General features: G+C 43.2%; 1 protein-coding gene and 1 long non-coding RNA gene across 3 annotated transcripts; one reads left to right on the top strand and one right to left on the bottom strand.

Moving 5' to 3' along the window:
- Positions 1-24598: 24598 nt before the first annotated feature.
- Positions 24599-31104, bottom strand: LOC309525945. Its single transcript, XR_014216597.1, has 2 exons — positions 30747-31104; positions 24599-26741 (listed from the first exon to the last, which is right to left on the bottom strand). It is a non-coding gene; the product is annotated as an uncharacterized lncRNA (long non-coding RNA).
- Positions 31105-32681: 1577 nt separating this feature from the next.
- CXCL14 (C-X-C motif chemokine ligand 14) lies at positions 32682-48756 on the top strand. Of its 2 annotated transcripts, none has more exons than XM_082211721.1 (4): positions 32682-32993; positions 34083-34188; positions 41540-41650; positions 48339-48756. In XM_082211721.1, exons 1-4 carry the CDS (start codon positions 32930-32932, stop codon positions 48355-48357), a joined length of 300 nt encoding a protein of 99 aa, XP_082067847.1. In that variant the 5' UTR covers positions 32682-32929; the 3' UTR covers positions 48358-48756. The 2 variants fall into 2 exon arrangements, with proteins under 2 accessions (XP_082067847.1, XP_082067848.1); XM_082211722.1 differs by having other exon boundaries at positions 32685-32993; positions 48342-48756.
- Positions 48757-72089: the final 23333 nt, after the last annotated feature.

Raw genomic sequence — 72089 nt, 5'->3', positions numbered from 1 at the left:
GTCTTTCAGTGAATGACTTCAAGTTCCAATATTCGGGGGGGGGGGGGAGAGAGAGAGACAGAGAGAGACGAAGTAAATAATGTGTCCCTGTCCATGCTCTCTATAAATTTCAGTGTCCATAAACGCTTTTTATTTGAAATGGCCCCCACTTTAAAACAAAAATACTAAGAATTAAAATTGGCTTTTAAAAACCTGATACCATACAGAAAAACCCACAACTCTCTACCTACAACTCTCTACCTACAACAACATCAAAACCATTTTTAGAGGGGGAAAATCTAAAAATCAGCAGACTAAAAGGTACATCAAACTAAATAGATCAGCAATTCTGTCAACTTTCTTTGAAACGCTCTTTTAAAGGCAGGTTCAATGAGGTATGAAGCAGAATGCAATAATGTGGCCATTTGCTTCTCTATTTTAGTGACACTACTGAACAGTCAGTTATCATTTCTGTCTTTTCAGAAGTATAGGGCAACCTGAAAAAATCTTGCAAATATCTCGAAGAGTGGATTGAGAGAGGATACTCTCACTTTCTCCAAATGTCAGACTATGAGGTCATCCAGTGAACTTTTATTAAACCACAGGCTGACATTCACTGACACTTAGATGCATAATTATTATACTCTTAAACAACTTTGCTAGCTCTAGTTTCTTTCCTTATTAAAAATTAACTTGACGGACAGCATGGCCTTTGCTAAGTCTGCCTTCATTTGAGGTGTTTGGTGGTTCCATAGATTTATTTTCTCAAATCAGGTCAGGAAGCGCTAGCTAGAAAACTGGATCATTTTACCTTTCACAATATACACGGAGTTTTCCTCTTCTGCAGGCTTTAAGGAAAACTTGAAGAGTTTAATTCTTATAGGAGTGAATTCTAGGACATTCTGCTGGGAATACAGTGGTACCTCAGGTTAAGAACTTTATTCGTTCTGGAGGTCCGTTCTCAACCGGAAACTCTTCTTAACCTGAGGTACCACTTTAGCTGATGGGGCCTCCTACTGCCACTGAGCCGCCACTGTGCGATTTCTGTTCTCATCCTGAAGCAAAGTTCTTAATCCGAGGTACTATTTCTGGGTTAATGGAGTATGTAACCTGAAGCATCTGTAACCTGAAGCATCTGTAACCCGAGGTACCACTGTGCTCATTGAACCCCTCCATGTGCTGGTTGAACTCCACCTCCCATCAGCCCTAAGCAGACTGGACAATGTTCTGGGATGATGGGAAATGTAGTCCAACAATATCCAGAGGTCCACAGATTCCCTATTTGAGATGAGTGGGTGCACAAAATGTAGAGTTTTCACATGCTGGGTAAAGCCTGCCCCATTGAAAGTGCTGCCTGTCACACAACTGTCAAAGGCACATCAGCCATGCCAGAAATCAAAGTGGCAACACAACCTATAAATGATCTTGAGCCATTGTTAGCTGGGTGCCTCAATGCTGGTAAGATAAAGCTTGTTAACTGTTCCTGAAACACTTTCAAACCCCATCTGTGCAAATGTTTTCTCCCAACATCTTAGCAACTGCTAGTAATTTTCTTTTCAGCTGACTTTAATTTTCAGTAGAATTCCTTCTCAACCCGCAAATAAGAATAGCTACTCCAAAATTTTTGTTGTGTATTAATGATTGTTCCTTTTTAAAAATAATAATTTGCTGCTTAATTCCCCCCCCCCCCCCGGTAAACGGGCACATGCGGGTCTTCACATACTCCATGCGTCTCATTGCCAGTCACGGTTCATACAAAATGCTTAAAATCCAGAAGGGAAGCACACTGACCACTGATCTGTTTCTGCAGAAGGAAGGAAGGAAGGAAGGAAGGAAGGAAGGAAGGAAGGAAGGAAGGAATCAGCAGATCTTTCCTGTCCCTAAAAAAAACAGACCTTTTTAGCATGGAGGCCAGAATTTAACTTGAGGGATTAGTAACAGCAAAAACACAGCACAAATTTTCACTGGGAATGAAGAAATGTTGCTCTGACTGTCCAATTCCACTTGCTCCCTGTCAGTTCAACTGCTTTAGGCCCCTTTAGCCTGACCTCTGCTTCAGGTTGGTCTGAGCATTAACGGCACAGAACCTGTCGGCTAGGGAGAGTTTTGCAAAGGGCGACTTACATAAAACCTGGCTTTCTTAGGGAAGTTCATGGCAACTGATACACATTCAGCAGCCATTAAAAACCATTGCTCTGGCAGGTAACCTTGCATATAGGTAGATTTCTGTCTTACTATCAAGAGAATCTAAATCGGGCATTGTGAACCTCTGGCACATCAGTTGCGTTGTTGGACTCCAACTTTCACCAGTTCTGTCCTCATGGCTGGGGATGACAGGTGTTGTTGCCCGACAACTGATTCACATGAAAGAAGCTTACATTTCAATAACATCTGAACATATACACAGTTATGTAAGGTATGCTGGTTCTTTTGCCATCTCCCCTAGTGTATGTGAGCAGTGCATTATGCAGTGTTGCTAACACCTTGTCAGATGTGTTTTAGTCTGTCTTTTATTCCCCTGGCCCTGGGGCAGATTGTTTATGCAAAGACTGGCTCTGCTTGGTAGGCTTTTTTATTTTCAAATTCTCTTAAACCCATAAATATGCAATTGTGAGCACTGAACTCTACTGGCAGTATCAGACTCTTTCCACCAACCTATGGTCTTGCAGAGTGTGTGTGTGTGTGTGTGTGTGTGTGTGTGTGTGTATTTACTAGTTCTGAACCCAAAATGGTTCAGAGACCAAACACTTTCCACGACCATCCCAATTTGGCCATTATTTATTTAGCAGCAGAATTTTGTTTGCTTGTTATTCATTAAAATTAAATGCACATTTTCCTGATGAACATAATGGTTTTCATATAGACTATCTGGTTGCTCATGATTTAAAGTTCTTGTGTAGTCTTAAATAATATTATCGTTTGATTGTAAAACTACAGAGCGAATGTTTTAAATTGCTTATTTAATTACAATAATATACTTAGATATCCCACAGGACATTCTGGTGAGGGCAGATGATGATGATTGATGATAGGCATGATTGAATAAAAGTTTTTCAAAAAATTATTTCATTGAGAAAGTTTTAAAACACATGCTTAGAGTTTCTTTTCAGTGGAACTGTGCTCAAATGGATAAACTCCAGGCTCTTGCAAGTCTTTTGGAAGAAAAAAGAAATTTCTGGGGCAATAGACCAAAACTGCACGTGATTCTGTTTGTAGTTCTCTAGATTGTTCACTTTCTATCATATATGTTTTAAAATCCTAATGGTATTCTCTATTCTCTATCCCAATCTAATTCAAACAAGCCCCCTCAAATGCACACAATGATTTCTTAGAATGTTTTGGGTGTTCTTGTTTGTTCCGTCTTGCAACGACACATTGGTCTCATTTCAAGCTCAACAATATCACTCCAGTAGGCTTTATTTGCAATTATATATCAATATTTGAAACACATTGGGGGGGGGGGAGTTGTGAACTGGAATGAAATTCCATGCATATTCCAGAACTTGCCACACAGTGTCCAGCAAACACAGATTGAAACCAGTCAGTGCATAATTCAAGGAAAATAATATTTCCATTGTAAGAGATATTAAAATTCATAAATCAAATGCCTAACTATCTAACAGCGGAAACAGTCCCATGAATTATTGAACCCCCCTATCAATGATCAAGAGCTTTGCTGCTGAAATTACAACCTGGTATTTATGAACAAAAAAGAAAGAACAATTCCTAGAAAATTTCAGCAAAGTTGCACCTGCCTTTACCAAGACTGCCTTTAGCCTCAGGGCTCAACAATATTCTCCTAGCAACCCAAAATAATTGCATGCTGTGTTTAAAACAGAATGGGCTTGGAATCACACTCCAGGCTTTATACGTTTTGTCAGATGACACCATTTCCATTTGTTTTGCTTTGTTTAAATTTCCAAGAGGAAAGTAACCAAGGCTGCAGCGTTATACACATTTACTTGTAAGACCCATTGAGCTCAATGGGAATTACTTGACAGTAAACAAGCATAGGATTGCACCACATTGCCCCAAATCTAAGGAAAGATTGTATACAGACTGACTGATTCTGGGTGCTTCCAAATGAGGGCTTAATACTGCAAATGGGTTCTTCACAAATGGCAACATTTTATAAGCGAACTCATCAGATTTTCCATGGAAAGGGTAAATCTGGATCAAATGTCAATGGCATTGTGTGGACACTGTGAAGCCCTTGGATGCATGTGAAGCACCAATTCCACAATAATCACACATCTGAAACCACTCTTTGCAATGCATGGATCCCTTGACTGTGCTATACTAGGAAGGAAGAATTGCTTCCAGGTTACAATTACACAATTGCATAATTTGCAATTTGCTTTGCTTTTGAAACTTGATCATGGCTTTGTGATGATCTTTAACTCAATGAATAAGAATTTAAATTATAGTTATTAGGCTAAACACACCCCTTGGGTGTCAGAGATACACACATGCAATAGATGCAGGCAATTCATGTAATTTCAGAGGCAAATATTACTAAACTGCAGATCTGCAGGAACCACTTTAGAATTAAATATTGTGTAAGTTGCACAAATCTCAGAAAAGTCACTGATTTGTAAAGTAAACTGTGTACTCTGCATTATGGGCAAGGATCTGTCTGGTATTTGTGACGAGCTCACTGGTGTAAAATCCATAAACCCACAACTGAGCATACTATGTGAAAATTCATTTTCTAAATGCTCTCTGCTTACTCAACTGTAGTTCACATTACATCTTGTTTACAGAAACCCAGGTTTGATCAAGACAATATCTGCATGCACAATACCAAACAAAATACAGTGAGAAGACCTGAACTCCTAGAAGAAATGGATTTGAAATGCAAATATTTCCCTATATGGGTGTTGAAAGGAAGCTTTAGAAACAAATGCATTTCAGGCTGTGTAGATACGATATTCCATTTTAGAATCAGTGAAGACTCAGTATGGTTTTTTTTCCTATGTAGTCCATACAAATATGGATCTATTGCATATTTGTTGCCCCTGAAAAGTGCTTCTTGAGACATAGGTTTCGTTCCAAAAATAAAGCTTGTTGCAGATTAATTCCATTACCCAATGGTGTGGTCCAAACAATAAGGGCTGTCCAATGGTGTTGTGGTGGGCATTATACAGTGGCACCTTGGTTTTCAAATGTAATCTGTTCCAGAAGACTGTTCGACTTCCGAAACGTTCGAAAACCAAGGTGCAAAAGGTGGCCTGCAAATGTAATTGAGAAAACTGAGGAACATTCAGTTGTAGCCGTTCGACTTTCGAGGTGCATTCGAAAATGGGAGCATTTACTTCTGGGTTTTCAGCATTTGAAAACTGAAACGTTCGACTTCTGAGACGTTCAGAAACCAAGGCACCCCTGTGGCAAGACCGCTATCACCACTTCCTTCTTCATTCATCTGAGGCATGTGCAGTGAGGAAAAGGCACGGATAACCTAATCAAGGGGAGAGCTTTCGAATGGTTTCAAGTGACCACATCCAAGCTTGTTCATGGCAGGATCTAGAATCAATCTGGACTGAAAGCAGCACATTGAGCATGAATGAATCCAGATTGAGAGAAAACTTCATTTTTCTGCTGCAAACAGGCTAGGGTTTCACAGTCTCAAACAACATTTAGCAGAAAGAAATAAACAGATACCAGACCTTAGAAAAACAATGAAATGCACTGGTTATTTTAGAGCAGGCTTCCTCAGCCTCGGCCCTCCACATGTCTTTGGCCTACAACTCCCATGATTCCTTGGTAGCAGGCCAGTGGTCAGGGATGATGGGAATTGTAGTCTCAAAACATCTGGAGGGCTGAGGTTGAGGAAGCCTGATCTAGAGAGATTGAGGGTAAATTTATATATTGCAGTGATTTCAAAATGGTGGTTGGATGATTGGAAATTGGCTTTTGGTGCAGGGTCTTCCAATACCAATGCTTCTGCAGGGAGAGGAAGAATCATATTCCACTGCATAGTCTTGTGACATCTCCCAATGGGCTGCAGAAGGATGTGATAGCGTGGATTGAGTAACCACAACTGTTTATTTCAGTATAAATTATCCTGACGGTCATTTCAGATCCCATTTGGTATCTGGATTGGATTTGAAATTTTGTTTCGTGTATGTTTCTATTGTGTTTGTGAAATTGCTTTGAGACAATTAATAAATGAAAATAATACTTTCGTGCAAATCAGAATTTCTTCTGGGGAAATCTCTGCCATATGGAAAGTAGTACAGACCTTTAGTGTACTTTGACATATGCGTCAGATCTCTTTTGCCACAGTATGTCTGCGTGGTGGGAAACCATTGCCAACTGTGGCTTCCCACCAAGTGTGCGCACTCAGCAAAGCAGACACACACATCCATCACTTGCGATGAACCACACATGGGATTCGTGCAATTTCCTCCGCGGAAGTGGGTTTTTCTTTTTTCCTGGTAGGAAAAGGATCTTGTGTCAATAGGGGACTGCATGTAAGAGGGATCAACCCCACCTCCAGGAAATCTGACATGAGCTGGAGAAAAACCACTGGTCCTGGGGTCAAGTCTTCTCAGCATCTGTACCAGAATGTGTGTAATGCTGCCACTAAACCCAGTAAGAGAGTGTAACACTAGTGCAGGAAGTCCTGTATGCACCTGCGCTGGCTTAAGGGCTCCCTGAGCTGGCTGGAAGGAGACTGGGAGAGCAGGACGGAAACGTAATTAGGTATAAAGAAAGTGAACACTCCAGTAAAGTCTACACATCTGCATGGCTTGAGAAATCTTTTCACACTCAGACTGAAGCAGACATTACATCTCATTGGCGTTTTCCCTGCCTTGGTCTACGTCAGACTGTCTCCCACATACTAACAGTGGCGTGCCAAGTAGAAAAGAAAAGAAAAATCTCAGGAAATCTAAGTTTTGGGATTCAAGTGACTTGTGTCAGTCGAAACTAATTTGGAGCATTAAATTCTGTCAAGGGAGATAACGCAGAGAGATTCCCAAAGAGCCATCTCAGTTTTTTGATGGTAAAGGTTCTTGTATTCTACCATTGAATTTCTTTCTCTTGCTCTCTTGCTTTCAATCACTCAAACATACCAATTATTAAGCCTTCCTTTTCCTTTTTTTCATTCCCAGTGCAATGTGATGAATTTCTATAATCTGCTATGATGAGGCCCCATTGTCCATTTTTATAGTCATTGGCCCACATCAAAAGCATACATATATAGGATTTATTTGGTGCTTTTTCTAAGTGATTAAAGCATTTCAATTATTTCACTTATCCTAAATCTGTCCTATGAGGTTGACCAGCATTATTATCCTCCAGCTACGGCTAGGGAAGTGGTGAGGAGCTGGGGATAGCAGCCATCCTATGAGCTCAAGGCTGAGCTAAGATTTCAGCTGTGGACCTAGAGCTTATTATGTCCCCCCCCCCCTTTATTTCCAATGTTATGTTCATCCTTCTGCGATAGATAAACTGGGAGGTGGCACAGAATCCATGCACAAAAGTTATACATTTTGTCTGATGTTTTAAAGGTCTCATCAACTTAGGCAAGCAGTTACAGATAGGTAGCCGTGTTGGTCTGCCATAGTCAAAATTAAAAAATCCCTTCCAGTAGCACCTTAAGTGCTCTTTAAGGTGCTACTGGAAGGGATTTTTTTATTAGGCAAGCAATGTCATTTGGCCGTGTGATAGGGTTTCAAAGTGGCAGGCACAGTTGCAGAATGACAGCTAAAAGCACCACTCCTGAGGCCAGTATAATGAACACAGAGCCTTGAAACCAAAACTAAATGGCAGGGGAAAGTTACCCTTTCTAAGCATAAAAGAGGTTTCCACTGAACAATCCGTTCCATCTTCTCTTGAAAGTCACCAGGCAGACAGTTGCTTGAAGCAATTGTACTACATGTACACAGTGCCTTTCAATTGGAACTCATCCTTTTCTTTTAAAATAACCCTTATATTTGTGCCTGGACAATTGTGTTGGACTAGATCCTGCATGTGTGTGTTATAAATGCATCCCCCCTGCTCCACTCCCATTTTGAGAAATATTGATACAGACAGAGACAGATGTAAAAACCAGAGGCGAGTCTGGATTCAAAGCCACAAAAGAACATGTAAATAGAATCACTATAAATACACTGTGTGCATTTGAGATTTAATACTGTTGATTTTGGAACTAATCACTACCAAAGCTAAAAGAACTACATATGACTGTTCTTTGTATGCTTTATGATATTATTGCGGGGATTTAAAGGAATATAAGACAGGAAAATGTAACTTCCTTTCATCAGCTGTCAAAATGGATTTAACAAAACAAAAAAAAGCCATTCACATAATTGTTCCCTTGATTTACAATTTAGCGCTATCAATCTGATCTGCAAGCCTTAGCAGGTGTTCCAGCTTCTCTCCATGCCATGAAAACTCCACCTGTCTATTTCTGCAGATAAAGCTGTTGCCTCCACACCATGGGGCAGATGACAATTCAGTAGTGACGCATGTTTTAAAAAACATTTGTAAAGATTGGACTAAACATGAGGGAGATGCTGAAATCCTACTTCCCTTAGTGGTTTAGCCAATAAAAGTGTGAGGGGGCCACAAAAGATGTTTGTAAGATTGTGAATGGAAGCAGAAAGTAGACAGAGAGAAACTGTCTAGAACATCTTGTCACTCCATAAAACTGACTAGAAGCTTTCAGCCAAAGAACTGGTGGGGTTATTTCGAAGCAATATGAAAGCTTCGCCCCACCAGCCTACCTCAATCATCCAGGCACACACACTGCTTTTTTGCCATCACTACTCAGACTTGCCAGGCCACAGTGCTACAGTGACCACTGTCTGGATCTAGATTCCTAGAAACCACAGCTTTCCTGGAACTCCTGCCTGCCTCAGCTTAGCGCACGGCCCCTCGTGGTGATTGTTGCTGCTGTGAAAGGTCTTTAGTCCGGGGCCACCAGAGATACTCTGCTCACTTGAGGCTTGCGTAATGTGGCTAAGGAAAGGGTTAATAAAATTACAAAATGGACAAAATGCTCTATGGCATATTAGCAGCTCCCATGCAGGTGCTGGGAGCTGAACTGTTGCAAAATATTTCCTTATATCACCAGCAAAACCCCACATAGGATTGACTTCACACTTCCATCCAGATGCTGCAGTCAGCGGCTGGGGGCGGGGGTGGGAACAGACCCACCACAGCTCATGAGGTGGTTTTCCTAAGGCATAAATGCATCCAGGGCCTAATCTCAATGTCACAACACCACTGTATGCATACCATTACCTCATTGAATTCAGGCAACAGATTTTTATCAGTACAGCGGGACATAAAAGGTGATCCGTTCTTGGCGGGAAGATGGAGGCGGTGAACCTTTTGGCTATCTGTTATGGGTTTCTGAAGAGCAGACACTCCTGTGACAGCCAACCCCTTGAAGTGATTTTCCTTCTTTCCTTCTTTTTAAAGACTCGGCCAGTCATCTCAAATCCTTCTGCTGCAGCATGGGCTTGCAAAGAGTGTTTTCAGATGCAAAAGAAGGTCACGTTTTGCAGTATCTTCACCAACAGCGCAGATTGCTAGCGTACTGTTTTACACTGAATATGGAACTTCTGCAAGAGCTAAGATATAAGAAGGTCGTGCATAAGCAATGGAAGAAATGAGAAATCAAGAATGAAGGATATACAAGTTACAAGAAAGGAGACTCCGACTGAACACCAGGAAGACTTTTCTGGCAGGAAGAGCCATTCAACTGTGAAATAGACTTCCACATGAGGTGGTGGCCTCTCCTTCCTTGGAGGTTGGATGGCCATCTGTATTGGATGCTTCAGTTGAGATATCTGCACTGCAGGGGATTGGGCTAGATGCCCTTCAGGGTCCCTTCCAACTCTACGATTCTACAATTCTAGGGTAGTGTTGTTTTGCCTTTGCTCTCAATCCAGAGACCAGTCGGCTTATTGGACACATAAAGGCGCTGTGGGTTAAACCACAGAGCCTAGGACTTGCCGATCAGAAGGTCGGCAGTTCGAATCCCCGCAATGGGGTGAGCTCCCGTTGCTCGGTCCCTGCTCCTGCCTACCTAGCAGTTTGAAAGCACATCAAAGTGCAAGTAGTTAAATACCGGTAGGTACCGCTCCAGCGGGAAGGTAAACGGTGTTTCCATGTGCTGCTCTGGTTCGCCAGAAGCGGCTTAGTCATGCTGGCCACATGACCCGGAAGCTGTATGCTGGCTCCCTCGGCCAATAAAGCGAGATGAGTGCCGCAACCCCAGAGTCAGTCATGACTGGACCTAATGGTCAGGGGTCCCTTTAACTTTTCCTTTTTAAGATTGTAAAGAATGTCAGCTGTGCAGAGATCAAACCACTCCCTGACTGGTGCTTATCTCAAGGAAGAAGCATCTTAGTCAGAAGAGGTTACTGCTTATGGTGATGCATAGGCCGTAGGGTTGCCATATTTTGAAGAGCAAAAATGAGGATGCTATGATGGCCATTCAAAGCAAATAAATGCAATTTGTCCCAAATTTTATCCCTGGAAAAGAGGACGTGTCCAGGGAAAAGAGAACACATGGCAACCCTAGCTAGGGTCTCCTCCAAATAATCTGCCTATTGAGAATTCATCCCGATCTGGTTATACGATATCTGCCCTTAATTGCACATTCATCCTGATCTGTTTGCAATGAGCTTATAGTTCTCTCTATCAGTTTACCGCAATCCCACATTTAAGCACATTTCCTTGTCACTTTCCTAACTGCAAAAAGTTTTGTTTTTGTTTTTATGCTAGAGCACTTTAATTCACTTTAGTTGTGCAAACCTAAATTTCCAGCATGCAATTGAATCTCTCTTGCAAAATAGTAACAGTTTGGAAGCAACTTATAACTTCCTTGAAATGGAATGTAGAAGACATCTAAGTGCACCTGCGTATAATTTTGTTTATCACCTTTTGAAGTTTGCCTCCTAATATTTTTTGTTTTGTTTTGTTCTGAAATATTTTTCTTATAAGATCAGAAATCAACCATTTGGGAAACTGCATCTCATCCTGATTGTGGCCATATGTCTGTTATTGAAGGCTATCCTCAAGAAACAAAACACAGGAAGAGAATATAGAACTCTAATCCTTTTTTCTGTTTTCTATCCTAGTTGACTGCATTCATTGATGTCTTTTTCCTTCTGTGTTTTGCCAGTAAAAATACCTGGCCAGTGTAACTCTGTAAACTCAGCTGTAACTCCAGAAGCCTAGGTGCTCAAGTAATATTTTCAGCTTGAAAAAGGCACGAATGTGAGGATGACAGGTAATAGATTTTACAGCCAGAATGCATCCTCCAAAAAGCTACCTCTTCGTAACATTGGGATAAAATAAATGAGTCTATTGGCATTTGTCACCAATCCCTGAAGGTGACATTTTAATAATCCAAACCCCTGGTTGCTATTGTAAAAAGAGGTGTTTGAACCTTCCCAAGGGAGCAAGTGAATAACAACACAATCCTATACACATCCAGTGGCGTAGCGTGGGGGGTGCCAGGGGGGCCGGCCGCACCGGGCGCAACATCTGGGGGGGCGCGCTCGCTGCCTCCGGAGTCGCCGAAGAGCCTCGGGCGCAGGCTGTAGCGGAGCCGCATGTCTCGCGGAACCGACGAGCTGGGCCGTTGCATTTTCCTCGCCTCTCTGCCCCCCTCCTCCTCCGGGCAAGCGGCGTCGTTTGGGCGGCAGCGCCAGCGGCAACTCGCAGGTTAGGGGTTAGGGGGGGGCGCAAATTACTTGCCTTGCCCCAGGTTAGGGGGCGCAAATTACTTGCGTTGCCCCGGGTGCTGACAACTCACGCTACGCCACTGTACACATCTACTTAAAAGTGAGCCCCACTAAATTCAGTGGGGCTTACTCTCCAGCACTGCAGCATAAATCACCCAGATTATACTATTATGAGCTTCCATCAGAGAAGTCAAACCTTCCCCCAAATATAAATAAAATAGAAAATTAATCTTACACCCTTTTCACCCTTGTCCTTGCTTTAGGAACATGACAAAGCATATCTGAGAAAGAGCAGAGTTACATCTAAACATATTTCAAAGTACAGGAGCAAAATGTTTGTTGGGGGGAAATGGTTGGCTAAATGGTCTCAACACTGACAATCAACAAAAGAATGGGCTTGGGTTTTTGACCCCATCATCCTGCAATCCTATGCATGCTTACCTGGGATGTGCAAAACCAACATTTTGAAGGAAAACTGCAAAGTTGTTTGAAGTTTACACATCTTTTGCCAAACCACAGCACATACCGGGAACCAAAAGTTTTAAAATGAAAAACTCATTAGAGTTTGGAACGCCACTTGGTAAAGACCTTTTGCTTAATTAAACTACTAATCTGCCATAAACCAATCACCTTGGCATTGTTATCTCTGGAAAGTGACCTTAAACAGACAGTTAAGCATGAAGATCAGGTCTTGTTTTTACTGGTGGCGACTCAGATTATCATTGGTCAATTATGGAAGTCATGTTTAATGCTACCTAAGGAATCGTGGTTCAGTAATGTCTGGGACACATCACTGTCTCTTACATGACACATACAGGTGATGAGAAGTGAAGTGGAGAAAGATTGGTCTGACGGATTCTGGACTTTATCCCCCCTCCTTTATTTGGTGCATAATGATCACACAAAACTGGTAATGGGATGGCTCAGTTGGAAGAGCATGGGACTCTTAATCTCAGGGTTGTGGGTTCGAGCCCCACATTGGGTGGAAGATGCAATGCAGAGGGTTGGACTAGATGACCCTCATGGTTCTTTTCAACTCTACAATTCTGTGATTCTATTAAGTCATTTGCTGTGATCTAGTCTGACTCCGTCCTGGGTATTTTATGTCTCTAACTGGATTCCATTATGTAGTTGTTCTATTTTGTTTTCTTGTAATCAATAAAAATTATTAAAAAGACAAAAGGGGAAAATAGAAAAAATGTATGGTATTTATGTTGTGGGGTTTTTGTATGGCTCTGGGTATGATAGGTTGTAAGTAGCACTGCGTGTGCTTACTTTTTTTCAAAAAAAAAATAATGTCATGAGACTGAAATAGAATTTGTGCAGCTGGACACTATTTCCATGAGACCCATTTTCTTCACATCCTTTTTCATAAAGCAAATTATTCTGTTGATTGGGCTTTGTTGCATGCCAGAGAATAAGACAGGTGGAGTGTGACAGAACTCACTTCCAAATTTATGGAAAACTGCCTTCTGTACTACTAAAGCTTCAAGGAGGCAGAAAGTGACACAAATCTGCTGTGTTAGATCTGTAGGACTCCAAGGGAGGTCTTGAACTGGGGCTTCCGGAAGCCAACCTTCAGGGCTTTACCTCTGTGCCCTGAATCTTTGACCAGCCAGTCAGACTAGGCTCCATAGGCCAGTGGTATCCTCTGGGCTGCAGGACTAGCCTGAATCTTATCAGCTAACCTCACAGACTGAGGGCAGTCAGCCAGTCAGTGGCGTAGCATGGGTTGTCAGCACCCGGGGCAAGGCAAGTAATTTCCGCCCCCTAACCCATGGATTTGCGCCCCCTAACCTGCACCGCACACCTGGCACCCCCCCCCCACAGTGGGCAGCGACCCGGCGGCTTGGATCGGATTTGCACAGCCAGCACTGCAGTGAGAGAGACTGAGTGAGCCAGGTAGGGGCAGAGAGCTGCGAGTGCGAGCGCGCCCCCCCAGATGTTGCGCCCGGTGCGACCAGCCCCCCCTGCACCCCCCACGCTACGCCACTGCAGTCAGCTGATCTTATTACCCAGTGGAGAGCTACCAGACCTTTTTTAAAAACACAGCAACAAAAAAACTTGCTTTTAAGTCGATTTGGGAGATTGAACAACTTTTACAATCATTTATTGTAAAAAACAAAATAAAAAACCCTCTCTTAATCTTCATCCTTTGAGAGGTGAACTCATAATAAATCAAGGAGCTAGGCACAGAGGTTCATGCGAATACTTCTTAAACCAAGCAGTGCCATCAAATGCCATTTCTGATAGTGCTGTTGTTGGCACATGGTGTCTTATTCATAACATCTCCCCAACTTTTTCACCATTTGTCTCCGCTGATAATAGATGTGTGTGTGGATGTCACATGGATGTGTTAGCAATACAAATCTGATCTTAAGCCAGAGTCTGACTTTGCCATGATCAAGATCATGCCTAAGAAGCAGATATGTTGTTTTAATAAACAGAATGAACCAAATGAGAAAGCTATAGCAATATAGTTTGCTGGCACAGCTCCACTTCTGATAAAGCAGTTACGATGTGTGCAACATGGAAAACATACAGGAAATATTTCGTTGCTTTTATATCCCTGCCCCCCCTCCCCAAAATGTGATAGCTTCAAAGGGCCTCAGATAATTGCCTGTTTGCTCAAGAAAGACATTATTTATGGTGGTATTTTGGATTGCTGACACCTGCCATTATTTTAGACCACTTAAAAATAAATGGAATAACTCCACCCAGAGACACAAGTCCTAACGTGAGAAACTAAACAATCCAGAAGAGATTCCCCTGAGGACATTGAAGAGAATTATTATCAAGCCCTAGAGGCCTTCAAGGGAGAGCAGCCAGAATTAGGAATCCACTCATTTTCATAAATAAATTTTATGAGTGTGTGAAGAAATTTAACCATTGTGCTTCTTTAATTTCTTGAGATTTGGCTGCTGAGAGCATGGTAACCCTGCACTTTCTAAGGTGGATTTGTTTTATGAAGCCCTTATGGCTATGGCTGGTTTGTGGGTGGTTCCCTGGACCAGATGGATGAGAGGGTGCCTGATCTTGATGGGGTTACACTCCCTCTGAATGAGTGGGTATGCAGCTTGGGGGTACCTATTTCCTGTTGCTTGAGGCTCAGGTGGCCTCAGTGGCACAGAGTGCCTTCCATCAGCTTTGGCTAGTGGCCCTGCTGAACCCCTATCTGAATAGGGATAGCCTAATTTATGCCATCTGTGCTCTGGTAACCTCTAGGCTGAATTACTGCAACGCATTATACATAGGAGTTCATCTGAAGAGGATTCGGAAGCTTCAGCTAGTGCAGAATTCAGCAGCCAGGTTTCTCACTGGGGCAAGACAGTTTGAGAATATTATATTGATCCTGGCCTGACTCCACAGGCTGCCAATTCGTTTCCAGGCCCAATTCAAAATGCTGGTTTTGACCTATAAGGACACCTCAGGGCTGAAAGGACTGCCTTTCCCCCATATGAACCAACCCAGACCATGCAGTCATCATCTGAAGCTCTTCTTTGCATGCCTCGTCCACAAGAGGTCTGGAAAGAGGCAACAGGAGAACTGGCCTTCATTGCAGTGGCTTTCTGTTTGTGGAATGCTCTCTCTAAGGAAGCTCACCTGGCGCCCTCATTACATATCCTTAGGCTCACCCATTATTGCTCATCATTGCCATGAGGCTTCTTATCCTTGGCCATGGCTGGGTGGTGGTACTTGGGTTAAGGCCTTGCCTGAGATCCTAGAAGTCACTGGTTCAAGACCTGTTGTGGGGTTCAACCCCTGACTGGAAACAGGATTTGCACCAGGAAGAAAGTGCAAGTTTAAAGGATGGCTGCTTAGTTTCCTAGCTGGATTAGGAGTTCAAGCAAGGCTTGTTTTCAGTGGACAGATGCGAGAATAATGAATCAATGGCTGCTGGTGTTGCAGGATTACAGCTCCTATAATCTCTGCCAGCTGCCCCAACCACTGGAGGGCACCACCATGGGGATGGCTGATAAAATCTCTCTCAATTTTATTTTCTGTTCTGCACAATTCTCTCTCTTATAAATCTAAAAGAGCACTATGGTCATGTTAAGCACATTTAAGCAGAAAGCTTAAATACACTCTATACACCCCTTTGTTCTGTTTTTCTCACTTAATCATTGATAAATGGGGCACCACTTCACAAAGTCCTTAAAATGTAAAACCTTCAGCCTGTGTTGGCTGCATTAGGTACCGAAATACGAAATACGTGCGAATAATTCCTGCCTCACCCTTTAAAGAGTTTCCTAGCAGCACAAAACAGAACACAAAGAATGCTGAAGACCAACTTGTCTTATCTTGCTTCCGTTCCTGCATGGGTTTGTGCAGACAAGGGTATAAATTAAAGGTTAAAATAATGACTTGGCACTTGAGAAAACAAATTAAAGCACATACGCTCTCATCTGCTCTACACGAACCGAATGCACATTTTAGTGACTTGGGGGTTAATAGCAACATGAAATGCACAGGAGTGTAGCATGGAAAGAACCCACACACACACACACACTCCATGCCTACTGCCTGAGGGACAGAAGAAAGAAGACTATGATTATGTATTCTATAGGGCCAACTTTGGTTAGAGAGAGAGCTTTTAAAATGTTCATCTCTTTAAAACAGACAGAATGAAAATGAAGGGCAGAATCCAATGGTGGGCCTTTGCGGTCAGAGGATGCTTTTGATGTGGAAGGCACCTCTGCTAACAGAGCCCAGCTACTTTGGCCTATTTGCCTTTCAGGGGGGCTTCCCATACCACCTTCTACCTGTTATGAAGGGACCCTGAGCCTTATGAAGCTCATATTCAATCAGGAATGTCACAGCTAATCAGACAAAATTGCCACTCCTCCTCTCCTGCTGGTGGAGACATCAGCTGGACCCAGGCATGCAAACTCTAGGGGGCAAAGGTGTTCTGCCCCCTCAATATTTGTTTTAAGGGGCCCCTGCACCCATCCCAATATTGAGGGGGCCCAGCGCAACGTCACAGAAGGCTGTACCAGCCTACAGAGTGTTGGGAGACCAGCGCACCTGGTGCAAGGCCGCCCCAGCCTGCAGTCACTCAAGGAATCCTGGGAAGTTTGTTAAGAGTGCTAGGAATTTTAGCTCTGAGAGGGGTGAACTACACTTTCTAGGATTCTTGGGTTGGCAGTCGGAAATGTGCTTCAAATTTGTTTTAAAGGTGTGGTGTGTACACAGCGCTAGGTTCTCCCATCAGTTTTCTAGTCCAGAATTTGGCCACACAGAGGCACATAATAGCCTGCGAAATATAACAACCAACGAATCAGCCATGTTGTACATCAGGTGTCGCCAACATGATGTGCTGCAGATGCATTGGCCGCCAAGTCCTAGACAATGTGGCCAATGGTGAGGGATGATGCGAGTTGCACTCCAACAACATTTGGAGGGCTCTATGCTGGCTACCACTGCTCTAAATATTTATAAACGTATTAATGTGCTTCATGACGAATGCACATGCAAACACACGGACATATACAAGTCCCTACATGCAAACTCAAGTGAAGTTTAAGTAAGTGACCGGTACGCCTACCAAACAATGGGAATGTGTGTGGAAACACTGGCCAAGGAGAGGCAAATCCTTGCATAATGAACACTTTGTGTGTTTTTTTCCCATTGCTCCCTAGTGTCCTTCGACAGGGTTGCTCAGCGTGATGACTCACTCCGCCTCCAAGCCAGAACCACTGGGCATGGTCATGCCCTTCTCCTTGCCTTCGTAACATTCTTTTTCCACTCCACTGCCGCAGTCTTGCAGCTCTTCTCCTCCACTGCCTTTTCATGGGATCTTCCTTGCATGTGTGTGAGCACAAATGCCTCCGCTTAGTCACTTGGTACACAGGCGCTAACAGCCTTTTTCCCTGTCTCTCGCCGCCGCTCAAACCCAGAGACAGGATAATAAATGGAAGCTGCGTGGGCTTATAGGCTGCTGTATACATTTGAATAAATTGACTTAATTCTACCTGTCCCATATATTTATGTCTATCACCTGGGGAAAGCAGAGCAAAGACTCCCAGTTCAGACAGAAAGCAGGCCTGTTAAGATTTTCTAGTCCGTTTACATGAGGCTTCTTATCCTGGCCCCTTCAAGCATGGGAACAATTCATTCAGAGGTGAGGACCATTTAGTCACTATGCAAGATCTGGAGTTAGCTCCCTTAGCTGTATAGCAAGCAGTGGTGGCTGCAAGCATGGAAATGTTTATCTTATTTCACAAGATTTACGTACTGCTTGACTGTAATAAAACCTCAAAGAATGAAACGGTAAAGTTTTAAACTACAGTGGTACCTCAGGTTACAGACACTTCAGGTTACAGATGTTTCAGGTTACAGACTCCACTAACCCAGAAATAGTACCTCAGGTTAAGAACTTTGCTTCAGGATGAGAACAGAAATCGCGCAGTGATGATGCAGCAGCAGCAGCAGGAGGCCCCATTAGCTAAAGTGGTACCTTAGGTTAAGAACAGTTTCATGTTAAGAACGGACCTCCAGAACAAATTAAGTTCTTAACCCGAGGTACCACTGTATTTAAAATATTCAAAAAACAATTAAAATGAATGATAAGCTAAAAACCAGATTAAAATGCTTCTCAACGTTCTACTTCTCTTGATAAGCTTGCCTAAAGAAAAATGTTGAAAAGAGCACAGTGAAGGTGCCTGCCTGGTTGTCAAGTGGCAGGGAGATCCAAATAGTGGGAGCTGCCATATTAAAACATATACAGAATGAGTATTATGTGGCACCTGTAACAAAGCCAGTTCCACAGATTGAAGTGGTCAAGTGGGCATATATGAGGTAAGGCAGAGATAAATTGCCAGGTTGGCAGAAGCTGGGACAGAGCAACAGGAGTTCACCACCGTCATATGGATAGTAATAGGAACACGCTAAACTTGGCCCAGTAGCAAATAAATAGGCAGCCAGTTCATATCTCTGAGCAGGTGTTATATGACGACAGGTTCTCGCTCCTGTCAGGAATTACGCTGCAGCCTTCTGCACCAAGTGTGGCTCCTGGATCAAGCTTAAGGGAAGCCCCACACATAGTGCATTGCGGTAACCCAGTCCTGAAGTAGCCGATGCATGAACTACAGGGGCAAGTCTTTCCTGGTCCAGAGATAGCCATAGCTGTTGCATCAGTCACAGATAGCAAAAGGCACTTCTAGGCACTGAGGCTACCTGGGCCTCCCTCCAGGGACACAGCTGGATCCAGCAGCACTCCCAGGCTGCAAACGTGCTCCTTCGGGGGGGGAGTGCAGCCCCACCCAGAGTAGGTAATGGACCAATTTCTCGGACATGGGAACGACTCGCCCACAATGCCTCCGTCTTGCCAGAATTCAAGCTTCGCTTGTTTTTCCTCATGCTTTTCATCACTGTGTCCAGGGCACCAGTCCAGGCACTCGACAGCCTCTCCCAATTCAGATGTTGTGGAGAAACAGAGCTGAGTTTCACCCGCATGCTGTTGGCACCTTGTCCCAAATCTCCTAATGACCGCTCCCAGTGGCTTCATATAGATATTAAATAGCACTGAAGATAAGGCAGCATGAGAGAAGGGAGTGGATTGGTCAAGATCAGGTCTTGCACACTCACAGAGAGAACCTCCCTATGCTCTTGCCCGTTGCAGTTTGTTAGGCGGAAACGTTTGGTTAAAGCACTTTCTAGGTCAAAGGTTGCAGGTTACAGAGGGAGTGTTCCTGTTGTCGGCTTGTTTTTCTCATACTTTTACTGTAACCCAGGGAATGTGTGTGTGTGCTCCGAGTTTTTATTGTTTCTTCGCATATTTTTCTTCATAAACTCTTTTTTAAAACAAAAAAGTGGCCGGGTTCCCTATCCCAGCCGATTGCTTTCGCCTCTCTCATGGCCCCTCTCCCACCTGCACCAATGAAATAGTTCGAGAAGTGTGTGCAGATGTGCGGACGGAACGATAAACATGCGACATTCTGCAGACAGATAGAAGACAACAGCAATCAAATAGCAGAGCCAAGTTTTCATGCACTTTGGAATCAAAACCTGAAGTGAATTCCAAGTTGCCTTAAAGAGGCCCAATTGGGTCCACAATGGCAGGAAATAAAATTGGAAAACAGCCAGGTGCTTATCCCCAAGATACTTATTTCGTCCCACATTTGCTCAGTTCATATCTTAAGGCAGCCTTACCTAAGGTGGTGTCAACCATATGTCATTGGACTTCATTTCCCATCAGCCCCACCCAGCAATGACCAGTGGTGAGAGATGAGACCATTGCGTTCCAACGGATCTGGAGGGCCCCAGTTTAAAGACGGCTGGTTTGTGGAATTAGTCCTGAGCTGGATTGGTCAAGTCTAAACTTAACTGTCAGAGTAGATGGAAGGTTCCTGTGGGTGCCACCATTTTAGTTCCTTCTGGCTTGTAATGTGAAATTAATTGTTTTTAAATGCTGATTGCTCCACTGTCTATGCCTGTCTGGTGAGCTAATGTCCAGCAGTTCTTCCATGCAAGAACTTCCAAAACTTGAAATCTTCCACATTCTCCCCAAAATGGCATTGGTGAAAGATTACATCTGAGGTTGTTGAGGGTTTGGACTTCTAACATGACATATCTATTCTCAATTGGCTGGAACTAAGTCAACTCATGACCCACTTGTTTTGATGACAGCAATTATGATGTCAATGTTTATTTGGGGAAAGGGTTGAGAGAAATAAAAGACCCCCCATTTTACTCAGTGGTTGAACATACATGCTTCACATAATCACTATAATTGCACCCACAATCAGGAATAAAGAGACAGGACTCGGGTATAGGGTTGATTAAGGGCCACAACTTTACATAATTTACAACAATTAAGCTGTGTGGGCATATCTGAAGCAAGGGATGGCCTTGCCACTTTTTCCTAACCTGCATTCTTTGAGCACACAAATCCTGCCCTGAGAGCAAGTGCCTTGCCAACCCCCTCCTGCTTGAGGGAGACCCTCTCAAGTCTCCATTCCCCTCAAGCCCCATTACTTTAGGGGTATGGTTTGAGTGGGTCTCAAAGGGGGTCCTTTCTCTGCTCCATATAGTCCCATAGCCCTTTAGGGCAAGCCTCAGAATCCCCTCTCCACTGCCTCCGGGTGTTCACCATTAGTCCTAATTCTGTTTTAATTCGTGCACAACCCTGCTATGTAAAAGGGGCAAGCCTCTTCACAACTGGCTGGACACACTTTCAGGCCACACTTGAAAATATAATTGCCCTTATTGGAGAGGTATATACCACCACACCTGTGTGGTAATTTATCCTGCTGGTTTCGAGGAGAAGAACTAATTTGATAATAGCCTCGCCTTTGTAGAATACAAAACAACAACACCTTAAAATCATTATATTAGGATTGTTTTCATTTCATTTGTGGTAATTATATGTGGGCAGACATATATTTGCATAGCAAATGCCACCTTCTCTTTGCTTCTGTGACAGTATTTGTCAGGAAAGTGGTGCTCACAACACGGTCAGGAGGATGAAAACAATGGTGTTATTTTAGCACACTACAAGATCAGGCTGAGATTATATAAGTTTAATGAAATATGAGTGGCGATGGATCAAGAGTGAGATACAATAAAAAGACAAACAGGTACAGAACAGTGAACACCACTCCTGGTGTGGAATGGGGAAATGGCAATCCCAGTGACCAGTACAGCAGTAACATCATAAATAGCCATGATTTGGAGGAAGAAAGTTCAATCGGTGGACTCATAAAAACACAGGAAGAGCCCTGTTGAATCTAGCCAAAAGGCTCATCTAGTCCAGTATTCTGCTCTCACTGTGGCTAAGCAGAGGCCTGTGTGAAGCCCTTTGGTTCAAAAATGCGGGAAATGGTTTTTGTAGCATATAAACAAGGAACCCAGCAGTCTTATAAGATGTGTCCTTTGTGCCTAATTTTAGCAGAGTGCTTTGCATTTTTAAACTTGTCTGTGGACTGTTTCACACTGTATCTCTCACTTGGTGAGTTGTGTTTGCTGTGGTTTTTGCTTCAATGTGATAACATTACCACATGCACGTCAAGGAAAAAGGGATGCTGAGTCATGTTCGTTTCTGCAGAATTGGAGAATGGATATAGCTGCCAACAGTTTAACAAGTACAGCTCCTGATAAGATCTTTATCACTACACCTGAAAGCAGAAATTGCTAACCTCAGTTTATTTAATCTTCTGCAAACTCTTCTAAGCAGTTCCTCTATGTGTTTTTTTTCCTTTGAAATTGTTAGAAAGGAATGTTTTATTACCTACTGACTGTGATATGCAAATCAGAATCAGTTATTCTAAACTATATCGAAGTGGCATAATGGTGTGCAGAAAATGGTATCACAGTGATTTATCTTACATTGCTTGCAGGCTTCTCGTGTGAAATTAAGTAGAAGTAATCTGGAGTTTCAGGATGTGGGTGGCACTGTGGGTTAAACCACAGAGCCTAGGACTTGCAGATCATAAGGTCGGCGGCTCGAATCCACGCAACGGAGTGAGCTCCCATTGCTTGGTCCCTGCTCCTGCCTACCTAGCAGTTTGAAAGCACGTCAAAGTGCAAGTAGATAAATAGGTACCGCTCTTGCGGAAAGGTAAACGGCATTTCCGTGCGCTGCTCTGGTTCGCCAGAAGCGGCTTAGTCATGCTGCCCACATGACCCAGAAGCTGTATGCCAGCTCGCTCAGCCAATAAAGCGAGATGAGTGCTGCAACCCCAGAGTCGGTCACGACTGGACCTAATGGTCAGGGGTCTCTTTACCCTTACTAATATGGAGCTTCAGTGGCAAGGATGAAACTATGGCCTTCCTGGTGAAATGGCCAGCAATGGGGTGGACATGGGGGAAAGGCCCACACATTGCTGGAATCCCTGATGCATCTATATGAGTATAGAGATCCACTAGGGCTGCCATTCATCTAGATTCTCCCGGGGGAAATCATGCTTTTTTGTGTGTGTTTTCATAAAGAAAAGCTCAACAACTTTTGGGGAGTCCTGTTGTTTACTTTTTGAAATATGGCAACCCTAAGATCCACTGCAGCGTGTGAGAGAAAAGCTTGTGAGGAAACGTACCATGAACCCTTTCCTTCTATGTTAGAGCTGGAAAATGAGAAGGATCAACCTGGAAATTAGGTAGCCAGCCTCCATTCACCAGCTATGTTCAAGGAGTAATGATTCCAAATACTGTACCAGTTGCTGGAAACCAAGGGAGGGGCGTGTGATCTTGACTTCATGTTCTGCTCCCTGGTTTCCCACAGGCATCTAGTTGGCCATTGCAAGAACAGGATGTTGGACCAGAAAAGCCATTGGCCTTATCCAACAGGCTCTTTTTGTGTTCTTACATGCTCATACGTCAAGTCCATAGCGGCCCATTTCATCCCTAATGCCCTCAACCCAGATGCTGCAGATGTTCCACAGCTTTTTCTCAAGGCAGAATAATGAAGGCAACGACCACTTAAAAGTAAAATCATGCTTCAAATTAATCTCAGTGCAACTTGGTTTCACTGTTGATGAATGGGAGGGATATGATGTGGTGTGAACATGATTTTCAAAGAATCCCAGTTCTACTGACAACTGTGTTTTAACAGCCAATGCTGGCAAACAGATGCAGGAAGTTCTGAGGAACAACTGAATGAATACGAAACTTCCAAAATGCCATTTTAAAAGTTACACTATACAAATAAAGCATGCTTTATTAATTCCTCCCTAGGAGAGAGAAAAGGGGCAAGGGCCCAGCCAGACAGCCATTTCAAGTTTTCTGTCGTTGTGTGGAAAGGGAAGGTTTCCAAGCAGTCGGATCCAGGGGGTAAATATTTCTAACCCCCAATATGGGAAACAGTAAATTCCAAGCATGAAAGCCCCATTCATCTAATATGTCATTTCAGCAAGTTCTGGTTGTTCATCTTCTCATGTTTTGGAAACACCGTGAAAGCATCTCTGTTTTCACTTTTTTCCAGAGTTATTCAAGAAGTGTGGAATGCACCCAATATAAGGAAATCAAGATAAGTCAGACCAGTGGGAATTAAACAGTGTTGTTGCTTTACATAATTGTCTGTAGTGGAGCAACTTGTCCTCTTAAGGCCACCACTCAGAGCACACGTGAATTGTAACTCTGCAGTTTGCCTGCCTTCTTCTACATGCTGATGGCTCCAAGTAGTTTTGGGCACAGTGTGATACTTTTGATTTTTAACAGCAATGCTCTGTTGGCAAGCAACTTTTGAAACTTTGAGAATCTGCCGCATGGTTTGTCATACAAAACTGGGAGCAGGTGGTGTGTGTGTGTGTGTGTGTGTGTGTTGAAAGTCAAAAGTCCAACTTGAAGAATCCAACCTCCTGAGTGCACCTAATGATGGGGGCCTTTATTTTGTCATGCACACTTTTGCTTATTTTGCCTGAGATGAAACTCTTTGTATCTGTACTTCCTTACTCTAAGTTACAGTAATTGATGTGAATTGCTTTATGACTTTGTTCCGTGAGAGCTGAATTTCTATGGTTACTGGACATGCATAAACATCTAGGCTATCTCTCAAGCAAAATATGCCTTTTAAAACACACACACACACACCTGTGAATGTGAGCTATAAAGGGCAGAATCTGCCATGTGCGCAGAGCTTATATGGAGATAAATCATCCTATCACAAAAGTGAACCGTGCTACAACTATGGCTCTAACTACAAAAAAGATACATTTGTTCAGTTTAATATCTGCCTCACCATACCCAAAAGGATCTGGATGGATTATATAACATTAAAGTGGTGAGAAATAAGAAGCAAAAATATACACCCTGAAACAAATTGCAGTGTTCATCCACTCATTCATTTCTAAACCTCTTAATATTTTACAAATCTCTAAGCCAGGTACCATACAAAATCGAATAACCTTCATGCATTGCTTATCACAATTACAGTCTCCTGTGTAGCTGTGAGCATTAACGGTAGCCAGATCTGTGTGGCACAGAAAGCCACAGCATGACCTGCTGGTGAAGGTCTTTTCATGGTTCCGGAAGCACCATAAACTGAAGCAGATGTTGAAGGTTATTCTTCCTCTACTGTACTTCTAAAAAGGTCCAGGTGATGTTGAACCCTATTTGGTTTCACACTTCATTCTTCCCCATGAATAATATTGTGTAGTTCTTCAAGGTGACCCGTTGTTACCTGGATTTGGCCCTGTGAGTCAATACTCTCCTGTATTCTACCTTTGTTCCTATCGTCTTGTGCTCATCTGGTGAGCAATGGACAGAATGGTCTGTGTAGTGATGGCTGGCTCTAAGTAGTCCCTGAAATTAAGCTTCCCCCATATGTCCAAGAGGACCACAATCACTCTGGAATACCAGCTTGGCCCACAACCACCACCAAGGCAATCCTGCCGCCTTTTTGCAGTTGCAACGTTTGTTACTGCAGACTTGCCCAACATTGCCAATGACTGTAGGGGATTTTATTTTTTAGGGGGGGGGACAGATGGGATCTCCTCCCTGAACTCACAGTGCCAAAGTTGAGCATGGTTCTCAGGAGCAGTAGAAGGTTCAGCTTTGCAGGGAATCCTTCTCCAAGAACATTCTTTCCCAAACATTTACAGGGGAAATATTAGGCAGGAGGTGATGATACTGAAGCACAGCTGGATGCTTTGCATAATGCACCAAACTTCTGCTGCTCAAAAGGACTACTGGGAGAAAAGGTGAGCTCTTTCCAGCAGTGCATGGAGTATCATACATTTAGAAAACACAGCAAATGATTATTTTTTTAAAGTTCAAAACTGGAAGTTACAGCTTTCTGTGGAACCATTTGTCCACCTGCACACCACCCGTAAGAAGGCATAAAATGATGGATATTGTCTGTCCTGCATAAAAAACTGGGAATGTGAAGTATCATCAATTCTCAATTTTCAGGGCTTTCAACCTTCAATTTTCAGGGTTTTCAAGAAATCAGAGGCTCGCTAGCAACACTGTGGCTAACATTTGCCCCTTCCATAGATGTGGGACAGCTGTGGTTGTAGGACAGTGACGTATGGATAATGGAGAATTAATGGAGGTACAGGGTGCTCACTCTCCACATTAAGCAACAGTGTGGATGGATTCTAAGGTCTTAATCTAGCTCACATAACTTTTTTTCAAGTCTGGATTTCTTTTTCAAGTCTGGATAAGTAGAGTGATTTTAGATATTGAGCAAGGGAGGAGAGATGGTGCACTGCTAAGTAGAATGGATAAAATATACAAAGTACAGTAATATAGTAATATAGTACAGAAGGCACTGGTTGAGAGTTAAGTACAAGAAGAAAAATAAATGGATTTTTTTACTCGACAGCATTTTGGTAAGAAGAAATTAAATATTGGCATGTTGCATTTCCTGCATTCTGGGGTCACAAAACCCTTAGCAGGTAGAGAACAAGTAAGCCATTGGTTGTATTAGCATGGCCAGAGATGTATTTTGCAAATGTGTGAAACTGAAGCAAGCTGAAGTCATATGTGTTGGCTGAAGGAGATTTGTTGCCGTGTCTTCTTAGAACAATATCCTATACCTCAAGGTTATTTCTAGTTACTCCTTGCACGGGCAGGCACCGTCATTGACTTAGAGGCACAATAAATTCACATCAGACTGCAAGTACGGCGATTCAAAGTGGCAGGGGCCAACAAGTCCCTTAGCAACGCAGCTTTAATGAAACCGTGATGACAGATGATGGCAGCTATGATCTTTGCACAATTATACGGGTTTCATGTGCCTCATCGCTGAGAGAGGACTTTTTCCCTTTCCTCATTTCTCTTCTTCCCTGGACGTTTGGTTTGGTTTTAAATAGCTTGATTATGACATCAGCTTATTGTGTACACTTTTGCCAGATCATAATCGGTCTGTGGTTGCTTATGATGGATGCTCCTGCTTTGCATTCCCCATTGGCACCTCAGTGCACAACCCAGTAAGACTGGGAACCAAACAACGCCTTCAGCCACTCTGCAGGCTCAAATGAGTGCCCTCGGTCACATGACCCATTGCACCAAGCCTCTATTCATTCGCTAAGCCGTGTCTCGTCTGCTCAGTGGTTTAATTTTCACCACTGGGGTGCCGCAGCCAAGAAACCTGAGGACAAACTCTGAAAAGAAAAGCTGAAAAGAATGTTTAATGAGAATAAATGTTCGGCCCGTCATCCATCTCAATGAGGGAGACAAACAGGGTATTTTTCTTTTTATCTATTCTGAAATTTGTATGGTGCTTTTCTTCCCAGGGAAAACCGTGGCAGCCGAGGGTAAGTGATACAGACTACGACTCAATCACTGTCCGGTATCATCCGTGAGAACAACAACCCCAAAACAAAAGCAAGTGGTGCCAACATCTGTCAATATCAAGCAGGTGAAAAAAGCACTGGGCTGGCGGATGGACATAGCTCTGCTTCCTGGGTTAGGAATGAACATAGTACTTACAAAACCTATCCAAAAGGGAGAGGATCTGGGAAACCAACATTTGCACTAAGCAGGGCGCTGTGCAGACTCACCACACCACCAGTGCAACCAGAAGCTGCACCTAACCACCTCCATGGATGAGCCCATAAGCAGAGTTCCTCCACATAAGAGTGATCATGGGCCAACAGGACCCACATTCCTAAATGGAGGCACTCCGCATGCGTATGTTAGTACATGTGTACAGCATCTTCCCATGTGTGTCAAAAGCAGGCTGGGGGTTTCCAAGGCATGGTGTATCCCTGCATCCATGCAATCCCCTTAACACATGGACTTAATGCAGGTGGAGAGACTTCACACGAAGGGAAATGAATTGGGGAGGAGGGTTTTTACCCAATTCGCAACTGTGTGGGGTTCACATGCTTGGAACCGAGTCATGCGATTGGTCCATCTGGCCACACAGAGGCTCTTGAGTTCTCCCACAGCCCTGTGTAGAGATACCAAGGGACCTTCTGCATGCATAGCAGATGCTCTGCCACTGAGCTTCAGCTCTGGACTGAGTTGCCAAATCAATGTATCAGTTCCTTTCCAGGCTGCTTTTCATAAAGATATGAAAAGTCCAATGTGTTTAGCAGGCTTTTGCAGGAGTTGGGATGCTTCTGCTTTTAGTGAATATTCTATTTTATTCCTAGTGTGTGCTTTTTACAGCTTTGTTGGGTTTTTTTAATGGTTTTCCATGGCCTATGATTTTCATTACTGTATGTTACCTTGATCCTTCTTAGAGAGGTGGAATATAAATGGATTTAATAACTGGGGAAGGGTTGGCATGATCTGTAGCAGATATATCACCTGGAAGAAAGCAGTCTGGCATAGGCCTGATATGGCTCTTTGAAGTCAGAGCAAACCATATTTCCAGCTATATTGGAATACAGAAACAAGGAGGTGTGTGATCCCCAATGTTAAAAACTTATCCAATTGGATATTTATCATGATATTTAAAAAGTTATCTTGAACTCTCAAGGAAAAAAAAGGATTTAAAAAATAAACAAAGAAATACAAATGGTGCTTACTTTGAAAGCTTCCTTCTAAAGGGCTATTTCTCGTTTATGTTAGGGTCACCTGCACAAATACATTTCAAGCATACGGCTTCCCCAAAGAATCATAGGAACTGTAGATTGTTAAGGGTGTTGAGAATTGCTGCTCTGTGAGGGGATAAACTACAGTTCCCAGGTTTCTTTGGGGGGGAGCCATGTGCTTGAAATGTATGTTGTGGGTGTTGAGTGCGAAAGGCAAACGTGAACTTGGCTCCAGGGGTGATCCAAAGGCACTTCTACTTGCTCATGGCTGCCTCCCTGAACTCTGAAGATTTCCTTGTCCCATTCTGGCCCTCCGTGCCCCACCCCAGACTTTCCCAGAGGGTCTCTTAAACCTAGAGAATTTTGGTGGGGCGTAGAATAGGACCTCTGCACAGAGAGAGAGCCAGGAAATGCCCTCTACACATGCATTGTTCTGCCCATGCATCTCTGAACCCAATCCACTGGTGTTAATCTGTGGTTTATAATAAGCACCACAATGACCCATAACCCAGTTTCTCTCCTCAAAGCCCCAGTGAATTCATACAGTAGATTCATCTGCTCTCACTTCACACCCTAAACCCTTATCCCAATTAGCTTAAAAAAACAACAACCGCTTTGTGAATTTTTGAATCACTTCTTTCCCAAGCAACTGCCTTAAAATCTTCTAAGGCTACTAGCTTAGAGCTTTTCATGACCCTCTTTTGGTTTGGTTTGGTGTGTTGTTGTTTTTAAAATAAATAATAGTGGCAATAAAAGGACTTTAAAAAGAAAAGCTATTTAAGTAGGTGAGCTTCAGTAGAGCAGCTCATCGGATGTTTCTCATTTGGCATGTTTACTGCCATATCCTGCAACTTGCGAGCGCTTGTTCCTGTGTGGCACACACATACACACGCACACACAAGCATTTGATGGTACACAAGAAGCACGTCTTGGGAAGGAAACAAACACATAGATTTTCATTAGCAAAGCCTCAAGGATATTCAGGATGTTCCAAGCATGTCAGCAGCACGTCTCACATGAATGGTATATAACATGCTGGAGGAGGGGGAGAAACGGATGCATTGTTCAGCATATTCACTGTGCGTGTGGTATGCATGTACTGCTTAACCTGCCAACACCCAGACTTTGGAAACAAGACCGGATGCGAGCTCAACGCAAGGGGGGAGAAATCATATTAATGGAACAAATTTACAAGGACTTGGGTCATTCTTCTGGTTTGGTTTTGCTAGGTATGCATTTGTTAGCTAATGGGGGACTGATCACAACCACCTCCTTCCAGGTTCTGCATTTACTAACAGAGACCAGGATCATCGCTTCCCATAAAGGCCTGCTTTATATAAATATGAAAATTCCACCCCTTTAGCACCACAAATTGCAACCGAGGGTGAAAACAGGGCATATAATTCAGCATTCTACAAAATGAGATCAAGGCTGCGCTCTGGAACAATGAGATCCTTTGAAATCGGGAGTGTAGAAGATGAGGAAATGCGGGAGATAGCAAGGACGATACCTACATTACACTGTTGGCGTGTGTCTGCACTTGCAAATCTATAAGATGTCAAGGACAAAGAGATACATTCATTAAAAGACTTTTAAAGGCTGGGGGCATGTTTTGTTGCTCCCCACCAACAATGTGCTCAAATATATTTCATTTGAATAGCAGTCAGTTATTGCAGGGTGTTTCATTCAAGCTTGATTTACTCATGCAGTTGGTGGTGCAATGGCTGTTGCGTTTGTGCTGCTCTACAAACTGCCACCCATGTGACATACACACACACACACACACACACACATATATATATATCTCTTGGCAGTACGATGCTAAAATAGCCGGAGTCACGCAAGGAGTTGCTTCACTGCGTAACCTGGCTGTGATTGTGCAAGCCTTTCTAGCCAGTGCCAGGACTCTGAATAGATATGTGAACTGGGTCTTGTATTGATACAGGTACCATAGAAAACTGTGTCAATAGGTAGTCAGACTGTTGGTCTACCAAGCAGTTAGTTTCTAGCTCAGCACAGTCTACACTGACTGGGAGTGACTCTCCAGGGTTTCAGGGCAAGAGGGTATCCCAGCCCTACCTGGAGATGCAAGGGATTGTCTTGCATCTGGGACTTTCTGAATGACAAGCAGATGCTCTACCACTGAGCTATAGACTTGCCCTAAGAAAGGGCCCTTCCCTTCCCTATTAAATCTTGAGAAGCTGCATCACTAGTTCCAGAATAATTAAGGAAAGAAATACAGGCAGAGAAGCTAATGAGTACCAAATAAATCTTGAAACCAGAAAAAGTCCCACGCCGAGGCCTAAAGCCACACTTCCAAGAGAAAAGTTAATGAATTCAAAGTTAATTTATGGCAAATTTGAAAGCAACCATTTATGGGAATCCCATCGGTGCCCTTGCACTTATGGAAGGGATTTAGATTTGGCAGAAGCATCCACTATTGGAAGAGTAATAGAATCATAGAAATGTGTGGGTAGGAAGGGACCCTGAGAGTCATCTAGTTCAACCCCCTGAAAGGGAAGAATTTCAACTAAGGCAGCTATGACAGGTGGCCATCCAACCTCTGCTTGAAAACCTCCAAGGAAGGAGAGCCCACCATCTCCCAAGGGAGACCGTTCCACTGCTGAACAGCTCTTACCATCTGAAAGTTCTTCCTGATGTTTAGTCGGAATCTCCTTTCTTGTAACTTGAGTCCATCAGTTTGGGTCCTACCCTCAGCGCAGGACAAACCAAGCTTGCCCCATCTTCCATGTGACAGCCCTTCAGATAGTTGAGGATGGCTACTATATCTCCTCTCAGTGTCCTCTCCATGAGGCTAAACATATCCAACTCTCTCAACTACTCCTCATATGGCTTGCTTTCCCAACACTTTATCGTCTTGGTCACCCTCCTCTGCACACATTCCAGCTTGTCAACATTCTTCTTAAATTATGACACCCAGAACTGGACACAGTACAGAACAGAGTGGATTGCTCCCCTTGTCCTGGACACCATAATTCTGTTGCTGCAGTCTAGGATAGCATCATTTTTTAATTTTTTTAATTATTTTTTTGCTGCTGTTGATTCATGTTAAGCTTGTGGTCCACTCCCGGCATGTTAAGCTTGTGGTGTACTCCCAGCAAGCCAGGTGTCCGCCATCTTATATTTGTCCAGCTCGTTCTTCCTGCCTAAGTGTTGAATCTTACATTTGTCCCTACTGAAATTTATTTTGTTAGTTTTGTCCCAGTTCTCCAATTTGTTAAGTTCATCTTGAGTCCTGATTCTGTCTTCTCTAATATTGGCTACCTTTCCCAGTTTGGTGTTATCTGCAAATTAGATGAGTACCCCCTCAGTACAGTGGTACCTCAGGTTAAGAACTTAATTCATTTTGAAGGTCCGTTCTTAACCTGAAACCGTTCTTAACCTGAGGTACCACTTTAGCTAATGGGACCTCCTGCAGCTGCTGCTGTGCCGCCACTGCACGATTTCTGTTCTCATCCTGAAGCAAAGTTCTTGACCTGAGGTACTATTTCTGGGTTAGCGGAGTCTGTAACCTGAAGTGTCTGTAACCTGAAGTGTCTGTAACCCAAGGTACCACTGTACTTTCATCCAAGTCATTTATAAAGATGTTGAACAACAACAGGCCCAGGACACTACTCTGTGGCACTCTGCTTGTCACTTTTTTCGGGATGATGAGGAACCATTAGTGAGCACTCTTTGGGTTCTGCACTCCCTGAAAATCAGCCCCAGAGAGTTAGAGACCCTCCAACACAGTGTGACAGGTGGCATAGGGGTTATAAAGAGAAGGGGACTTGGTCAACAGCCTTTCCACAAATGGGGCAGCAGGATTGGATTTCACCCATTGTTTCCATAAGCATACTTCCCGTTTCCCAAGACATTTGGTAGGAATTAGGTGGGTTGCCATATCAAAACATTGAAACTACACAACACAGCTGATGTGTGATGAATCTTCCATGTCACCCAAAGGATTGAAGCTATTGCAAAATGAAGGATCGCCTTTGTGTTCTACGATTAAGGATGAAATCCTATAGAAGCAATTCTTCAAAATGTTCAGATCTGTCAAAAGCCAGCTGTCATGCAACATCCTAGCCCCCAAGGTCATTGGGCTACCTTACTTATTGCATATCAATGACCTGCTCCCAGCTCAGATCACAGCATTACAATGTATGGCGGTGATCTAACAAATTCTTATCTTGAAGTTCTTGTAGCTCTTTCACTGCTTGTGCACATTTTTAAAATGCGGTTTTCTGAAGGAGGGAAAGAGGCATATTTTATGGCTCCATCTAGCATCACAGATGCTCCATCTGCCAACACCACCTTGTTAAAAAGGGCAGCCTTGCCACCTCAATGGGGCAGAGAGTTAAAAGCCACCTCTTTCTCAACCCCCCTCCTCCTCATCTTCTCCTTCTCTGCAGTGTATGTTATCCTCTAAAATACTCGGTGCCTTCAGCAGAATCAGTTATTTTCGTTCCCTGTAAGTCCCTCCCCCTTTTTTGGGGTTGCGAAATTGCTGAAAGTAATTTAGTCTCTCTGCATATTAATGAGTTTGAGGAAAGGGCAGCGGGAGCTGTTTTAAAAGAGGAGGGAAGCGGCAGAGCGCAGACAGACAGCAGCTGAAACCAACAGGGCTGCAATAGCAGCAGCAGCAGCAACCAGGAGAGAGCAGATCATAGGCATTCATTCACGTTGCAATCTATAGTGTGGCAACACCAAGTCTCAGTCTGACCAGTGCGTCTGATCAAAGAGGCAAAGGAAAGACAGCAGTTCATCCAAGTGAAATCTAAGAGAGCATACCTTTAGGCTCCTTGAGGTCTTCTTATCATGAAGCTCTTGACAGCAGTTTTCCTCTTACTGTTCATTGTAATCTGCTTTACCAGCGTGGAAGGTAAGTTACAGGTTATTCACTTACCATGCATTTCAGCACCTTTTCTCTCTCCCTCTCTCTCTCTTTCTCTCTCTCTCATGCACACACATTTCACTTTTACCGCTTGTTGAAATAGTTTTGAAATGTACTTAGAAGCAACTGACATCTGAACTAAAAAAATCAAATATATTTTAAGCTATAGATTTGTATAGCAAGAACACCAGAAAAGCAGAAACCCCAGCTTCTTCCCAAAGTTAGCTGAGCTGAAGTGCGTATCACAGGAAATATTCCCCTTGCATTTAATCTGGTGTGGACTCCTTTGGAATGGTGAATTCACACACATTAATGCACACTGGGGAAAGTAACTAGAACTTTGACCGGTAAAGTTTCAGCCAAACTCTGCAGCCCATTAAGTACTGGTCCCATGCTCTTGGGAATGGTTTTAAATTGGCCACCCTTTAATTTGAAGGGCTGAATTTTGCCCAGCTCAGATGCTGCTTTGACAAATTGTAAATCAAATAATTCCAAAAGAATTCAGAAATCTTCATATTCCTTTTCCAATTTTTTAAAAAAGAAGCAATCAGTAGCAAAAGTTATATTTAACCATCATCTGAATAGTGTGGCTTGACTGTTTATTTATCTTAATGTGCATATATATTTTTTACAAAGTTTGATCACAGCAGGTGCACTTTTAAAAGACAGGACCGCCACATGGCTTCAAATACAAAAGATTGCAGTCCTGTGCACACTTACTTGGGAATTAGTCCTAGTCAACTTATTAGCTCTTACTTACATAAATTGGTTGGGTAGTCTACTAACTTCAGTGGAATTCACTTAACCATATACAATGGCTGCAATCTTAAGATCTTGCTCAGTGAAAAACTTTTGTTTTTGTTTTTTTGCAATATGTTGCTTAGGATTACAACTAGCCTAGATAAAAGATACAGTAATGTCCTCTTTCATATTAAACTGTAGAAAAGATGAACTTTTTCTATACTGTATATGTTTAAATAGCTCGTGCATTAAAGAGAGTTTGGGAGCAGTGATAAGGACATGTATAATATGAAATGAATTTTATATACACAAATGGGTAAATACTTTTTCTTCTAGGATCAAAATGCAGATGCGCAAGAAAGGGCCCCAAGATAAGATTCAGTGATATACAAAAGCTGGAAGAGAAGCCAAAGTATCCATATTGCAAGGAAAGAATGATCATGTAAGTCACACCTTTTTTTTTTTAAGGGTACTATCAAAATAAATATGTTTGTATCAATCAGATTGTTTTCTGCATTTTTAATATTTTAAAGAGAGAGAAAATGCCTATGACAGTATGGTAACATGTTAAACCCAGCACAATTGGTAACTGTTATGAAAATGCTCCAACTGTCTCTGATATAGTAAATCTGCTTAATTGTAAATTGCTAGAAAAGAAGACAAGGCTTATGAGGGTAATATTAAAATGCCTATAAATGTAATGAGCAACATTAGGTGCCCTATCTATCTATCTATCTTATATCATCTATCATCTATCTATCTATCATCCATCTATATCTATCTATCATCTATCTTTATTTCATTGAGCTTCCAAATATCTGCTATAGAAGGCTGCAATATTGCACAAGTGCTTGGCAGTATAATCCTATACATTACTTGGAAGTAAGCCCCACTGAGGTCAATGGGACGTACTTTCGGATAAGTGCAGATAGGATTGCAACCTTCGTCCCATTCTCTCCACTGGGCTTAAAGCAATTGAGTTCAGGATTGCACCAAAAGGTTGCCATAAATCCCATCACACTCCCTGGAATTGAACTTCCACATAAATATTGGCTTGTACATGTGGAACACCTCTTTGTTGCGTGGAGTAACCGGTGTCAATAAATCAAAGTGCTCAGCCTCAAATATAAACATTACCTCTCTATCTTTGGGAACCTGTTCCAACTTGCACAACTTTGAATGAGATCATTTCTGCTTAGGCATTTCTTGTGAGGCGTGCCAAATTAAAAGTCTGAAACTTGTTGTTTGTTTGTTTTCACACTGCCATGTCAGTTGTCAGAACGGGGCCAGGCCAACATTATGAAATAAAACAATTAGAATTCCTCCTCAGGATGCTGCCTTTGGAACTAGTTACATAACAAGTGGTAACCAACTTGTTCCCTACTTAGAAAGAGAGAGAGAGAAGGCTGTGTTGCATCACAACTGGGTCTTGTTTGCGTCAGCTGCTGCTAGAAACACAACCCAGCCCTGCTTATGCACGACAGCCCTCTCAGCCATACCAAGGTTGCCAGAAAGAAGCTTGTTCCCTTCCAAATGGTAAATATAATGTGGGGGCATGGGGATGGGCATATGGAAAGGGGAAATGGCCATTTTCAGGACTCACAACATCTCTGTTGTTGTCTGGGACTGGCCCACTGCACTGAAAGGTTCTAGGAACCTGCTGACTAGCTCATGAATGCAATGCCAAACAACTGGTGGCTAATTGTGGATTGGGACACACCTAGAGGTTAAGAACCAGTCAACGTGACTGGGAACAAATCCTCACTTAATGACCTGTATCTACTCACTTTACGCACAGCAGATTAAGGCCTCCAGTGTATCCATCCGATTCTGATTTTTAGCTTTGCTCCAGCTGCCTCTGAATGGAATGCTCCTAGAAATGAGAAAGATTATAATATGATTTTCAGTGGTTGGAACATGGATGGTATGAAAGAAAATGACCAGAAATAGCATCTTTGCACTCCTTGGCTTAAGGTCAATGGGTGAGTCCACAGTATAGACCACTTATTTCCACAATGGAAGCAGCTGGCGTCCATTGATTTCTGTTGCAGTGTTCAAGAAAATGGAAAACACCTGTCAGATAGGCGGACAGTTGTTGTGTGAACCATGCGCTAAAAGCAAACCATACTACACTTGGATGAGCTGGTTTGAAATCGAAACCCTGGCAACTAATGTTTCGATTACAGTGGTTCTCATAAAGTATTGGGAGCAAAGCATATTAGCCAGTGACCAGTAGTTTAATGCAAAGCTCTGTAGGCAAAGCAAAGTCTTCTATTTTATAGTAACTTTCTAAAAGCCTCCAAACATGTCTATACATCATGATCTGCTTTTCTACTGGGAAGCACAAATAGTTTTTCTTCGGATCAAACTGAGCCTACCAAGCAAACTGCCAAAACTCATCTGATTTTTTTTCACAGGGCAGAGTTATACATTTCATGGTGTTCTATAATTCTTTTTTTGGATGTTGGGTAGAGGGACTTTTTAGAACTTTGCTTTTATTCCATTCTCCACTGACTCCTCTCCCCGCAGCTACTTTTACTCATGTTGGGTAAAGATACAGGCATCTTTTAAGCCTAAAAGAGGTGTGTGCTTGTAACTATGTTGCATTCCCTGATTACATTCGAAATATTTTGAATGGGGCAAAGCTTTCTTACAATTATGCTGATTAGCACATTCCCAGTAGAAACCTGTTTCTCCATCAAAGCACATTCAACTACACTTCCCTTAATAATCAAGGCTTCTTCTGCCTGATTCCAGATTATCCCCACTCTCATTGCAGCCCCATAAGACACAGCCCACACTGTTCAGATGCAGAGGCTTTTCAGGGGGTACAGAGAAAGGGGGTGAAGGGTAGAGAAAGGTAGATTGTGTGAGGATCCTACGGCTTGCATGATTGGCTGCAACTCATAATGCCCAAGACACTGATTTGACACCCATGTTGATATTTCTAAATAATAATAATTTCCACTTTCATAATCCCAAAATACATTATATGGGACAGACTTCTGAAATGCTGTGTCAGTGACTAGATACACATTTCTGGTAAATCTCTTTATAAGTAATAAATGAGTTAATCCTCATACTGACATTCCTGCATTGGAATGACCTGATCAACTATACTCGTATATTTTAGGAAAAGGTCCCCCACCACCACCCATATTCTGGTTATTTGGAACTGACTGGCTCGTGTTTTTGGCGTTGCTCTTCTCTTCATATGTACTGTCCTCAGCATGCCTGGCTGCTAACAGAGATCAGCAGACGCCCCTTCTTCCATTTTGCCCATTCATTTTAACAGGTTGGCTCTGCCTTGCATTTTGCCCAGCTTATTGTTGATAATTCTGAAATTAATTTTAGGAATTGGCACATGCACAATTTGTCATAGTTTAAAATCTGTAACTCCCCCTTTTTGTGTATTTGTACAATAACATAAAGATTCATTTTTCTGCTGTTTTTTTAATAAAAGCACATATGTGTACTTCTGCAGATTGCTAACCAGTAAGGCGGGAGGGGAAGTGGGGAGACACAACCTGGAAAAAGAGTCAAACCGTACGTGTGCAGAATTCTAAACAGAATACAGAAATCAAAAACAGAAAGATGGGAGGTTGCTATTGTATCAGTGCTGCTCTGCACACAATTTCAGATAATTCAGAATCCGGGGAAAACTCCAATGGGAAAATTTCCTATGCATGCCTAACTCACAATAAAAGATTTTATCCCCGTGAACTTTCTTTCCACTGCAATCTGGAGTCTGGCCCTTTTCTCCATGACTCCCTGGCTCAGTCTAGCCTAGTTTAACAGGTTTGCTGTAATGCACTAAGATTCTGCAAGAGCAGAACTCAGGTGGATTCAGAGTTTCAGGATTCAACAGCAAACCCTTGTTTCTTTAAAATCATACAAAGCACATTTTCTGCCAAATGCACAATTAAAAATATTGAAATACAGGAAGCATCACAAAAGCACAATTATAACACAAAATGCCACCAGTACATCAATCATGCAATCAACATTCAGCCTGGATAAAAAGTATCATTGCTGCAACAGCAGAGTTAGTAAAACAAGCAGTCAAGAAATGTCTTCTGAACAAACAAATATATTTGCATAAGGGGGGAAAGAATTCAATGAGACGACCAGGTGGTTTTACCTAGGAAGAATATTCCACAAGTACATAAAAAGCGAATATGTTCATTTTTTGTTCACTACTATTTCCCCCTAGGATTTGGTACTCCGGGGATACTGCCTCAGGAAATAGCATTCCATACATCAAATGTTCTGTGCTCTACATAGTGTTGGACTATAATTGCCATCATCCCTGAACACTGACCTCCAGATGATCATAGAAACAGAACTGTAGAGTTGGAAGGGACCGCAAGGGTTATCTGGTGCACCCCCTGTAATGCAGGAATATTTTGCTCAGTTGTGGCTCTCACACTGACAATCCTGAGATTAAGAGTCTCTTCTGCTCTACTCGCTGAGCATGATGTTAGACTGCATGTTGTTGGACCATGTTGCCTGGAGCTGATGGGAGTTCAGAATCACCCCTGTATATATAGAAACATAGGGTGGTGCCGATAGATGCAGCTACATCACATTCAAAGTGGCAGCATAGCAGTGGTTGCAACTTAGAAGTCCATGGCCAATGAGTGTTGGACGCTAGACAGAAGAAAACTGAATTTCTGAGCTTCCTTTGTCTCATGCATAGTCCTGGGGGGGGGCAACAAACCCAAGAGCATGTGATGGAGACTCAGGTGGTCCTCGGATGGTGAGAGAAAATTGCCTTCAGAAACTCCCAGGAAGAACTGGCTAGTTCAGGACAGTAATTCATTGGCATGACTGGTATTGTAGCTTAGTGGGGAAAACTGGGTCAGAAAAAGGAGTGGCTGAGCCAGCCAAAAGGAAGGTGGGGATGCAGAATTTTCTTCCTACCTTGTGTACTGGAATAGCAGGCCAGACCATTCACTCCATCGCCAAGGAAGAAGGCCACCCCTCCCTTTTGCTCTCTCCTTCCTCCGTCCAAAAATATGAGCCAGAGTTTCTATGTGAACACCAGGAAATGGGTGTTCCACCCTCCCTCCATGTGGACCGATGTGCCAGTGACCTCCTTTCCTGACAGGTCCTTACAAATTAGCAAACTCCCATAAGGTGCGGAGGTAGCAGTTTCCCAGTCAGCTCGCATACACAGTTATGTCTCCATTACATCAGTAACCCAGGGCTGACAAAGAGTTCAGAAACGTGCATCAGCATAACAAAAGCCGTGCGAGGCTTTCCTGCCCAAGCCTTGGCTGCCAAGGACTGGAGTCTGGGCCTCGGAGTTAGCCTGCCTGATGGGAAAACCAAACAGCAGTATGCTCTCACAAACAAGATGCCAGCAGTAGAAGGACGCTGAAAGGCCGTCAAGGAAAAAACAATAACAAGCTTCTCCAGGATGGGTATGGGAGAGACGTGTGCTCCAGACCTTTAGAAGCTCAGCCAGATTTGGCAGCCAAATGAAAAGGCAGAAGCCGTGAGGTACAAACATAAATGAAATGCCCGTTAGAGAAACTTTACACTCTCCCTGAAAAATCGTCAAGAAAAATGCACACAGTTAAGCCCACTTGGGAGTGGAGCTGTAGATATGAAACAAGGTCGGGAGCGCACAACTCTCCCTTCTCATCTTTTTCAAAAACAGCTGATGTTGTTCAATATTTCAGATACATTTTCACAGCCCTAAAAGTTTGTTCCCTCTCAGTATATCTCCTCCTCCTTTCCCTTTCTCCCTTCTTTTCTTTTAAATGTTTGAAACTGCAATGCTGCTCTGAAGGAAATTAGTGTAGAAGAGACTGAACTAGGAATGTTTTTGTGTGTTTGGTTGCACTTTGTTGCAGCATGCAGTGTGAGTTTTGACTAAATTTGCAAACTGCTGCAAGAGCCACCTCTTAAATGTTACATAAATTTAGTTGTTATTATCATTATTATTAGAAAGAAAGAAAGAAAGAAAGAAAGAAAGAAAGAAAGAAAGAAAGAAAGAAAGAGAAATGTGTGGCAGCCTTTCCTAACAATCTCCTCCCACATTTCTGCATGTAGAATTATTGCAGTATTTCAGAAACAAACTTTTCATGAAGAAACCATCATGACATGATCATTTTCTTCAAAGAAACAACAACAGATTTGTTAACAACTGCTAGATTTTTCTGGAGTCGTGGTAATCAAAAACAACAACCCAAAAGCGATTAAAATCCTTTTAAAAAATGCATCAGACTTTACGTAGTCAGAACATTGTGTTCTGTCTGTCATTGCTTGTTTGCATGGCTTTGCTATTAAGATATTCCACATTCCATCTCAGGTAAGGAATTTTAAGGAGTACAGCTGGAAAAAATATATCTAGATATATTTGAGATCCTGGAGCGGTAGATATAAAAGCTGTTGCTAATCAGGTCTGAAAATAAGAAAGTGGGATAATTATTTAGCTGACTCAGTGTAAGACTGTGTTGTAAAGCTGAACCTTTTGCAGACATAGACAAGAAAGAAAAGCTAGGACGCTGGGGACACAATACCCTGAGGTCTGAACAGACTGGAAGGAAAGTCATTATACTGCGAAGTAAAGGAAGAGAGCTAATGTCTGGCTGATGCAAGACAAATTTATTGTTGGCCAGGCAAAGACTAAACATGACATGGAAAGCTTCACAGCTTTGCCAAATCCAATGAAATTAATGGGCTGCTTGTATGGATATAAGGTGACCATGTGTCAGAGGGCAGTCCTCTGTTTTGAAGGTCTGTCTATCTGAAGTTCATTTAAAAATAAGAAACCCCATAAAAAGGGGGAGCAGGAGCCTTGAAGTAGTCTATAAACCTTGACAATGACCATCTGGCCAGCAGACTGAGCAGGCCCACACACATCCGCTGGTGTCTTCCCTATTCTGGTGAGCTATTTTGTCACCTGAGATAGCTGAGTTGGTAGAGTCATGGGTGCAAGTCCCATGTTGTGCAAAAAGATTCCTCCATTGAAGAGGGTTGGACTGGATGATCCTTGTGGCCCCCTCCAACTATACAATTCTTGGATTTTGGGATTCTTTAAATTATAGTGATTATTTGCACCCATACATACAAATTACCATGAGCAAATTTTATGCAGCTTGGGGTCCTCTTTCATGGTGATGCAAGTTCTCTTCTTAGGCCATGCATGCACAAGTGGCCACCCCAAGATGGTGTGGCAACCCTGAGAATCTTCTGACAGCTGTGACACCAAAAAGGCTCACTAGATCCCCAGAGATCAACTTTGCTAGCCCCAGCAGCTGCTTCCACTAAGAGTGAAAAATAATCCATTTAGCCACCTGGAATTGTGCCATTGATGATCCATGCTTGATGGAGTCCCATTCTTGTACATTCCCCAGCCAACAAATAGTTGGTCTAGTCAGCTGCTTGCCATTCTGGCAGGAAGAAGACTGTATCCAGTCTTGCTTTCCTCCCCTCCAGCAGGTGATGGGTGCTGTCGAAGCTCGGTGACACTGACAATATGTTTGCAATGCATGGGCTTCCAAATGGGCTTCAAATGAGACAGCCCTATTCAGAGTTGGAATGTCCATAAACATTCCATGACATCACATCCATCCCAACCAACTGGGATTGGAGGCATTAGTGCAGCAAACAACAATATGGCATGTATGTAACACACTGCAGGATTAGGGTGGGGGAGATGGGGGACCAGTGCTATATAACAATCTCTTAGGATTAGACTGCTAGCTATCATTCTGTTAAGAATCCATGTTTGTTAACATCATTACGGCTGCTCCATCTTCACAACTTGTCTTTCCTTTCAGAGTCACAATGAAATCCCGATTCCGAGGTGGCCACCAGTACTGCTTGCATCCCAAACTCCCGAGTACCAAAAGATTACTTAAGTGGTACACAATATGGAAAGAGAAAGAGAGGTGGGTATCACTCGTGTCCAGAGCGCAGGACAGCCTCCTGTCCCTATGAGCAAGAGGTATCTTGGGTTATTAAGTACATGTGTTTATTCTGGGAAAAGATGTCTCTGTCTAACTTGAACACTTGACCCATAAATCACAGTGACAAGTGTGACATCGCTGCTGGCTTTCATATCGGAAGTGTGGTATCAATGTAATTTAAAGGGAAAGTGTTGAGCTGTCAAGTTAAATCCCAGATTTCAAAAAACATCAAACATTTCAGATGACAGTTCCATTTTTATTTCGCAATTTGGACACAAGGGCTTAAGCATAAATCCAAGTCAGCTTAAGTACCAAACAACTAGATCCAACAGCCAATGTAGTAGCAGAAATCAATCCACAAATTGGAACTACTTCTACTACTTCCTCTTTCTTTTTTGCCTCATTTCCCCAAATCCTTGGCTCTTTTGATTTTATTGTGAATATCTTTATGGCAGGTGTCATTCTCTTGAATTGTATTGTCACTGTGCAGCTGCTAAATGCGTAGTATGAATATGAGTAAACGCAGCAGCTGCAGCTATTTTTGAGCACAATTAGTTTTTGAGAAAGACAGTGTGGCACAGTGGTTAAAAAGTTTGAGAGTGGCTGGCATAACTTGAGTTCAAATCCACACTCAGCCATGAAGCTCACTGGGCAGCCATGGGCCAATTGCACACACTGAACAAAACTACATCACAGGGTTGTTGTGAACATAAAGTGAGACACACTTCATGTACTCTACAGCATTCTGAGCTGTCTGGGTGACATTCAGGAACCACGTCAAGACAAACAAGGCTGGTGTGAAGGCCTTGGCAGGTACTGACTCAAATCCTGGGACAGTAATTTAGCCTGTCTGTGAAATGAAGATGTTTACTCAGAAGTAAGTGCCATCGAGTCCAATAGGACTCGCTTCCTAGAGAGCCTTGTTTTGTTTTTGGGTTTTTTGTCCCTTCCTCAGTCATGCTGATAGTTTTGCCTGATTGTCTGCCAGCGTTCTTGCGGTAGTACTTGGGAAGCCGGAGAGAAAATGGTTTGCACTGCTAAATGTCAACTATTATGTAACCTCATTTCCTCTTGTTTACTTTTTAAAGGCTACCACAGAGGAAATAAAATACTCAAGATCTTATGTTTAAATAATGCTAAGAATCTGCCTTTGGCTTGTAAAGAGCAAGGCACGTCAGATGTAAACCTGCCTAGACATCCAGATGCCACACAACTGAGGATGTCTGGTGAGAAGAGGGCTGCCTGAGGCCAAGGGCTTAATTCTTAATTTCTGGATTCCTCTGGGTTGTCAGACTGATCACGTTAATTCTTTCTCTGACAGGTCACTGTATTTTACACACACACACACACACACACACACACACACACACACACACGAAGTTGCATAGTCTGGTCTGAAATGGCTAACAGTACAACCCCCACATCAACAAAACTGCTTGGCTGCTTTCACCCACCGTCTAAAGACTCATGTTTGCTGTCTCATTTAACTACATAGGAATGCTGAAACAAGTCATATAACTACACAACAAACCTGTACAGTGGTACCTCGGGTTACATACGCTTTAGGTTACATACGCTTCAGGTTACAGACACCACTAACCCAGAAATAGTACCTCGGGCTAAGAACTTTGCTTCCGGATGAGAACAGAAATTGTGCTCCGGCAGCGTGGCAGCAGCAGGAGGCCCCATTAGCTAAAGTGGTGCTTCAGGTTAAGAACAGTTTCAGGTTAAGAACGGACCTCCAGAATGAATTAAGTACTTAACCTGAGGTACCACTGTAAGTGTAAAGTGGAAACAATGGGTGATATTCAGCTACGCTTCGCTCAGAGTAAAAGGTAAAGGTAAAGGACCCCTGACAGTTAAGTCCAGTCACGAACGACTCGGGTTGTGGCACTCATCTCGCTTTACTGGCCGAGGGAGCCAACTTTGTCCACAGAAAGTTTTTCCAGGTCATGTGGCCAGCATGACTAAGCCGCTTCTGGCGAAACCAGAGCAGCACACGGAAATGCCGTTTACCTTCCTGTCGGAGCAGTACCTATTTATCTACTTGCACTTTGACGTGCTTTCGAACTGCTAGCTTGCTCAGAGTAGATCCCCTGAAAGTATTGAGCATGATTAAGTTAAGTCTATTAATTCCAGTGGGTAAAATTTAATTGACCAATGCTTGAGGCTGATGTGAGTTGGAGTCCAATCTCATTCGCAAGAACACAGGCTCACTATTCCTGCTCTAAAACCTGCCCCCTTGCCCTTGAAGTACATTCACTGGTGGGCTGAAAAAAAGCACTTTGTTTATGATCAGGTGAATTCTTTTCATATTACTTTGCAGCTTCCAGTTCTGAGCTATAGCACTGAAGATGTGCTTTGTGCTAAGTCCTGCTTGCATACAGCGATGCTAATATGGTGAATACAGTAGATAAAGATCAGACAACAGGCCCCAATTAAATGCTAGTTAAACATTGTACTCTGAAAAGGGGCCTTAATTATTGCTTTCACCGACTCTCCCAAAGTTTTTGAATGAGGCTGTTATCCTATACCCCTAACTTTTGAGTAAGCCCTATCAAACTCAATGTGGAGTACTTCTGAGTAAACATATGTAGGATTGTTGTGGATTGTTGTTTCTTTTAATGCTCAAGGCAATAGGAAATTAAACATCTGCAGATTTGTGACATTTCACTTTCCTTACAGGAATTAAATTCTCTATACATTAACCAAATGTTATTATAAAGATGCTAGTAATGGAGAATCGACCATTATTCTGTTCTAACAAGGATGTTCTTAGAGAGAACAGACTGTGCCACATGACCTGTTCTGGCCAATGAGCTGCTTGGGTGAATCCCATATATATGACCCCATGATTCTTTGTTTTGGGCAGAGCTCAGTGTGATGGTACACTAGTTTGATCTCTAATACTGTGTTTAAGATCTGCGGTAAGCAATTTATGATGGTTAAGATGTCCCATCCCCCATAAGGAGTTCAGCTATTTTTCTTCAGACAAAATGCAACTGAAACTGTGGTTCGTAACATGCTCAACTAGAGACCCATTTCAATAGCTGTATTTATTATGCATTGTGCCACATGATAGCCTCTGGCTCTGTTTCACTCATGCAACTGCCTGCATTCTGCAGATAGCAGCCCTTTAAGATTAGCCTTCAGATTTTGGGAAAGCCCAGTTATGCTCACAGGAATATAACATGTCACCCTCTGCATTTGCCTTATTATACCAGCAAATTCCAGATCGATGCTGTAATTTCTGGTGTTACGTTGGCACAGTGGCTACGATGCCTCTGGTTGAGCACTGGTGCAGCAAATCTTTGAATCTTAAGTAACTAAAGCAACATTAGCGTTCCGCAAAAATCTTTGTTGCACGACTAACCCTGAGCTCACCCAAGAGGCTCATGGCGAAAGAACAAAGTAAACTTCTCTTTCCTAGGTTAAAAAGCCAGAACATTGATCATGGGAGCACCTTTGCTTCTCTCTATAGATTGGATGAATAGAGGCTTATGTAAATAGCGATTTCCTTCAGCATCAGGGTTCATTGAACTTCAGCGCACCTGCCCTGGGGTGAAACAGCAGAAGCAGATGAACTATTAAGAACAAAGAGCCTGATTGCATGCGAACCTCCCTTGTAATACAAGCTTAAGGGACAGACAAAACACTGAACATGCGAGCCATGGAATCCAATCCCACTGCCATAGAGGTCAGTGGGGATTTTGCCAGGAGAAGCTGGACACAGCTCACAGATTAATTTTTTAATTAGGTATTAGAGGCTTTAAAAAGATAAATGCAATGAAAGCCTGCACTTCTCCTTCCCAGAAATAAGGCCAGTCCCAAGTATGGTGTGCTGCTTCATGGCTTGTTTGTATAAATACAGCAACTGGATTGCCTCCCCACAACCATTTTTAAAAGTAGAAGTTTTATGTTGTTCATTTTTGAGACTGCAACCCTATATGCACTTACCTAGAAGTAAGCTCTGTTGAACAGAGTGGGACTTGCACAGGATTCCTCTGGGAAATATTCACATTGTAGTTTCAAAAATCGTTCCATGACCCTTTCAGGAAGGGGGAAAAAAGTGGCTGAATATGCACTCTGACACCATTCCAGTTTGCTGTTATGGGATGGCAAAAAAGATGAAAATCCGCATTTGTTGAATGTTCTGTCTTGCCTGCACCGGTTTAAATTCAGAAGCTCTGCCTGACTGAAGGCAAAACTACATTTGGGATTTCAGATCCTTAGCTTTATGTGGTGTTGAGTGGTGCATCGAAGTGTCTGAGAGATTGCAATGAGAGTCAGGAAGTTCATGGTTTGCATTTTGCTCCTGCCATGAACTCACTAGGGAGCCTTAAGCAAGTCACCATCTCTCACTCCACTGCCAATATGGGGACAATAATACTTGCACAGTTGTAAAATTGATTGATATATTGGAATGGAGGCTCTATGACTCTCTAACATGCTAAAGAAACACAGGAAGCTGCCTTATAACAAGGAGAACCTTTGGTCTATCCAGATTAACATGGTCTACTCTCACTTGGCAGCAGCTGTCCAGGATTTCAGAATGCAAGGAAAGCATCAAAACAATGCAGGCATTTATTTGATATTTGTGTACTTAAGAAAGTTAGTGGATACCACTTATATGCACAGTTTCTATTTCTGACCTTGGGCAAAAAGGCCAATTGTGGCAATCTCTACTTCTACAGTGGAACCTCGGTTTTCAAACGTAATCTATTCCAGAAGACCGTTCAACTTCTGAAACGTTCGAAAACCGAAGCATGCATTTCCGGAAGCATTTACATCCCGAAAACTCAATACCAAAGCTATGTGGTACGTTTGGCTTCCGAAAAGCATTTGAAAACCAAAGCATTTACTTCCGGGTTTTCAGTGTTTGAAAGCCGAAATGTTTGATTTCCGAGATGCTCGAAAACCAAGGTACCACTGTATTTCCAATGGAATTATCCAGCATCCCTAGGTGAGTCACATCCTTTGCGCCACCCACTTTTGCCTCCGATCCTGCCTCCCAGCCACTATTGTCATGTGGTCCCCAAAAGACTGTCCTCAATGCAAAATGGCTGTTGGGCTAGTAAACTTTTTTTCCCCTGCCCCAATTTACAGGGATGAAGATGTGTCCCCCTAATGATTTCTCTGAAATGAATCAGACAGGAAGGAGTCCAACACTCCTTACTCAATTCTCCCTAGTTGTATAACAACAAACTACAAAGTCGTCCTAGGTATAAAAAATAAACTCCGGTGTATACTACATATAGAGTTATGCTATTATCAACTGCCTTTTTACGACACTTCTGTGTCTAGCACACTATCCAACAACCCAGCTAAGATCTGCAGAATAACAGGCTCACAGTTTCCTTATTTGTTGGCATTCACAGCCTCTCCTGTCACATAACCTCTCTTAGGGCGCTGGTGGAGCTTGAAAGTTACAGCAATTTGATATAAACAAGGCAGGCCCCTGTGCCCAGTCAACTGCTGCTGTTGTACTTGTACACTTCTTCCATGGTAATTGACTCTTAAACTCCTGTTTAAGATTCACAGGGAAGTGCCCTGAAGATATGTGATAAGGTAACTTACAAAGCAGCTGGTGTGTATTCAACTCTCCACCCATGGAATCTAACCATTTCGAATTTGAGTAGCAGAGCAGCTAGAATGAAGCAGGAAGAGCCCGGGAAAAGCTTGATGGCATGGTTGAAAGGCTCACTCTTGCCTTGGAGATTTAAAGCAGCATCTTATCACTTTAAACAGTCATGGCTTTCCCCCAAAGTATCCTGGGGAGTGTAATTAATGCATTAATTAATTACACTGAGAGTTAATTAATTGCACTGAGAATGGTTAGGAGACCCCTTAGTCCTTTCATAGAGTCCTTTCATAGAGTTAAATCAAGCTCTCTTCCCAGGGAACTCTGGGAATTGTTGTCCTGGGAGGAAAATAAGGATCTGCTAAGGACACTCAGCATCAGGGCTGTCTTAAGCATATGCGGTGCCAGGGTGCAAAGATCCACCCGGCGCCCCCCCTCCGGGTGCCCAGTTCCAGGCACGCAGGAGGGTGGAGCCAGCCAGCTGCCTCGGCGTCTCGCTGGCTCGGTCGCCCCCAAACTCATGGTGCAGAGCCACCAGCAGAAAAGCCCACCGCAGCGCTCCGACCAACGGGCAGGCTCTTCCCCAGACTCAACTCTCCGGCCCCGGACTCTTGGCCTGGTGCCCCTGAAAGACCGGCGCCCAGGTGCCCCAGACCCCTAGCGCCTATGGGTAAGACAGCCCTGCTATGCATCCTTAACAAACTACACTTCCCACAATTCTTTGGGGGAAATTGTGGTTGTTTAAAGTGATATGATACTCGGGGCCAGCCCAAGACATTTTGGCACCTGAGGCAGCTCCCTTAGGAGACATGGCTGGAAAGATGGGCATTTTAAGTAGGCTTCTACCTGCCAATTCACTGGGTGAGCCTTTCACTTGCCTTGAGGATATTGACAGGTATTTTAAGGCTATGGAGGACATGACATAAAGGCAACCAGCCTTTTGTAGCAGTTATTGGCTTTGGGATGCTGGCAGGTATTGTGCTTTGGCATTTAGTTTCCCGGGTGGCTCCAAGGTTGCTTGTTTTGTTGTTTAAATCTAGCCAGCCAAAAAGCAAGTTCTGTTTCTCTTATTTTGTTATTTTGTTTCAGCAGAGTTTATGAAGAGTAAGAAGGCAGAAAGCTAGCAGAAGAAATGGGATTCTGTGGCAGACATGAGGAAAAGATGGACAATGGAGATGGAGATGACTTCTCGCAAGACAAGACACAAAATCTATATTGTTATAAAGCACTTTTTACCAAGGATCACTTTTTACATTTTATAGCTGTAAAAAAAAAAAAAAAAGCTGCCAGATTTCATAAGGGTCTTTTACACACTAGATTTCATACAAGCCTTCTTTGTAGAGAGAAATCTCATGAGACGTAATCTTCATTTAAAAATTGGTGTCATTTGTTTTTGTTTTTTAAAACCTTCATTCATTAGCTGTTCATACATCACCGTTACTGGAAACTGGGCTTTATAAGCTCATTCAGCGAATCATTAATTGGTTTTGTTGTTGTTGTTGTTGTTGTTTTTAAAAAAGGAGTTCCAAAATAATGTCTCTTCTTTGGCATTTGGGAAACGTTCTATGCCATTGTAAAGAGTTCTAGTTGTAGAAGATTTCCATTTCTGTAGAACAAAAGAAAAGCTGAGGTAAAATTTTCTATGTAGGATGCCTGATACATTCTGCAGTACAATTTCAGAAATAAGGTTTTTCAGTGATTTTGAACTGGATATAAGCTGTTCACCTGTTAATCCTTGCAGAGGGTGTAATATGTAATATGCTACCCTTTTCTTTTTGTTATTTTGTATGGTAAAAATATTTCTAAAGCAGTTTAATATGAAGAAAGCACATTTTTCCCCACCTGCGGTTCTTATTATTAAAAGGCTTGAGATATTTTAAGCTTCAGGTATATTGTGTATGGTTCCATCGATTTGTAATCTGAAACTCTTTTAAAACTGTACCTTTTATGAGAGGTGGTGAATCTGATAGGGGAGTGGATATATCTCTTTTAGTCACAAAGCAACATCTTTATTTTGAATGTAATACTTTCAATGGTAAGCAGTGCATTCCTCTTTTTAAAAAAATTATAAATAACAAAACTACCTTTTCAATTGTAAATATACTGCAGGAGATTTTCCTCTATTATCTTGCCGTATAATGTATTGTACTGCTAAATTATCATATGCTATTTAAATGTTTGAAATATTTAGGAAGTTGCATGCAGATTTCATATTTCTTTCTATGACAAATGGAAACATAAAGAATAAAAAAAAACATTTTAAATGGTTGATGGCCATGGTTTTTAATTTTTGCTTGATTAGAAGTGTGGAATCCTGCTGCAGGTTAACAATCACTGCATTGGTCTTTTAACATTTAACCTGTTTGTCAATCCCAACTCACCCTTCAAAGAAGACATTGTAACAATTCTTGTAATCCCCACTCCAAGCCATAGTGAGCTGAGCAGTTGTGCTACTGCCATCACTCCACTGCCCTTTTTTACCCTTTACGGACACGAGTAAAATTCCTTTTGGTTTCCATTTTAATGACAAACCCACCTAATGCACACTCCCTGAGCCAATATATTGGGAACCAAAATGCCACTCCCCTTCAAAATTTCCTCTTCTCTGATTAAAATAAGAACCATTTTTTAGAAATGGGTTATTAGTGGCAGGGCAGCCCAAGGCATTTAGCACCTGAGATGACCTACAAAATGGCACTCTCCCAGAGAATAAGGAGTGACAATCTACATCAGGAACAAGCGTGGAAGGAGACAAGTAGCACGTCCTATTCACCAAGAGGTCACTGTAGAGATGCCATTAGGGGGGTTGCTGAGATGTCAGATCCAGCTGTTGCTGCCACTACCTCCACAACAGCAGACAATGCATTCCCTGGGGACCAGATCTGCTGCCCCTGTGGACTCCGCTGCCTGAGGCGGTTGCCTCACCTCACTTCTTGGGTGGGCCGGCCCTGTATGGCTTCACAAAAGTGTGCGCATTCGCAAAAGCAATATGCAAAAACACAATATACTGTGGGAAGCGGCTGGCTAAATTATGTGTATTAGGTGAATTGCGCTTGAAAAGTCAAACACATTTTTACATTGTATCTGAAGAAGTGTGCATGCACACGAAAGCTTATACCAAGAACAAACTTAGTTGGTCTCTAAGGTGCTACTGGATAATTTTTTAATTTTTGTATATATTTCAACATTTTTACATACATTTAAATGATGATGGTGATGATGTCATGGGCTGCAGAAATGACATGAACTGAATTTTATATTGGAAAAATGAGAAGCTTAAATTGACAAGATTCTTCCATCCCTCTTTACCTATTCTTAAGCAAGGCCCTTTGCCTCTTAGTGTGTTTGACCATCCGTCCCTCTGAGCCTATGCATAGTGAAGAAAGTTAGATGTCAGCAGTTTTAATGAGATTCAAGGGGTAAAGATGCATAAAAGAAGAATGAGTTCAGGTTATACAAGTGCATACCTTTAGTAATAGTAGGGAAGGCATCCAGCTTTGTCCTAACCAAGCCCTCCCCAGCCTTACACTCTCCACCACTTTTGACCATTGGCTATGCTGGCGGGCTGCCTAATGCAACCCATCTTACCTAAATCCAGGTTTTTGAACTTTCTGCTCAGCTTTTCCCAGGTTCAGAAAAGGGCGGGGATGTCTCACCTTGACAGCTGATCCAAAACATTCTGAGGCTGATGAGACTGGGGTTGTTCCATACCGCTGTTTGAACCTAGTCAATTCCCCTCCCTCAGTTCTTCCGGCTGTCAGTTCTCTTAATTGTCCTTATTCCCTCTCCCTCTCTCTCTGCCTTTAATTTTAGCATTACATATCATCTGGGCTGCATCCATTCTGCAATTATACTGTATCAGTTTCTGTTTTAATAAGTGTGCCAGAGTAACTCATGCAGCTGTGCTAAAAGCACACTACAGGACCGGGGGGAGAAAGAACATTTCCTTGCCTTTGGTCAACTTTAAGTATTACATGGAATTAGTAATGGGATACAGAACCTGTCACCACTTACATGTCACTTGTTCTTATATGGTCTAGGGCAGGAGTGGCCAACATTTTATTAATAAATGTCTCGTGATCTACATGAAGGCTCTGTGTTTTGCTCTTGCGAACCAGGTGTCCACCATGCCTCAACATACTAGGAAGCCACTGGGACCCAGTGGTGAGGTGTATGTAGCACTAGGAATTCATTAAGCAGCATTGTACGAACAATCTTCATTGAACTTATTAACTTTCCATGGTCCATTGGTGTTAAACCGATGGGCTGTACCAAAATACCGGATAGGAATCTACAGAAGAATTTTTTCCCCCTACTTAAATTAATCCATGAAACAAAATTGGCACCAGCTAGTCAATTTCCTAGCAATCTCAGAACTGAATGTATTTTTGTTCCAACAGATGTTCCCAGCTGGATGAATGGATCTTTACCATGAGTGTCTACTTCTTTAGGATTTCAGTGTTATTTTAAAACCTATAATCATAGAATCGGAAAGGACCACAAGGGTAATCTACTCCCGAACACTTCAATATAGGAATCTTTTTGTCCGACATGGATCTCAAACTCACAACCCTGAGATTAAGAGCCTCATGCTTTCCCACCTGAGCTATCTCACTCCATCCACTGATGTTGGGTGTTTTTAATCATCTTACGTGAAAATCGCCTTGAGACACTTGTAGAGAATGGGATTAATAAATCAATTATAATGATGAAAATGAAAATGAAGAAGAATCGGTGTATAAAAAGAACAATGGCTATCTTCCTACTACAACTAGCAATTTTAGTTCGCAATCAGGCATCTATGGGAAGTGGGGTACAAAAAGATTCCAAACTGCTCTGGGCCATATCAATCCATATTATTTAGAAGTCAGATAAGAGGAAATTTGAACAATCTTTAACTAGGTAATTTTAAATGAGTGAAAAAAGCAGGACCCTTTAAAAGAGGGAAACTGCTAGAAACAGCCCTAAAAAAAAAAAAGTTAAAAGCAAGTTCCCTCCCCCCACTCCGCCAGAAGTCACCCCCAGCTGAAAATGTAGCACCAGACAAGTTTTAGCATGTTTTAAAACTTTGGTTACTTTAAGAGGCAGTGTGGTATGGATATGTCAACTGCCTTCATTTCTTTTTTACTTAGAATTCCAAAAATAAAAATCCAGTATAAATATTATTACATAATCAAAAGAATCCAGACATAACAAAGCCCACAATAGTAACTATAATTACTACTACCTGAGGAATCTCTTTGCAGAGCTGAAAACCACAGTCATTTAAGTCAAGATGTACTTGAGTAACAGCGTAATCCGTCATCTACACTGAAATAAGTACTATTAAATTCACTGGGGCTTGCTCCCAGGTAAGCAAGGTTAGGATTGCAGCCTAAATTATCTAGATAGTTTGATGTTTTACTGTCCTTCAATTTGTTGGAAGTCACACAGAGTGGCTGGGGTAACCCAGTTAGATGGGTGGCATATAAATAATAAAGTGTTGTTGTTGTTGTTGTTGTTGTTGTTGTTGTCATCTATAAAGCAGACTTGTTGGTACTGTATACAGTGATTCGGGTCCTACCTGCCAGGTTACTACCAGAAAGTAGTACTAGGAGTTCACTGTTTCCCTCCATTACTTGTGCTGTGGGATCCCAACGAGGGTCCATTCTGCCTCCTATGCTATTTAACACCTGTACAAATCCATCCAGAGCTGTCATTCAGGAATTTGGAGCACAGTGTCAACAGCATGCTAATGGCACACAGCTCTGTCTCTCCATTCCATCAGAATCAGAAGATGCCATGAAGGTGTTGGGCAGGTGTTTGAAGGCACCGGTAGACTGGATTGTGGGGAAGGCTAATAAATTGAAGCTGAATCCTGATAATACAGAAGCACTGTGGGGAAAGGGCATGGGTTCCCATGCCCAGGAATTAGATATACGGTGGTACCTCGGGTTACATACGCTTCAGGTTACACACTCTGCTAACCCAGAAATAGTGCTTCAGGTTAAGAACTTTGCTTCAGGATAAGAACAGAAATCGGGCTCCAGCGGCGCAGCAGCAGCAGGAGGCCCCATTAGCTAAAGTGGTGCTTCAGGTTAAGAACAGTTTCAGGATAAGAACAGACCTCCGGAACGAATTAAGTACTTAACCTGAGGTACCACTGTATGTCCTGTTCTGGGAGGGTTTGCACTTCTCCTCAAGGATCAGGTTCATAATTTGAGAGTACTCCAAGATTTGGACAATGCATGTGCAGAAACACTCCCAGGTCACTTGCTTGAAGATTACCTTTCCCTTTTGCTTTCAAAGCCGTTTTTAGTGGCGTATATGTTCTCTCTCTTTTGCAACCACATCTGAAGTGCAACCCAAATTAATCTCCTCCCACACTATAGAGAATACCTTATCCGTATGTGTTCCATGCTTTCTGGATCCTCAACAACTGGCCTAGGAAATGGTTGCTGAGATGGGCAAGTGGCTTTATTGAATGCACTTGCCACTTTTGTGATCCCTGAACTTTCAGTCAACACAAGAATCACGTCGGTGCTTGGGATATATCTGTCTGTTGGCATTGGTACATAGATGTTTGGTGTCGGAGCAGGCTCTGTTGTGTGGCAAGTGTTCCGTGGTTGAGTAGCATCTACAGGGAGCAAACTGTACATTATTTGACCTTTCCATGGCCAGTCCAGATGATCACATTAGAACTCAACAAATGCATATTTCTTGATTCATTTGCCAACAGACTCTGAGGATCTTTTCTGAAGGCGGCACATCTGTTGAGGGCATATCTTATTTTCCCAGAAGGCAACCTGAAGTACTTTTCAACTGGGAGGGTATGTACCCATCCCCAATCCAGCGAGAATGAGATATGGTTGCATGATTATTTTTTTAGCAGAGCCTATGGAGTCACTTACATTGCGTGATGTGAGCCCTATTATTTCAAGGCTGAACATCCACCCTCTGTACTCCTCATGTGCAGGAGAAGCCAATTGTCTTCTCCATTATACAGTCTGTTTTTCTATGCAAATCCACTCAAATGTCAAAATACAGTCTCTCTTCCTGGCCACTGCTCAAGGCATTCAGCCCTTCTGGCTCACACTTGCTCTCTGGAAATTCTCCCTTGCTTGAACATCTGGCTTAATTATAAACTGTTCTTTCCCATTAAAGGTCTCCCCACTCTTGGCTGGTTAATTAGCCTCAGCTGCTTTTATTAATATTTTGTGGAATTCCGTCTTATGTGTTCTCCTTCCTTCAAGTACTTAACGCTGGTCAAACAACACTGTTCAATTAAACTGCACAGTAGCGAAAGCAAAGTTACAATCTCAGCAGGGTCCCATTCCTAAATGTTCTCTTTGTGTACCCACCACCCTTTTATGACCTATTTTGGGGCAAAAGCCTAGCCTTTCTCAGAAGGAAATAACCAAATAAGAAGAGAGAAGCGTGGTTTTTTTGTATACAGTATATAAAAATTCATTGAGCATCATTTCCTTGCAGCAATGTCACATTAAGCAAAGTAGATCAAATTAGCCTTCTAGCATTTTCTGCAAAGCCAATCTGGTGGGCCAAAAAAGTAAAAAAAAGTAGGCTAGAAAAAGGCAGCTCAGATTTGGGGTGGGGGGATCCATTTTATATGTGTGTGTGTGTGTGTGTGTGTGTGAACATTTAGAGCACACTCCATTGGCACATGAAGGTTTCACAGGGAGAGAGCAGCAGAAGGGCCAACGGAGCCTCACTGTAACAGAAAGGCACATGTCATTCAGCCATTATTCGCCTGTCCAGGACTGGGCCTACATATCACTCAAGGGCTGGCCAAATTGGAGGAGAGATGGAAGAAAGTTCCATTGTTGCCTCTGCTCTATTCCCTTGCACTCATTTCCAATTTGTTTTCCATTTTAACATTCCATTTCCATAGTACAGTATCTCTTTGTGGAACAGCGATTTGCGGCAGAGCCAAACCATTTCCCCTAAAATAAAGCTACATGTATACAATAAAGTTTATTTCCAATGTAAGAGAGTCCACATATTTTACAACTAAAGTGGGTTCATTTGGAGAACCATAGATATCTGAAATGGTTTTAGAAGCTGCTAATTCAGGATTTACTATCCTGAGTCAACCTTTTTCGTTTTATGAGCTTGTATTCTTACAAAACTATTTTCTCTGTTTCAAGCTGGTGATATGGGGTAAGGTGGAGAAGGGTGGTCAAAAGTATACCCAGAATACAGCTAATAAATAAATAAATAAATAAAGACTGGAGGAAATACATAAGCATCATTGCTACTTCCCACGGGGCCGCAGTGAGAGCGTCCTAGGCTTTCTCTAACCACACCACCACACTGACCCTTAATAAGAGCCAAGGACCATAGTGGGCTCCATTTGCCAGGAAAGAAAGGAAGGACGCTACAAGGCAGAAGTAGAGTTGCCCACTGTTGCTGAGCTGAATCCATAGGTTTTCAAGATGGAAAGAAAAGAGAGTCATATAGTTATCATCTCCTGGTTATATAAGTTGTGGAATAAGAAAATATTTTCAGTGTACCTTACTCTTGAACCCAACGATAAAGAAATCCTAGTACGATGCCTGCTTTCTCCTTGAACACTTTTACTTTTTACTTTCCCCTCTGTGTTAAAAGCAGGGAAAAGTTAATTCCCTCCACGCCACCTTTGAGCTTGGTATACTACAGTAGTGGATGGGCATTGCATCTGTTGTTGTCAGAACAAACTCCCCCCAAGGATGTGTTCCAGAGCTAAAATACTGTCACAAGATCAGAAGCTAGAATGACATCTAGTGGTATTGTCAAGCATTTGCATATTGTTTTGGTTTAAATAAAGCAACTCTCTTTGAACCATGACTCTTTTCAGATATTACAAGACTCGTGTGAAAATGGGATCGCATGGGTTTCTCCCCTGAACTTCATGCTTAGGCTTATGATAATAAGAGAAGAGACCTCCTCATGAAGAGATGTGGGATCTCTTCACCCAGTGGCAGAGAGCAGGTGGGGGTGGGGCTGGTGCGCGTCTTGGGAGCGTGGTGTGCCGCTCATAGGGCATGGCGCCCAGCAGCAGCGATGGCACCCCGCTGGTATCGCGCTGCCCCTGCACGCCTCTTCCTCCACCAGTGTCTTCACCCATTATAAAGAATGCACATAGGGCAGGGCATGGTCTTGCCACCATGATACTGCTCAACCACCCCACACATTCACAGAAGTCGTATAACATCCCTCAGAAAGTTTATGTGATAATTTCCCAGAGAACCTAAATAGGGCTGTGTTGTTCTTCATACATTACATCTCATATTTAAATATAACAGAGTGACTCTTTTGGGGGGGGAGGAATCATTTTTTTTTCTTTACAGAGGAAACCATATTTAGAGCATCTACACAACAAAAGGGCTTCAACAGTTAGACACAGAACATGTCCTAACAGTGAAGCAGAATGTTCAGTCATATTTGTTACTTATTTTATTACACTGATATCCCACTTTTTTCCCTCCAAGGAGCTCAAGATGGCATACATAGATTTCCCCTCACCATTTGAACCTCCCACAACAGCCCTGTGAGGTCGGTTAAGCTGAGAGCCAGTGACTGGCTCAAGGTGACCCAGTGAGCTGCATGGCTGAGTGGGAATTTGAACCCCGGTCCTGCAAGTCATAGTCTAACCACACTGGCTCTCAAGTCATATACTACCAAAGTGGCCACTGTGGTGGCAACAAAGCAACGTTTGCATCACATGTACAAGATTGCTTTGGAAGTCCCTCCTATTTGTGTGGCGAGGCCTCACAACCACCCTATTCTCCAAGGTGAATATAACTAGACAACACACAGTTTATTGGGTTTGGGGGATCAAATAAGGCTACAACTTTATTGGTAACAGATGTGAAATATGGCGTGGCAAGAAAGAGGTCAAAAGGCCCTGCCGGCCGGGTATTTATCCTTCCCCTGGTGCCAAGCACCACTACTGTTCAGTTGGCACCACACCCAGGTGACGCCCCCTACATACCTGCTGCCATTGGCTAATTTGGTGGCAGGAGTACAATATGGCAGGTCATAGGCCGGTTCATAGGGGAGACATGGTGCCTGCCTGCCACGCCACCCACCCGGAAAGGGCAAACGGACTTTTCAGACTGACATTGCCGAGTTTTTTTCTGAACGGTGCTGCAGAAAGCAATCTTTCAAAGGCTTCTGTTGCAATCTGGAGGATTTAAATTTATTTTTGGAACATTTTGCTCTGCTTTTCTTAGAAAGATTCAAAGGAAGAGATGCACGGATGAAGGAATGAGGCTGTGCTGCAGTCCTTTGAGAAATGGGGACTGGCTAAATGCTCAACAGCTTCCATTTGTTTGAACTTAAAGTAAATTGAGGGGACAAAACCTACCCCTCACCCTAAATGGGACATACATTTAATCACCATCCGAGCAGCCCACCTACATAAACGAATGTCTTCCTTTTTGTGTCAGAACTGCACTAAAGCTAATACATGTCTACTCTCCAACATTGACTCCCATACCCTCCAATACTTCTCTGATGAAAATAGGGACATCCCATTATTATTATTATTATTATTATTATTATTATTATTATTATTATTATACCCTGCCCAGCTGATTGGTTTTCCCCAGCCACTCTGGGTGGCTTCCAACACATATAGAAACATAATAAAACTTCCATATACAGAAGTGCCTTCAGATGTCTTCTAAAGCTTGTACAGTTATTTATCTCCTTGGCTTGGGGATCACATAACTCCATACCCTCCAACATTTCTCTGATGAAAAAAGGGACGTCCCCAGAAAAGAGCCCAAAAGTGATCAGTGTCCTCTGTGTGTGTAGTCACTATGCAGAGTGTACCAGATTATATGCCTCATACCTCAGCCATCTTCATGACAGATCTTATGAGAGTTTCTTTTCTGTCTATCATTTCCATCAGAAGAGACAACAGAGAGTTTTGATCCTATCGGAATCACCACTTTTGTGGGGAGGTTAATTCCATATCTTATGGGCCGCTGCAGAGACTTCCCTCTCCTGAGCTGCCAGAATTTCTAAGGGTGATGGAATGACCAAGAGGGCCTCCTCTGCTGATCTTAGCATCCAAGAAGGTATCTGGAGAAGGAGGTGGTCTCTCATATTTGGGGGGCTCAAATCATTTAGTGCTTTAAACACTATAGTGAGTCCAGCAACAAACTGGCAACCAATGCAGATGTTTGAGAACAGGAGCTGTATGTTCTAAAGGCAACCCCCAGCCCATGATCTAGTTGAAGCTTCTGGGCCATCTTCAAGGACAACTTCCATATAGCACATTGCAGCAATCCAATCTGGAAGTTGCTAGAGCATGGAGTAACGTGGCCAAGTCATCTCTGTCCAAAGGGGGCCAGAGCTGGTGAACCAGCTGGGTCTGGAAATAGGAATCCTGAGCCACCAAAGCCACAGGTGACCATGTTGGGTCCAGGAGTACTCCCAAGCTACTAACCTGCTCCTTGCAAAGTAGTATAAACTGGTCCAGAACAGAATGTATTCCCACCTCCTAGACTTGAGAACTTGGATCCCATAACACCTGTTTTTTTCAGATTCTGTTTCAAAATTTTTGGCCCACATCCAGCCCATCACTGCCTCCAAACACATGTCTAGCCACCTCTGATTCAGATGGAACAGAGAGATAGTTGTCACTTGTTATGTCATTAGTGTGCAATATGAAAACCAGAAAAACCTCTTGCATCCTGATGATTTTAGGCTGCAAAACCTACGCAGATTTATCTGGAAGTCAGCGATGTTTCTCCCTGAGTAGATATCTTTGGATTCTGCTGTTCTGGGCTGCTTCTCTGTTCTTTGCGATGTAAAAGTTACACTTCTGATTAAGACATTCAGCTTACAGTTCTACAAAAGGTGAGTTTAAGTCTAAGAAACTTGTGGGAGGGACATAATTCCATAAGCACCAAAAAGTGGGGTACAATTAAGCACCCTGGAAAGAATTTCTGGCATCTGCTTAAAACAGATAATTATTGCAAGCGTTGTTATGATTTGGCTGTTCTTGGAAACCTTGGAATGAAAAATGTTTTTCAGGGCTTGCGGAAGGCTTTTTGGATGGCAAAAAGAAAACACCACTCTAATTGCCCTTCTTTGTTGCATTTAATTAAGGATTCCAAAGCAGTTGAACTTTGTGTCTTTTCATAGTTAGGAACCTACATGGAAAAGAAATCTTTCTGTGCAGCCACCAATCACTGCTTTGTTAGGTAACTAGGCACTAAGTGTGCTATATCTGAACACTTAGCACTCCCCAGAAAAGATGTTTGCTCAAAAGAAACTGAAGGCTAAACAACAGCCTCCATTGGCCCCGCTAAGTTCTGGCAGTTAGGAGCTCACTTTTAATCCCCGGGAAATTGTGTGATTCCTTTCTGCATTGCTATATCTGTTATTCTGTGTTATGTAATGCTTATTCCAGATGGTAATAGTGGTGTCACTTCCATTTTCTTAGGCCACATTCAACCCTATTTCAGATTCTTCTTTTTAGTTTGGCAAAGTATCTGTCTGCAACTCCGTTGGGCTGTGTGTATGTGTGTGTCTTAAAATAAAAAAGGAAAGGAAAGGAGAGTTTTCTATAGCAGCTTTTCTAAGGAGCCGGGATATTTAGTTTAAAAGTATTGCTTTCACAGTCTAATTACTACTCCTGAGTCTCCATGTTGGTTCCAATTTCTGAATCAAATGAGATTTATTTATTTATATTTTTGGAAGAAGCGTGGCTATTTGGGGAGGGTTTTTTGGTGGGAAAGTCTAAGGGCTGCATCTACCCTTGGCCTGCCCTCTGGAAGCCATATACCAGCAGCGGGAGTGGCCAAAAGTAGCATGGCTGCCCATCCTCTTACAAGCACATTATTGTGTGTGCGCACACAAAGAAAGATTTTTCCGCCAGTACAGACACAGCCCTGCTGTGTTCAGATCCTCTGTGGAGAGGGGTACCACCCACTCCCTGCTCATCCGCTGATCAATCTGATGCCTGTTGATTTGCATCTCCATCCGGAAACCGGGCTAGGAGAAGTTCAAAGAAGGAATATGTACAAGAACTAATATGCACGAGAACTAATGAATAGCAGTCAGGGTTGGACACCAGAAGAATGTGTTTTAAAATACTTATTAAAAATGCACAATTCTGGAATAGGCTCTTTATAACAGTTATGATTAAAATCCATACACTTGGAGTGGAGAGAACCTGCAAGGGCCAAGGAAATAAATTCTGAATGAAGTGGTATCATGATCAAGGGAATCTCCCCCCCCCCCTTTTTTTTTCTATCTTGGTCAGCAGTGAGGATGAAGACAGCTAGTTACAACAAATCAGGGAAGGAATGTGGCTATAATAATAATAATAATAATAATAATAATAATAATAATAATAATATATTAGAGTAACAAGAGCATGATCTCATGTAACTGGTATTATGTTGACACAGAGCTTGAGTGCATCTGTATGTTGCTACTCTGGCTCCATCGCACAGAAACTTTAGTGTCAGGCTAATGGTTCAGAAACTCAACAAAGCCCATAGCTTTTCGTAGAGGCAAGAGATCTGTTGCCAAAAGAGGACTTTTCACACAACAAGGCAGGATTGCCATCTAGTGGCTTGTACTCAGAACATCCATTACTTTGTCCATAAGATCATCGTAGTTACTCTGATGGTTGTATGGAGCTGATTAAGGGACACTGTCCATTTCCTTGGAAAGAACTAACCATTTTAAACAGTTACAAGCTTTTTAAGACTTGCAAATAATGTAGTAATATGGGATGTGACAAGTTGCCAGCTGATCTCCAGGGTGCTTTGAGAAGGCAAGAGCTTGTCTGATCAAGCAGTATTAAATCAGTGACAGTTCATTGAGCTCCGAACCTATAAACGGCTTGCATAGTGATAGTTATGAGTTGGTTGCTTTCCTGTGCAGAATAGGCAGGTAGGTAAAGTCTAAGGGGAAAGTAAACCATCATAACAGAGGCAGTTTATTAAAATAATGGAGGGGCACAAGAACTAGTTTAAGAAGCATTAGATTATAAATGGAACATCAGGATCACTTGGTCACTGACTCAAAAACTTCTGTATTCTGTGGCTGGTTGCAGCTATCTTGGCTAGTTGAGCCTAAGTGGAAGATTCCCTCCATATCCATCTCCAAAGGTCCCAGTAGTTGACAAACCCAAACAAATTTTAGAAAGCTATAGACAGATCTAATTTAAATTTATTCTCTTCTGTATTCACTGTGTCCTCTTCTGCAATTTCTTGGTCATTTTGTTCTACCCAGACACTGAGGTCCAGCGCCGAGGGCCTTCTGGTGGTTCCCTCACTGTGAGAAGCCAAGTTACAGGGAACCAGGCCTTCTCGGTAGTGGCACCCGCCCTATGGAACGCCCTCCCACCAGATGTCAAAGAGAACAACAACTACCAGATTTTTAGAAGACATCTGAAGGCAGCCCTGTTTAGGGAAGCTTTTAATGTTTGATGTATTACTGTATTTTAATATTTTGTTGAAAGCCGCCCAGAGTGGCTGGGGAATAAATAATATATTATTATTATTATTTCTAATTTCAGCTGTGCGGGCAAAAGCCATCATTGAAAACACTTTGTAATAACACAATCCTATGCATGCTTGCTCAGAAATAAATCCTGCTGTGATCAAAGAGGCTAAATTACCTCTGCCCTACAGAACAAAGCTTTGAATGTGGTATCCCAACAGATATGATAAAACAAATGTTAGGAAATGTGACCTGATGCCAATGACATTAGGCTTCATTACTGGTGAATACACAAATGCAAACCTATAGAGAGACAGTGTGGTATAACGGTTAGAGTGCTGGACTAGGATTTGGAAGCCCAGGCTTCAAATCCCCACTCATCCATGTTGCTATTTCTGTGCCATATTTCCTATATATTTCTATGTTTCTATATGACCAGTGAGAGTGGGAAGGTGGTTTTTAAAAGTTTACAGGTTCATTTAAGTTTTGTTTTTTTTAAATCCTATGTGCTTTGATTTAATGAACCAACCAACAAGCCCAGGGCTCTTCAGAACTCCACAATGTTCTAGACAAGTGTTTCTCAACCTTTTTCCAACCATGGCCCCCTGTCCAACCTTGTTTCCTTCCTGTGGAATGGGACACAGGTGGCACTGTGGTCTAAACCACTGAGCCTCTTGGGCTTGCCGATCAGAAAGTCAGTGGTTTGAATCCCCACGACGGGGTGAGCTTCTATTGCTCTGTCCCAGCTTTTGACAACCTAGCAGTTCCAAAGCATGCCGGTGCAAGTAGATAAATAGGTACCACTGTGGCGGGAAGGTAAATGGTGTTTCCGTGCACTCTGATTTCCGTCATGGTATTCCGTTATGCCAGAAGAGGTTTAGTCATGCTGGCCACATGACCCGGAAAGCTGTCTGTGGACAAACGCCGGCTCCCTTGGCCTGAAAGTGAGATGGGCACTGCACCACATAGTCGCTTTTGACTGGACTTAACCATCCGGGGGGTCCTTTACCTTTTTTTTTTACCTTCTACCAGTAGAAAGGTAGCTATTTGAGGTAGCTATTTAAGACAGCCAGAAATACCACGAGGCTGAAACATCTCTACTAAAAAACGGCTGCAACATTTTGGACTTTTTAGTTTAGAAAGAAAAAGTATATAAGGAGAGACATTATAAAGGTATACAAAATTATGCATGGCACATAGAAACTGGATAAAGAGATATTTTTCTCCCTCTTGCACAAAACTAGAACCCAGGGCCATCGAAGGAAGCTGAACGTTGGCAGATTTGGGACAGGCAGAAAGTGGTACCACAGGATGATGCAGTAAGGGCCACCAACCTGGACAGCTTTAAAATGTGTTAAGACAGATTCGTGAAGGATAAGGCTATCTCTGGCTACTAGTCATGACAGCTGTGTACTATCTCTGAAATCAGTATGTCTCTGTTTGAAGGACACTGACAAACTGGAGCGTGTCCAGAGGAGGGCAACCAAAATGGTCAAAGGCCTGGAAACGATGCCTTATGAGGAACGGCTAAGGGAGCTGGGCATGTTTAGCCTGGAGAAGAGGAGGCTAAGGGGTGATATGATAGCCATGTTCAAATATATAAAAGGATGTCATATAGAGGAGGGAGAAAGGTTGTTTTCTGCTGCTCCAGAGAAGCTGACACGGAGCAATGGATCCAAACTACAAGAAAGAAGATTCCACCTAAACATGAGGAAGAACTTCCTGACAGTAAGAGCTGTTCGACAGTGGAATTTGCTGCCAAGGAGTGTGGTGGAGTCTCCTTCTTTGGAGGTCTTTAAGCAGAGGCTTGACAACCATATGTCAGGAGTGCTCTGATGGTGTTTCCTGCTTGGCAGGGGGTTGGACTCGATGGCCCTTGTGGTCTCTTCCAACTCTATGATTCTATGATTCTATGAACATCAATAACTGGGAACTGCTTTTGCACACATGTCCTCCTTTGGGGATTCCCATAGGCGGTATACAAATTTAAATAATAAGAATCTGGCACTGTGAAAACTGGGGTGATCCAGCAAGACTCTTCACATTTTCCAAAAAGTAACTTTTAAATGTAGGATATGGGTGGGGGTGTCCAGATACACAGGTCTTTTAGGATTTCTGAAAGTTCCAAGTGTTTATTTGGATTTTAACATGTTCTGTGCCACAATGGGTCTGTGTCTCTGGCTGTAGACCAGAAGGTTGGTGGTTCGAGTCCACCCAGGGACAGATGTGGGCAGGATTGCGGGGAGTTGGACTACATGATCCTCGAGGTCCTTTCCAACTCTACAGTGCTATGATTGTATGCCCCTTTAACGTGTTCTTTGGGCAGAATTACATAAAATGCCAAGCACAAATTCATTCTTAATTCAATATCCTCAGTCCAACAGATGGCGCTATCTTCTGCAAAGAGAAGAAATGGAGACGCTTCTTGCCAATTATTTCGCTGATATTGGAGACTGTGGAGTGACTTTTAAATAGTGGCACACAGCATCTGTTTGCATGAAACAATCTCCTGAAAGTGCCTAGCATCATTAAAGTAGTAGCAGTAGAATTCAAAATGCCCATGCACACAAAGTATCAGCATAAACATTCCTGCTGCACTAGGTTTGAGTATCTATAAATACTGACAAAAAAGCAATAGGATTAAAGGAACGTCTTGTCAAAAGCAGAGATTCACTCTTCCCTTTCGGATATGCTGCAACCCTAACAGAAAGACCACAATGCAACCGTCGGGCAGTCAACAAAATAGTTGTGCATGTGCAAGTAATACCACTAGTGCAATGGGATTTCCCCAACCCTTCAGTGGAGCTTTGGGAATGGTGTGGACAGCACATGGCAGGAGGAGAGGGGGGAATTCCTGCCCGCCCCCTCCTGCCTGGCAGCGGCCCTTTGCATCAGCTCCTCAGAACGTTCTGCAGAGCTTCTCTGCCAGTCCTTAGCTGCCCCTAGAGGCTGAGGAGACCTGCTGCAAGCAGGGGCGTAGGAAGGCGGGTGGTGGGGGTGGTGTGACCTGGGTGTCATCCCGGGAGGGTGACAAAATCCCCCCTGGGCAGATCACCGTGCTGCACCCCTGGGACCAATTGCTGTGCCAATGTGGATTGCCCCCCCAGGGTGGCTCATCCCGCCCCCCGGGTGCAGGGCATGTACACCACTCCAGGTGCCCAAGTGGCTAGCTCTGCCGCTGACTGCAAGCTGGGTGGTCGAATGCGAGTGACACCCCTTGTGGGGGTGACACCTGAGGCAGCTGCCTCACCCAGCCTCATGGGCAGGCCGGCCCTGGCATAGACTACTGGTGAGATCTGAAGTCACAGGTGATTGTGGACAGTTCACGTTGGGTATGTACACCTCCCAAACACTTGTCATGGTTATGTGCGCTCAGTCTAAAATCAACCTAAGGATTTGCTAGAAACAATGTGTTGTATACAATGCAGTGCTAAAGCTCCAGCAGGGAAATGAACTTTCCTTGTGCTGCAGAATATTCTCCCCATCGCCAGCCCCCTTGCCTCTCCCCACTAAAAATCTGTTCTATACATGGATATTTGTGTATAGCTTGTGCAAAATGTTACATATCTAACTGCACTATTTTTTACAAATAATACTAGTGAAATACACCTACCACCACCTTAGAAGCAAGTAATTCACCCTGCTGCAAGTGAATTACAGTGGTACCTCGGGTTAAGTACTTAATTCATTCTGGAAGTCTGTTCTTAACCTGAAACTGTTCTTAACCTGAAGCACCACTTTAGCTAATGGGGCCTCCCACTGCCGCCGTGTCGCCCGAGCACGATTTCTGTTCTCATCCTGAAGCAAAGTTCTTAATCTGAGGTACTATTTCTGGGTTAGCGGAGTCTGTAACCTGAAGCGTCTGTAACCCGAGGTACCACTGTATTTTCCCTTCTTCATGGAGGGGCTTTTCTCCCTCAAGCTTTCTGTTTCAGAGTTGCTCTTTGCAACATTTTTACACAACTCTCGTAGTGCAAGCAATATATTTTTCGACAAAGCAATAATCATAAATAAATAAGAATAAAAATGTGCACCCCACCACCAAGACCATTCCATTGTAACTAACCAACCTCCCAAATTTTCAACATCTCTTGCGATGGTTTGACCCCTTTCTGTGATAACTGTACAAATTCTACAAAGACCCTTCATATCTCCTCAAAATCATTTCTCCTGCATATTCCCCGTCTTACCTTAATGGTGCATGTTAATTTATCATTAATAGCTATATTCACAGGAAAGATCTTATGCATTATCGGGAGTCCCATCGACAAAGAGCACTGATGAAACTGATATACTTTGCAAGGGAAAAGCCCTTTCAACAGTTTAAAAGTGGTTTTAAGAAGCTTCTCAGGACTTGCAATGGTGGTGAGAAAGCTTTGCTGCTTCGCCACTGTTCCTACAGCCTTTGCATGAGGACTATAGCAACTGGGTGAGCCAGCTTCTCATAGGCAAGTGAGGGAGCGGGAACTTTGTGAAGAAAAAAAATCCAAACATGTGCACAGAAGCTATCTGGAAATTCTATAGAGACATGAGGCACTCTGTGGAGTTTCATTAGATATATAAAACCAGCAGCAAGGAGTTCTGAAAAAATAAATGGATAAATTCAACACGTCCCTGTGTGAAACTGCTCATTGTTGTTGTTGTTATTGTTGTTTAGTCGTGTCTGACTCTTTGTGACCCCATGGACCAGAGCACGCCAGGCACCCCCGTCTTCCACTGCCTCCCGCAGTTTGGTCAAACTCATGCTGGTAGCTTCAAGAACACTGTCCAACCATCTCGTCCTCTGTCGTCCCCTTCTCCTTGTGCCCTCCATCTTTCCCAACATCAGGGTCTGCTCATTACCAGCTGCTCATTACCAGCTCATTACCAGTGGCATTAAACTGCTCATTACCATCAACCAAACAACTATAGAACACCACTCTCAAGGATGCAACAAAGCAATGCACCAAATATCTATAAGCCATTGCATCAGGCTGCAAGAGAAGATGCAAGGCCACAGCCAGCTCTGCTGAGAGCCAGGCTCTTCTCTCCATCAGTTTTCACCTGGCAACAACCATAACATCTGACTGTAATAGAAGAGAGATGCAGAACCACTCAATTGGCACAGTTGAGGCACCAGCAGCTATTTGCTTCCAATTTTCCTGAACTTTTCCACCTCAGAAGTCTGTTATTAAAAGGACTCAGGGCCAGGCCAAAATCTGTTGCTGCCTGAGGCAAAGAACAGATGGCATCCCCTCCATCCTCTTTACAGCAACTGACTAGACTTGAAATTGAGTCTTCTTGCAACTGTGGTGAGGGAACAGCGTCCTCCACTGCACCTGAGGGCAGTGGGCAGGCCCAAGAGTACAGGACTGGCTGCAAGACAGCTCTGTCTAGTCCTGCACCTCAGCATCCACCACCTGAAGCAGCTGCCAAACTGCCTAATGGCAGAGCCGGGCCTGGAAGGACTTGCAGCTTTGAACCTGTACCTGAGTTCGCTTATTTTGCTCTCCACCCCAGTCCACTTCCTTTTATCTTCTAGGGTTTTATCTTCTAGGGATACTTACCCTATCAGACCTCCACCTCTTCCCCATACCATTTTGACCCAGGAGTCCTGGCCCAAAGATGACTTGTTATTGAGGGGATGTTACCCATCTATTGGGGAAACTAGTATGGGATCTGGGATTTCCACAATTGAAGGGCTAGGGAGGAATGGCAGTGGGGCTAGATATCTCTATCGGTGAAGGGTTTCGAGATGCAGTGATCCTCGAACCCCTTCCAATCTACGCCCCATCCCAAGGGATGAGGGTAGGGAGAGCAAAGATTACACACTTCTGTCATTGGTGCTGTGCAATGCCAGGTCCATAGGCAACAAAACCACCACCATGCGTGACTTTTTTGTCTCTCAGGGGATTGACCTGGCTTGCATGACGGAGACCTGGGTACGGGAAGGTGAAGTAGTCTCCCTACATGAGATAACACCCCCAGGTTTCTCAATCACGGACTGTGGGTCAGGGGGGAGGAGTAGCGTTGTTATTCCGGGAGGATTGCTCTTTCAGAGCTCTGCCATCACTGGCGATCTTCGGCCTTGAATGTGTTGGTCTCGTGTGGGGCACCAAGGAGAGCTTGGCTGTCTGGCTGGTATACCGATCACCCAGCACACCTGCAGCCACCCTGTCAGACCTGCTGGAGGTGGTGGCGGGCTGGGCCTTGGAGTTCCCAAACCTACTGGTTTTGGGAGACTTCAACGTCCATGCTGATGCCACTCCCTTCTCACAGGCTCTGGACCTAGTGACTTCCATGGCAACACTAGGGCTCTCCCAGTTTGTTTTGGGCCCCACTCATCAAGCAGGCCACACGCTGGATCTGATCTTTGGGGCTGGCATAGATGTGATCATGCTCCCCGCTGTGGAAGTGCCATGGTCTGATCACTACGCTCTGAAAGCCAAGATTGACTTCCCGCTCCTCCCCGGCTCGGGTGGCGATCCTATTTGGGCTCGTCCGCGAAAACTGATGGATCCTGATAGATTCCGACAAACCTTGAGGAACCCTGCTCCTCCTGGCGACTCATTAGATGACCTTGTTGAGGACTGGAATAACCGGCTCTTGGAAGCCATTGATGAGATTGCGCCTAAGCGCCCTCTGCGACCCCGTCGAAACCTGGCCCCTTGGTTTACTGAGGAGCTCTGGAAAATGAAGCGGGATCTTAGACGGCTAGAGCGAGTATGGCGACGGACTCGTGACGGAGCCTCAAGAACATCTTATAGGATGCTTATGAAAGCCTATGAGATGGCTATGAAAGCTGCTAAGAAATCTTATTTTGCAGCTTCCATTGCATCCACTAGCTCTCGCCTGGCACAACTTTTTAGAATAATTAGGTCAATAACGTCCTTAGGAGGACGTTATTTGTTCTTAAACCAAATTTAAGCACAAATTTGACCCACAGCTGTGAGGCATTCGTGAGCTTTTTTTTTTGCGGAGAAAGTCCTGTTGCTCCACCGTGACCTCCCTGCCAATTTAGATACAGTGACTGAACTGGAGGCCCCTCGACTGACTTCAGGTCCAGTGTTGGACCATTTCGATCGGATATTCCCTACTGATGTGGATAGATTCCTCCAAGTTGGTAGGCCCACCACCTGCCTCCTTGATCTGTGCCCGTCTTGGCTGATTAGGGAGTGTCCAGACGTTGCGTGGACCCCCCTGGTTGAAATTATCAATTTGTCCCTTGACACAGGGACATTCCCAGGGGAACTGAAGGAAGCAGTGGTGTGTCCACTCTTAAAGAAAACTTCATTAGATCCCTTAGACCTATCCAATTACCGCCCAATTTCAAATCTTCCATACCTGGGTAAGGTAATTTGAGAGAGCAGTTGCTGAACAGCTTGGTAGGTTTCTGGAGGAAACATCGGCATTAGATCCATTTCAGTCCGGTTTCCGTCCTGGTTTTGGGACGGAGACGGCTCTGGTTGCCCTAACAGATGATCTCCGTAGACAACTGGATCGAGGCGGGTCAGGACTGCTGATCCTTTTAGATTTCTCAGCAGCCTTTGACATGGTCAATCATGATCTTCTGGACCACCGCCTCGCAGACGTGGGGATACAGGGCATAGCCCGTAACTGGTTGTGCTCTTTTATCTCTGGTCGGGGACAGAGGGTGGCACTAGGGAGGGAAATGTTGTCGCGCCACTCATTGGTGTGTGGAGTGCCGCAGGGCACAATTCTCTCCCCGATGCTTTTTAACATCTTTATGCGACCCCTTGCCCAGATTATCCAGAGCTTTGGGCTGGGCTATCACCAATATGCTGATGACACTCAGTTCTATCTGCTGATGGATGGCCACACCGACTCGGCCCCGAACACAATGACCAGATGCTTGGAAGCTGTGGCTGGATGGTTTTGTGGGAGCAGATTGAAACTAAATCCTTTGAAGACAGAGGTCCTATGGGACCCCTTCTCTTGCAGGGGCCCAATTAGTGCCATTGCCTTCCGTTAAGAGTTTGGGTGTAATCCTTGACGCCTCCCTTTCCATGGAGGCGCAAGTTACAGCAACAGCCAAGGCGACATTTTTCTACCTTTGCCGCATCAAGCAGTTGGTCCCTTACCTTTCCCGCCCCGACCTGGCCACAGTGATCCATGCGACGGTCATCTCCAGGCTTGACTACTGTAATTCGCTCTACGCGGGGCTGCCCTTGAAGCTGTCCCAGAAACTCCAGCGGGTACAGAATGCTGCAGCGAGGCTCCTCACAGGGTCTCTGCCATGGGAGCATATTCACCCAGTGCTTTTCCAGCTGCACTGGCTCCCAGTGGAGTACAGGGTCAGATTTAAGGTGCTGCTTTTGACCTTTAAAGCCCTTCACGGCCTAGGACCCTCGTACCTACGGGACCGCCTCTCTTGGTATGCCCCACGGAGAGCTTCAAGGTCCATAAATAACAACACCCTAGTGGTCCCAGGCCCTAAGGAAGTTAGATTAGCCTCAACCAGAGCCAGGGCCTTTTCAACACTGGTTCCGGCCTGGTGGAGCGCTCTGCCTCATGAGACCAGGACCCTGCAGGATCTGATTTCTTTCTGCAGGGCCTGTAAGACAGAGTTGTTCCGCCTGGCCTTTGGCTTGGAGCCAATTTGATTCCCTCCCTCCCTCTCTTTCTTTTTTCTTTTCCTTCTCCTCCTGCGATGAGGCTACATTTTAATATTTTAATGTTCCATTATTTTAATGTATTTTATTTTTGTTTTTAAGTTGTAATCATTCATCTTGTTTTTATTATTGCTTGTAAGCCGCTCTGAGCCCGGCCTTGGCTGGGGAGGGCGGGGTATAAATTATTATTATTATTATTATTATTATTATTATTATTATTATTATTATTATTATTATTATTTTGTGTTGTGTCTTGTTAGAATATAAGCCTGAGGGCAAGGACCAACTTCTTAAGAATGATCTATAAGCTGTTTGGGGAGCCCTTTATTTTGGCTAAATAATAGGATTTTTTAAAAAAAAATCTTTTAAAATAAAGAAATAGTGTTCCACCAGGCAGCAATTGGCAATTTTCTCATAGACCTCAAACAAATCCATTTGGGTGGTCATCTGGAAGGTGAGATTGGCAGAACAAAAACTGATACAGAAACGTAACTGATTGTCCCAAAAGCTAAATAGGAACTGTGGATGTATTTTTTGTTTCAAAGTCTGATGGAAGCAATGAAGTTACATTACTTTAAGATCCCATCAAGGTGAACCTTTTGAACTTCAACACAACTTCCTTTGTGTTCATGCTGTTCTCCAGTCCTTTGCAGCATCTGGCCAAATGAAGTATATAGACTGCAAAAGCCTATGCCCTTTTCTTTCTTTCTTTTTAAGTGAAAACTTTAAGATGCTACGAAGACCAAGTCTTTTCGTTTGGGAGATAAGCAAGTCAGCCATCAGTGGTAGTCCGTGGACTGCAGTCAGCAACAGGTATCAGCTGTGCTTGAGGATGCAGGACTTCTTTATGGAGAAAGGTGAAAGCAGATCATCACTCTCTCTTCCTTCCCCACAAAGGATGAGAAAGGCTTTCTTTGACTGGGTGACACACCAACAACAGCTTGCTATTATTCGCCAAGGACTAATGGAGCCGGCCTTTTAAACACCCTAGAGGCAATGGAAGGATTGTTTGTCACATTTGTCCCCCTGAATGCAGCCAAGGATACAGATCAGGGTAGGTGGAGGTGATAATTGCTGCTTCCATTGTAACACCTGTTGGGGTTCGAATTTTTGTATAAATTACAGGATGGATGCTTCTATCAGTGGTCAATGCCAGGTTACAGGAATGTGGTTAATTCACTCTTTAGTTAGATAGTGAGTGTTTTCTAATGCCCTCCCCCCAAATCACATACACAGATGGCATGACAGTTTGAAGACCACTTTGAAGACCCCACTTTGAAGACCTAAAATGCACTACTAAGATTTGTTTATTTAGCCAGCAACACTAGCAGCTCTGCTATGCTCCAGTGCGCATTATTCACACAAGTTAAGTTATGAAAAGCTCAGGCAAGATGCAAAAATATGGGGAGTTCGGCTTGATAGGTAGAGTGGTAATTATATTAGGGTGAGGCCAAACCATAAAGTAGATGGCATTCCAGCTGGGGAAGAACATGGTCTGTAACTATTAAACATAAATTCACAGGCTTTATGTCTATGAAAGAAAATTGGGGGGGGGGAGAGATCTAGGATCAAATAAACGATAGATGTAAACATAATAAATCCCCCTTCTCTCACACACACACACAAAAGGAGGAGCTTTAGAGCAAATAAGGTATACATGAAATCTGAGTAGATAATGGAGAGAATGCCTGAAGCTTTGCCAGAAATGGTGCCCTTTAAAACATCTCTCCCCCCCCCCTCACCCTCCTCCCCTTCAGATGCAAAGCAAGTGGACATATGG

This window comes from Podarcis vaucheri (genome assembly GCF_965113315.1).
Source record: "Podarcis vaucheri genome assembly, chromosome: 2".
Taxonomy (NCBI): domain Eukaryota; kingdom Metazoa; phylum Chordata; class Lepidosauria; order Squamata; family Lacertidae; genus Podarcis; species Podarcis vaucheri.
This window is presented reverse-complemented; position numbering and strand designations above follow the sequence as displayed.

Bases quoted from the DNA above. Each gene is read 5' to 3' on its own strand.
- CXCL14 (XM_082211721.1), top strand. From the start codon at position 32,930: ATGAAGCTCTTGACAGCAGTTTTCCTCTTACTGTTCATTGTAATCTGC. The intron at 32,994-34,082 runs GTAAGTTACAGG...TTTTTCTTCTAG, and splicing joins CTGCTTTACCAGCGTGGAAG to GATCAAAATGCAGATGCGCA. The intron at 34,189-41,539 runs GTAAGTCACACC...CTTTCCTTTCAG, and splicing joins TGCAAGGAAAGAATGATCAT to AGTCACAATGAAATCCCGAT.